General features: G+C 41.1%; 6 protein-coding genes across 7 annotated transcripts in view; 5 read left to right on the top strand and 1 right to left on the bottom strand.

The window, feature by feature from the left end:
• The window catches only part of LOC311044368 (spermatid perinuclear RNA-binding protein-like), a 46650-nt gene extending 30353 nt beyond the window's left edge, over positions 1-16297 (top strand). For both annotated transcript variants that reach the window (XM_084055880.1, XM_084055881.1), the window contains exons 9-18: positions 712-809; positions 2094-2187; positions 2431-2499; positions 7622-7830; positions 9980-10126; positions 11662-11796; positions 13096-13236; positions 13425-13548; positions 14412-14477; positions 14601-16297. In XM_084055880.1, coding sequence (XP_083912006.1) covers positions 712-809; positions 2094-2187; positions 2431-2499; positions 7622-7830; positions 9980-10126; positions 11662-11796; positions 13096-13236; positions 13425-13548; positions 14412-14477; positions 14601-14686 — 1169 coding nt within the window. In that variant the 3' untranslated portion in view covers positions 14687-16297. The remainder of the gene's footprint in view (positions 1-711; positions 810-2093; positions 2188-2430; positions 2500-7621; positions 7831-9979; positions 10127-11661; positions 11797-13095; positions 13237-13424; positions 13549-14411; positions 14478-14600) is intronic.
• A 10966-nt stretch (positions 16298-27263) lies between these two features.
• On the top strand, positions 27264-30860 carry cox6a1 (cytochrome c oxidase subunit 6A1). Its single transcript, XM_084054318.1, has 3 exons — positions 27264-27382; positions 29701-29843; positions 30539-30860. Exons 1-3 carry the CDS (start codon positions 27280-27282, stop codon positions 30629-30631), a joined length of 339 nt encoding a protein of 112 aa, XP_083910444.1. The 5' UTR covers positions 27264-27279; the 3' UTR covers positions 30632-30860.
• Positions 30861-35311: 4451 nt separating this feature from the next.
• On the top strand, positions 35312-38943 carry LOC311044331 (tubulin alpha chain-like; the record flags this gene model as incomplete). Its single annotated transcript, XM_084055828.1, has 3 exons — positions 35312-35540; positions 37466-37614; positions 37706-38943. 3 exons carry the CDS (start codon positions 35312-35314, stop codon positions 38681-38683), a joined length of 1356 nt encoding a protein of 451 aa, XP_083911954.1. The 3' UTR covers positions 38684-38943.
• Positions 38944-41565: 2622 nt separating this feature from the next.
• On the bottom strand, positions 41566-43728 carry LOC311044080 (ubiquitin carboxyl-terminal hydrolase 19-like; the record flags this gene model as incomplete). The annotated part of the gene is made up of 1 exon (XM_084055501.1): positions 41566-43728. One exon carries the CDS (start codon positions 43726-43728, stop codon positions 41566-41568), a length of 2163 nt encoding a protein of 720 aa, XP_083911627.1.
• Positions 43729-44648: 920 nt separating this feature from the next.
• hps4 (HPS4 biogenesis of lysosomal organelles complex 3 subunit 2) lies at positions 44649-54032 on the top strand. The gene is made up of 12 exons (XM_084055168.1): positions 44649-45054; positions 45894-45984; positions 47296-47439; positions 47961-48068; positions 49615-49731; positions 50024-50118; positions 50206-50278; positions 50430-50569; positions 50687-51428; positions 52078-52204; positions 52595-52706; positions 53344-54032. Exons 1-12 carry the CDS (start codon positions 45023-45025, stop codon positions 53513-53515), a joined length of 1953 nt encoding a protein of 650 aa, XP_083911294.1. The 5' UTR covers positions 44649-45022; the 3' UTR covers positions 53516-54032.
• A 326-nt stretch (positions 54033-54358) lies between these two features.
• LOC311044079 (uncharacterized protein) lies at positions 54359-56704 on the top strand. The gene is made up of 4 exons (XM_084055500.1): positions 54359-54987; positions 55180-55231; positions 55331-55475; positions 55940-56704. The coding sequence occupies exons 1-4, from the start codon at positions 54520-54522 to the stop codon at positions 56280-56282; spliced, it is 1008 nt and encodes a 335-aa protein (XP_083911626.1). The 5' UTR covers positions 54359-54519; the 3' UTR covers positions 56283-56704.
• Positions 56705-72089: the final 15385 nt, after the last annotated feature.

Genomic DNA, 72089 nt, shown 5'->3' with positions numbered 1-72089 from the left:
GGAAAATATGTGCAAATCTTTGAATATATTCATTTTTTTTAAGCGAACATTTTTAACTCAAATCTTTGCTTCTGGGGTCGCTGGAACGACATATTTTGAGATGAGGGTTGGTGGCTAAATACATAGAATTTTGGGGGTCCTTGACATGAAAATGTTTGAGATCCACTGACATAGAAACTTATGTTTTTCAGAAAACTGTTTCAGAAAAGACATTTTGTAGAATCGGCCTCAGATTTCAATGAGTTAAGGAACCCAGTTACAAAACTGTTTACAGATAACATTCAATAACACAATGGTATATTAATTATACTTTTAATATAATAAATAAAAGCCTACAAGCTAAACAGCTACTACTACATAGTCATAACCAAATAATGCTATAGTTACATGGTCCACGCACACAGTAGATCCCCATTTAACCACTTGAACCCATGCATCCTGGGGGAAACATTCACGGAAAATATCCGATCCACAAGCTCACAACGAGTCACAATGTGTCACGATGTGTGTTTGTAGATCGGCATTTGAATAGCCCCCTCACCAGGTCCCCCTGCCACCACACCTGAAAGACCTGGACGAATTGCATTCCATTTGAATTTGAATTCAATGGAAAGTGTTGCTATTCCGTTCACCCAAATGCTGTTTATATATATCCCCTCGCCTTGAAGGTAGATTTCCTGGAGAAAAACTGACATAGATTGATTGTTCTAGGTGGCCCAGGACTTCATGACCCCTGTGAGAGGGAACCCACAGACACCCTTGCAGCAATGACCGCCCAGCAAGCTGAGGCCATCTCCCACAGCGCACAGGTCAGTCTGCTTCACAGCACACCAAGAAACATAAAAAAGTATACACCTGTGACTTGAGAATTATATCCAGAATGGGTGTTTTATAATGCACCAAATTTACAGTTAAATGCAGAAAGTGGTCCTATAGGGAAATAAATGACACTGCCACACTGAGAGTCTGAAGTTAGAGTTAAGACTTGATGGCGAGACGAACTTCTTACCTTAAAGACTAGCAATAAGACCTTTATTGATCCCGCGAGGGAAATTCAGGCACCAAAGGCGTTCCAAGTTACAGTGTGTTAGTTCTGAATCATGTCCCTTGCAGCATTGTGAAACTGCTTATTCCTGCACTAAATTGTAACGCAGACGCACTCTGAATTGACGGTTACGATTAAAGCGATCAGGGGAAAAGAAGAGAGAAAATCCAACCAAACTGTTACTGTGAGTGGGTTTCAAACAGCCCAGCAGGGGTATCACTACAGTACCGCCCACTGCACCAAAGTCAGCATTTCTTCCAGGAAAACGGGTTGAGAGTAACCTTCCCTCCTGTTACACTTCCCTCCCCATTGATTGAAGGAGGGTTATTTAAAGCGTGCTCTCGGACGCCCCACAGGTCCCCTAGCTCACATCAGCACTATATTTAGCTGAGTGGCTGCCGCAGAACCCCTCCCCCTTCTCCTCCAGACCCTGACCTCCAGTAAGCGGCCCCTCCATGCTGGAGGAGACCAGTGATCTGAGGGCCTAATTAGCCGGCTAATGAGCGTGGGAACACTCTCCCTCGTTGCTCTCTTACCGCTGATGTCGGTGGAGCTGCTTGCTGCTACTTACCACATGAAACAACAAAGTGTGGCCCTGGGCAGGAGATGTGGGTTCAGTGCTGAGGAAGAGGGAGACTTTCTCAAAATTCTCTTGCATTTTCTCTTATTTTGTCTCTCTCCCTCCATCCCTCCCTCCCTCTCTCTCTTCTTTCCCCCTCACATCTCTGTTTCACTGAGTGGAAAAATGCCAGAAATGGTACTCTGGGAATGCTCCTTTTTTGTGCAGAGAGAATGTTTATATCCCTGTTCCATAATGCATGGAATGACTTCCATCCAGTAGGCTCTTTTTAGTTGACACGCGCATGCGGCTGTTCAGATGTGCGATAATTAAAACGCATTGATTGGGATTTTAAATGGCATTTTCTAGTATCTGTGCACCATTTCCTCGAGAGCAGGGGAGTGTGTTCCTCTAGCTCTGCTGATAAAGTGACGTGCCCTTATTCTGTCTTGGTGTGTGTGTGCGTGCGTGTGTGTTGTTATTTTCCAGCATGCTCTACGCCTCCTAGCCTTTGGACAGCTTTACAAGGTCTTGAATATGGATCCACTCCCTGCAAGCAAGTCCTCATCCATGCTGTTGGAAGGTTGGTGTGTGTGTGTGTGTGTGTGTGTGTGTGTGTGTGTGTGTGTGTGTGTGTGTGTGTGTGTGTGTGTGTGTGTGTGTGTGTGTGTGTGTGTGTGTGTGTGTGTGTGTGTGTGTGTGTGTGTGTGTGTGTATGTGTCTTGAGTACATATCTGTGTTAGTGTATGTGTGGATATCTCATGCCTGTCGCAGAGAGAGCTACAGTATGTAGTCATTGATCCATGTTGTATCCTGTTCTCTACAGGGGGCTGCCAGAAGAGGCATCGTGAGGATGGAGGGCCAGATGACAGAGACTTCATCAAGAGGATAAAGGGTGACTTTGACCGGCACTAAGCAGCAGCACACCTCAAAGAGCACACTTTGACATATTACAGAACAAACGGCTTATCTCAATCCCCTGTACCTCCGCTTTGAAATCGAGGAAATGCTAGTCAGTGGTATCAAAGTTCCTATGCCTTAACGCCCAGAAGTTGAACGTCCCCAAGAGCTGATTGAGTTAAGGGTTGGTTGGACCGATAACGATTAAATTACACAGAGTTTAGGGCTTTCATTTTAATTTAAACTTAATTAAACGCTTACTTTTATTAGGACTTTCATCTTTAATTATTTTTGCCCACCATATTGAATTATATAGACTGTAAGTATCAATATGAGGATACTTGATAGAGGATAATTGATAAAAAACGGTTTCTTAATTATATATCAGTTTTTATTTTTAATCTATTCTAACAAAAAACATAAGCAAAACCAGTCAATGACAATCGAGCATATATAATGGTTGTAAAAAAGTTTGTTGGACTTATCTATTTGCTAAAGAGCTTACTACAATATGACAACATGTCTATATCTAACTATATAAATGCCGAGCAACTTCCGCACCCTCGGTGGTGACACCCCACAGCTCTGTTATCGAATAAACAACGCACCGCCAGACCACATGTCGCCTACTGACTCGCCACGGCGGCCGCGCTGAATTTACGCCTCGCGTAGGGGACATCTCACTGTTCACTACACCTTTTCCACCGCGCAACATAATTAATTCTACTCACCAAATGTCGGACAAAACGGAAGGGGAGCCAGCTTCGTACCGTTTACCGTGCGCACGACCTCATCAGCACAACAGCAGCCAGCCGCTGCGGGGGTTTTTTCCTTTTTTTCCAAACTTTTTTTTTGGTCACCATTTTCTCCAGGCACCATTTCTGGTGTAACGTCGGGTGTTTCTTTTCACCAGCCAATCACCTTTCACGTTGCCACGTCCGTTGCCACGTCGCGCTGACGTACGCTAAACAAGCGCTGCCGTGCGCACAATGCAAACGAGCCCAAAGGCGCGCAAAAATAAGCCGACCATTGCTTACACACAAAGTCAGACCTGGCAACGCAGCCTACGCCAATCATGTGTGAGAGATCTACAAGCTATGGGGCAGAGACGCCACCGTATCTTAGCAACAACTACAGCGCTCACTCTCATTGGTCGTGTCACGCTAAGAGCAGTCTCCAGACAATGGCATCGCAGACAGCTTGCTGTTACTGCTGTAGCCATCACAGGCAGTTGCAGCACGACGGACAGGGCGCTGTGATAGCTGCCATGTCGCTAACGCTAACCTGGTTGTCATGCCTGCAGCGGCTGTGCAATCACTTTGTCAACAATGCACGTTCGTGTGGTGAATGTCTATATTGCTGCTCAGTTCGTCCATTGTAGATGGTGTATGTTTGTGTGTGTCTTCTGGAGAACTATGTAGCTCCACAGCAACTACAGTAACTAACGTAATGGCAGGACCGCCCCGTGCAACGCATGTTACGCTGCATTATGCTCATGTAGTAATTTCAGATAATTTCGCTCCGATTACAGCAGTGTTTATCAACCCTTTCACGCCGCCCCCCCCCCCCCCCCCCCCCCCAAATACACGTACTTGATCTGGGACCCCCCCATTCTGTTTGACTCCGTTCCACAAGTAAATATTGTGAAAATAGCCGATCTACAAGCTCGAAACGCCTCACGTTCAGAGGCTTTGTACGCTTGGAGATCGGCTATTTTCTACATGATTGCCTCTTTCTTACATTCTTTGCCAATGTGGCCCATGTTTTCATAGCATAGTTTATTGACTACTTCTGTTGCAGAAATGGCCATTTCCCTTACTTTCGGTTTTTTATTGTCTCCGCCAGGCCGAAAGGCATGGCGCAAGACTATGTTTCACCCCCTGTCCGTCCGTCTGTGATAGCTAATCTCTCACATCGTTGACTTGATCGCAGCAAAATAACAGCCCGATGTGGAGAGTCAGTGAGAGCTGGATAAACGACGTAAAATGTGTCACAAGGAGTCTGTACGGCTGTCGATAAATGAACACATGACGTCGGTGGGAGAGGAGATATTGTGTCTTTTGGACAAACAGCAGCGTGGTGCTGATGTTTGTTGTGTGAAGCAGCTTAATGTCAGAGTGTTTGTGTTGGAGCGCCTCAGTGCGGCTGCAGAGTTCATGTGCAACCTCTTCCAGAGAGACACAGAGACACTAGAAACTCTGCTGGGGAAAAAAAACACTGCTGGGCATTGACTTTCCTATGGACATTGATCTACACACTGCAGGTATATCTGCTACACACACAACATCAAACTACACACTGCAGGTATGATGCAGCGTTTGCATTACAGCCAGCATGCCAGCGTAGTTCCCATATGGTTTCAAGGTGGGCTAAACCATATGGACCCCATGTCAGCAATGTCAGCGCCATCCACTTCAGTCCCAACTGCGATGCCCATGCAGGCTATAAGTAGCTTCTACCTGGCCCTTAGGTGGGCCCCAACTAGCCATGTTTATGTGGGACCAAGGCGGGTCCTAACTGGGTTTGCCCATGCAGGCTTTAACTGGCTTCTACCTGGGCCCTAGGTGTACCCTAACCAACCACAGTGCAGTGCCCATCGCTCCAATTGTTGTGACGTCAGGGCTCTCAATACTGCACATTGGTGGAGGAGGAGGGGCCGCAGGGCGACCGCACACATCGCTGAACCAATGGTAGCCCACGGATGTTTCCTCTGTGGATTTACAATCTGCCCCTCTATGCCACATATCATCCGCACTACAGGGTCTTCACTGACCGAGCCACGGCCCCACTGACCCTCATGACGCTACGCCACTTAAACGTGCGGCAGCATGCGCTGGGTTGCCAGGTTTGCACAGCCTGCGCCAGAAACAAGCAACCACCTTCATGAAAAAAAAAAAAACACCGAAATGGTCCGCAATGTTCCAGGGGTGTCCCCGCGCGTCCCAACACTCCACAGGGGGTCAGTGGACCATCAGGGGGTCCGCGGACCCCCTGTGGACCCCCTGAAACATAACAAATATTATTTCTTCAAATTTTTTCCTTTTTCAAAAAAACTTTTCCACAGTTTCACTCCGGCGATTTGGGTCCCCCAATATACACACGGCCACGCTGGGCCCCGTGCGCGGCTGGGGTTGAGGGGGGCGTAGCCCCCCGAAACTCTAGTATAACATAATTAACATAACTTAAGAAGCATTGATGGACCACTACTAATGTAAGGTCCATTAAAGTAATTGAGGATAAAGAAGATGGAGTAGCTGTTGCATTGGTGGAACAGCAAATGTTATTTTTCTTATCTTCCATTCTTCTATTTATCATTGGAACTGATTCCTTGGTAAATCGATATTGTTGAAGAAATTCATCATCTTCATAAAAGTAAGATGGGTTAAGCCTATCCCTTAGTCCTGCGTCTGATCTATATTAACTTTAAGTATGCTGCCATCTTAGCGAAACCACCTCATGTGACAGTTTAGAATTAATCATTGACTGTGGTTTAAATACGGGTATAGAATTGAGCAAGTGAAGACAGTGTGTGGGTGTTTTTGATTCCTTTATCTACATACACTCCACCAACACACTTGTCAGGTGTGCAAGAGACCTTTTGATTACCAGTGCAACCGGTTTATATAGAATTTAGGTTAGAGTTTGTCCATGCTTAACATGTTGTGCAACATGATTAACAGATAAACTGTGATTTAAAACGATATAGGACTTAATCCTTGTTGGTGCAACCCACTCTTTTTATTCACAAATGTGTCACCCAGTTATTTAGATAATACCACAAAAGGAAAAATACTTCACAAATTGAAATGTCAAGAGTGGTGGTGCTTATTTGCCCATTTGACATTCTTTCTATTTAATGTGTCATTCAAATACAGAGAATGCGTAAGGAAGTAGCCTAATTTGAAGGGTGTGTATTCAACCAATTATAAAGATTAATTTTAGTTTGTTTTCTTTGTGGATTAGTCTGTTTTGTGTAAGTGACAATATGCTTTTTGACTAGGGAGTTGTCATATATCTGAAAGACAATTTTGGCTCCTGTCCTCCTGGTTTTGTAGAGCAAGTCATGTATTCCATTTCAAATTGATAGCACATTCCTCGTGAGGGCTGCATGCCAGAATACCAGTAACCACGCAGCACCAAACTGTGATGGCCTCCCTCCCTGCTCGCTCACGGCCAAGGGAGGCAGTCTGTGTCACAGTAATTAAATAGCCCCTCGCCGGGCTGCCTGTCCCAGGGGACTTTCATCTGCCCGAAGTTCAAAGCAGGTGACACAGAGTGAGAGGAGGGAGGTGGAGATAGAGTGGGATTAATACTCCTGGCTCGCAGGCATCTCACACGCAATTATCTCCCTGCCTCCCACTAGAGACCACACATGCAATGTAGTGTGCATCCATGCATGGTCACACACACACACACACACACACACACACACACACACACTTATTAACACCTCCTGTTCTCTCGTCCGGTACCTGTCCATCATTGTCTTTACAGTATGTTCGTCTTGTGAGTCTCAATCTATATTCCTTCCACTTGAAGGCACTTGAAGCGAATGTATTATGGCAGTAGGGTACAACAATTGGTTATTAAAATAAAATAATCAACATTTTCTCATTGACAACCATGAAATTACACAATGAGGTTTTTTCTTTTTGAAGTTTTCAAGGGCCTTTAAGTTTATTATGACACTTGCTCAACTCATAAATGTCCAAGTAAACTTTCGGTAATCGCTAAATAAATGAATACATTGTATGGTTTCTGAAGCATTAGATGTTAGAACAGGATGTCATGGGCCGGACTGGGCAAAAGGCGACTTCATGCGGGCCGGACCAATTGTGGACATACATGCTCCCACAGCTTTTGTTCCCTTTGAAACTACAGTGTGCCATTTTATGGATTTTGTTTATTATGAAGAAGATTACATTAAGGATTGGTATTACAATCATAGGCTACAAGAATGTTGTGATAAGGGGACACATATCCCATAGCTTAATACATAAAGTATTAAAGTTGACTTTATTTCTCAACAAAATATAGATGGACATGTGCTAATATTGATTTTAGTTCAACATATTTTCTCATTGGGCAGTTTTTGACCCTCCTTGTACCTGTTTTAGTCATAGACTGGAGGATGACTGACCCCAACCACCCAATGAATGCCCTGATGCGTCTGAACCAGATCCAGCCAGGCCTGCAGTACCGCTTGTTGTCCCAGTCTGGTCCAGTCCACGCCCCTGTCTTCACCATGTCTGTAGAGATCCATGGGACCACATACCAGGCCACCGGCAACTCAAAGCGGACCGCAAAGCTACAAGTAGCACTCAAGGTACTGGCTGGATTTTTGCAGAACAAACACTGTAGTATAGAGCAGGAGTCTTCAACCTTTTCAGGCCAAGGACCCCCTAACTGAGAGAGAGATGAAGCAGGGACCCCCACTATATATTACATAAAATTGTGTTGCAGATTAAAGCTTTTCATAGATGTTGGATTCATATTAATGTGTATTTTCAGACATTTAACAACTTAAACCATCAATACTTAGTGAACTTTCGCTCTGTACTTGGTCTGCTCGTTTTTCCCTCTTTGCCGAAAATAGCAGATATACAAGCTCACAACGCCTCGCCCTGCGAGGCCTTGTGAGCTTGTAGATCGGCTATTTTCGGCTAAAGTTGTCCTTAGAATATAGGGATGCTAGGGTTCAAGTGGTTAATGTAAAAAACAATGATCCTATCACACAGAGATTTGGCGGACCCCCTGTAGCAACTCTGAGGACCCCCTAGGGGTCCCGGACCCCCTGCTGAAGACCCCTGGTATAGAGTGTTTGTTCAGTAACACGGGTGTCCCTGTCTGTCCAGCTCTTTAGTAACCAGAAAATACATTTTTCGATGGGAGTCGGACACCAATTTAATCCAATCAGGGGAGTGAACCCAATTATGAGCTTCAAATTTAAAATGTTCCAGCTCCAATTTTGTCTGCTCGTTTTCTTTTCTTTTTCATCATTTCCAATTTCATTTGTTTGAGTTCTCCCTCTTGATTGGATAAAATTGGTGTTCTGACCCGAAAAATGTATGTTTCGTTTACGAAAATGCTGGAGAGAAAGCAAGACCCCTCCTACCGAACAAACGCCCCAGCATTATAGCGATCAGAATAGAATTTAAACTTTTTAACAAAAACTTTTCGTTCTAACCCAGTGGTTTTCCACCCTTTTCATATCAGGTCCATTTGAGCCACGGACCACCATTTGATGAGATTTTGACTCTCAGACCCAAGACTTAGAATATTTTGTCATCGTTGGATACGATTTTGTCCACAATTCTATGCTGTTTTAATGTGGTAACAGGGAGATAACAGGGAAACGTTGATCAAAATAACAATTCTTTAATTAAGTAATTTGGATGTTTAACAATAATTTTACTCTTATAAAATGAAGAGTTAAATTGTACAATTTTACACTCTCAAGAGTAAAATATCTATAAGGGTCCATTTGGTTACCAACTCTCCATCATTTAGCTGGGGACCACCTGGAACCCCCTCAATGACCACTGGTGGTCCCCGGACCACTGGTTGAGAACCACTGTTCTAATCCAAAAATATCACTTACAGCACCTTTAATATTCTACATTACCGGTATATACGGTATGAATTGAAAATAAAGTATAACTACTGTATTGATTTTATGTGCTAGCAATGGTTGACATAACCATCCGTCTCTGCTTTATGAGGTAGAAATGTAATAAGGTGTTACTTATTGCCTGCCTGTGGCGCTAGCTGTAAAAGAGGAGAGACTGTCTTTGAGGATTATGGACAGATAATTGAAAAGAAAAAAAGATGTATGAACATTCAAATAAAATGGTCAAGAGAAGCTAATAGACAGTTGGAAAAAGGATGATGCTGGAGAAAGAAGAATAGGTGATTTGAGTGGCATGTTAATGGTGCCTTGACAGTATGCCAGTGAGAGGTAAAGAGATGGATGGATAATTGGAGAGATTAATAAAGGCTGCGGGGGTCATCTCTCTAATGCTGGCACTAGTACTGAACAGACCATTTGATTGTAGGATAGTTTCCATGAAATGACTGATCTTATAGAAAGACATTGGATAACAACCAAGAGTATTTCGAATAACTTATCCATTACATGGCATGTGATGTGTTTATCCAAGACCAGCTGACGGAGCACACCCGCTCACAGCCTGTTTTCACGTTAAATACGGTTTACATTTATTTATACCTGGGAGCTACCCAGGAGAACACATCCTTCGCTACTCTACTAGGGATTAAGTGTCATGCTACAAGGACACTGCAATGAGCGAGCATTGTTATTTTGTTTGCTTCTCCTCCCGAGATTGCGGTCCGGAGTTGTTCTATTTCAGGTCATACGGGTCCGTGTATGCCATATGAGTAAAATGGCCGCTGAGTGAATATGATAAAATGTATGGAGCAATATCATTTAAAAGTCTCTTGTTCCCCCCCTCCAGGCGCTGCAAGCGCTGGGTTATGTGGCTGGTGGTGACGGAGACCAGGACTCTCTGAGTGCCGACGAGAGATCTGACGGGGAAGGCAAGAATGACAGATTGTCTACCAGTTCCAGCTGTAACTCGGTCACCTCCACCGATGCACATGAGGTAAAGACTAATGTGTTTGTTTGTGCACATTTTGTGCACAGTATATGTACACACACTTTGGCTCGCATTCACACGCCATACAAATCACAAATCAACCTGCAATCAGGAATTCGGCAGATGGACTGGATACAGGTTTAAAAAGTGCAGGCTCTACTTTTCTAAACGTTAGTCTTTTTGGCCCAGCACCCATTGTCGATGTGCGTATATTTAAGTATGCTTTACAGACACAAAAATCCAGGTGGAAAAGAAACCATATTTTAGCAGTAAGCATGGGGTAAAGGCATGGGTTCCTTTTCCTCTTTTGGAAAGATTTAGCTTGTTTATTTGACAGATTATGATTATTATATAGGTTATTATATAAAAATGTAGTTCCACGACAGTAGCACTGAACCAATTTATATTTCTTTGCATGACCATGTTGCTCGCCAAAATGTACGCAAATTTCAACTAAGTGTCGATGGGATTTTTCAGTTGGAAATACGTATTTGTTGAGCGACTCGACCGTACAATGAAATGTAAATAAAATCGTATACCACATTTTCACATAGCCAAAATGCTGGCACTATAGTAGAAATTTTTAAATCCATCTCATGTGAAAACGGGCACTGATCTTGAAAAGTGTTTGAAAACTTTCAGCAAGCTTCAGAGTATTTTTTCCGGCATCTATTGGCAGAGTAACATTTCCCCTGTACTGAAAGTGCATAACATCATTTTCCCGGTTAGCGCTATGCGTAGAGAAAGAGAGCGTGAGAGCGTGCATGTGCCCGATGTCCACTGCACGATTTGCTATGAATGGATATAGAAACATCCATAAAAATCTGTTTGTATATCAATACTTGTGCCCACTCCGCCACTTATTAGACAATGAGGTCAATGAGGAGAATGGCAAAGAAGAAGTGGCAGAGTTCTCAGACAGCACAAGAACAGCTGTCATTACGTGCATCCATTATGCTCGGTTGTGGCCATTAACTCAGCACATGCACATGGACATAGAGCTGAGTGAAGAAGACTATTCTGAAACTCACATTTCAGCCGTGATATTTGGTCCTTGCACATGTCCATGTTGTAATTATTCCCACCAGTGACACGCACACAATGCAAAGAGGGGAAATTAACTGCGTTGCCCTGGGGTAGTTGTATCTCACCACAGTTTTATTTCAATTTAATTTGAAAGTCACAAATGCTGTTGTAGTATTCTGTAACAGGTTGTATGGTAGCAAGAGAACGGCTGCTATACAAACACATAATAAATGGTATTGAGAAATGTTTTTTTGTCCCCCAAATCATCCTGTGGGCTGGATTAGACCCCTTTACGGGTAGCCCACAGGCAGTGAGTTTGCCACTCCTGGTCCATCCAAGTATGCTGTAGGTCTAGACACAGACACAGCAGTGTCCTGTCTTTGAAGTTAATGATGGGTTTGCAGAACGCAGTTCTGGAGGAAACAGACTCCTCTTTAGTATCTTCCCTACTGCTGCTCTAGGATTATCCTCACGTTTTACCCTCTGTCTTTCTTCTTCTATTTCTATGTCTTCAGTCCAGGGCTCCAGGTCCAATCCTGACCGCTGGGGGCAAGAACCCAGTCATGGAGCTGAATGAGAAACGCAGAGGTCTCAAATATGAACTGATATCAGAAAGCGGGAGCAGCTATGACAAGCGCTTCATCATTGAAGTGAGAGAGAAAACACACAAGCACTCACTCACTCACTCACTCACTCACTCACATATTAAAGTACACACCTAAAGCTCTGTGTCATACATTTTCGTGTTGCCTTTCAGTGCTCCTTATTAGAAATTGATGATGAACTGAATATTTGATGTTTAAGCCTCCGTGCCCTCCAGGGATGTTTCTTCACAGAGCTGTTTTTTTATTTTTATATCTTGTAATATCCAAAGAAAAGGACGTGTCGTTGCATGTTTCTGATGGTGCCGTGGGATTTGCTTGTTTTTAATCATTGAGTTCAGCGAGTACTGGGAGTTAATAATAGTTAAATAGATGGGTTTAAGCTGACAATAATTCAGCAACATCAACAGTAATCTGAGCTATGTATTAAAGCTATAATGTTAACTAATCTAAGATATTGATGATGTTAATCAATTTGTACGATAGAGTATGTTAATACAATACGTCTCCCTACTATTCCATGGAGACATTTTTAACCTGGAGTTGGGTAGGACATCAACTGATTGACAATGTCAATCAGTTCCCAGTTCAGTTTGTTAGATCGTTGGAATTACCAGTCCGTCGGGAGAGACATAATATTGATGCTACGTTCACACTGGCAGCGACAAAGCAATAGGTCATTTTCAATGGAAGCCAGCAACACGAAGCTACAACGTAATGCCTGACACTTGTAACTGCATGCCGGGCACTACAATAAAGTTGAGCAGGCTTTGGTCTCACATAGCCAGACTTTAAGAGATCTCCACTAGGCGGAGATATCCAATGCAGCTATGCAAGACTAAGTTGGCTTAAGCTGCACTCCAATGACAGTGAAGCATTCAAAATATTCTATTCAATTCAAGTCAAGCATTTTGTTGCACCATTTCCACTACCCATCTCTTCCTTCCTGCTCTGTTCCGTAAAAGAAAGAAAAACTCTTTGTTGGCGTTAGCCAGTTCATTGTGCTATTTAACCCTATCCTTTTCAGCCAGTGGCTTGAACAACACTTTAACAATGTAGCTGCCCAAGCTAAGTCGTTTTGTAGATTTTGTGGCTCCTAGTGTAAATGCAGAATTACGGATTAAAGCTTTAACATAATGTTTCATAATATTAACCAACGGCCAACCAGTTTTAGCGTGTCTCCTCCTAACCCAACATAAGACCATTCAGATGAAACGGTCTGTATACTGTAGATGGGGCCAATCTTCACTTAGTAACAGCATTTGTTCAACATTGCCAGCTTAAGAAAAACAATTAACAATATCGCTGTGAACTTAAGTACTATCGACTATATCTCTGTTATGACAGGTGGAGGTAGACAAACAGGTGTTCCGTGGCACGGGTCCCAATAAGAAGGTAGCCAAGGCCAGTGCAGCAATGGCCGCTCTGAAGAGCCTGTTCACTGGCTCCAAATCAACAAGCAACAAAAAGAAACGTCCTAATCCACCGGTGAGTAGACCCACTAATTAGGAGCCTGTCTTACAGTATGTTGTCGTAATTGGTTGGTACCATGTGATGTACGCCTTTTACAACCACAGCAATTAAGCCAAATGTGTGTATAGTTTGTTAGTTTGTGTACTTGTATGTGTGTGTTTATGTGAATCTACATTATGTGCCATGTTTGTGATTTTGTGCAGCCCAAGAGAGCAATAGCCTCAATGGTGGCCCTTCCAACGCATGCAGCCAGAGCTAGAGGACTGCCAGTCATCCCCAGAGCGCCGTACATCAGCACCCCACCTACACATGGCTACATGCCTCCAGGTGGGTGGAGCTGGAACATACTGTGTGTGTGTGTGTGTGTGTGTGTGTGTGTGTGTGTGTGTGTGTGTGTGTGTGTGTGTGTGTGTGTGTGAGTGAGTGAATTGCGCTGACATTATATATAGTGCCATTTTATCAGTCCCTCCTTTGAAAAGGAACCATTTTAGGACATGGGTTTAAGGTTAAGCATGTTGTGGTCAGGGTTCAGGCAGGGAGAGATCGTAAATCTCTCCCTGAATGTCTGGAACTTAGTAGTAGGTGTGTGTGTGGGGGCGGTTGTGTGTGGCTGTGTCTGATTATGGTTGTATTTCGACCATAACCTTTTCATTAAAAGAAAAGCCTGTCAGTTGTCTGTTTGAAAAAGGAGGTGGCTAGTTAGGGGTTAGGTTAAGCTTATAGTAAAGGTTAGGCAGGGTTACGTGTTAACAGAGTTACAGTAGTCAATGGGATGTTTGCTCAATGGACACTAAAACTGCTTAGGGTTAAGGGCTCCATTCCATGTGTACCTCAAGCATGGCACTGATACTGCCAGGATGACGGGCTTATGTCCCACTGTGTCCAGTCATGCTAAAAAGCTGCTCTGGAAAAATGTGTCCTGTCTTCCAAATGGCATTTTATAATGATTCAGGCATGAATGTATGAATTTAACCCTCTGGGAACCTGGCTTGAAATAGTAAAAGGTCTGGAATTAATTGCAGACTTTTCATAATAAATGTCCACAAATAACCCCGTCTAATTCAAACCCTTTTTTTTAGATATAACATTATTATGTTACATAAGGCCTTAAATGACATAGAAAGACTATTGTGGATTTCCAGTGTGTAAGAAAACAAAAACAAAAACACTGTATTGTTGTTTCCTGGCAGGGTTTGGAGCCCCCTATGGTTATGGTCCTGCAGGTGCTCTATCTGCAGGTGCTCTATCTGCCTACGGTAAGCACACATCCATCATTTCTAAACAAGCGGCAGCGAATGTCTTACATTTCGGGCATTCAACCTATCCATCGCCTCATCACGACTTTTGAGTTCCTTTCGTTTGTTTCTTTTTTTCTTTAGGTTTTCCTTCCAGAATGCACTCTGTAGTTGTACCAGTCATGAGAGTCCCCACAGGCTACCCCATCACCCATCTCTACCCCTATTAGGACCTCCTCCAACTTCATTCATCTAAGACAAAAACGTTGGTTACGTACCGTAACCTCTGGTTCTATGAGCATAGACATTGCCCTCTAAGAGCTATCACTGTTGGTTCCATTGCGATAGCTCTTAGAGGGCAAAGCCTATACAAAATAGAATGTTTTTTTGTTGTTGTTTTGGTATGGTTATTTTAAAGGAATACACCAACCTTTGTTGTACATTAACACCTCACATTAACCTTCACCTATTACAGAATCCAGTCCCTGGTAGAACATGTAAGCAGTTTCTCTAGAGCACGATGTCGACATATTGACCGATATTGACCGATGTTGACCACGGTTGCCTCTCGTCCTTGTCAGTTGGCATGGAAAGGTTGCCTTTTAAACTTCAGGGCACTGTTTCTCAACCTGTGGTCCATTGCATAATAATTATAGGTCCATGGGAAAATGTTTTTAAAATGTTTTTTAAATTATTTTGTACCTTTTGTTACTATTAACTAAGGGACGGGACGGTTGGCTGAGACTGTAACACAACCAGCCTCTGTTTCTGAAGAAATCGTCAAAATAAAGATTGAAAAATGAAAAGCCATTTCATGACGTCTTTAAGATCATTAATGTTAAATATTACTAAAGAAATAAGAATTAAATAAATGAAATTACTGTGTTATGCCTAACTATATTGGGGTGGTCCCAAGCCCCCAAAACCGAGAGGTAGCATTGGACATGCTGGCCGTTCATAGGTACTGCAGCATATTATGGCTGGGCCAGACACATGAACGAGCGAAAACGGTTTCGACCAATGGGCTCGACTCACAAGCTTGCGCACAAGCTTGCGCATGGGGCTGCGCACCGAGGTGACGCAAAACGCGTCACCTCTGTGACGCAAAACGTGTCACATAGGCCCCGCCCGTCACATTTCCCAACCCGAAAAAAGGGGTGAAACTCCATACACTCCATACAAGTTGATGGGTGGGGATTTCCGGAGCCCTCTGTATTATTTTTAACTCTATGGATGGTCCTTGAGAATTGTTCGACTTCGAAATGATGCTAGTAAAAAAGTGAAAAGTTATGAACCACTGCTTTAAGGAATCAGTGCCTTATCACTTACTGTTGTTGCTGTAAGTTCCATCTACAGTATGTTGGTATTTTTGAGGTCAAGCAAAGCTAGCCCACACAATCCACAAAGCACATACACAATGTGCTAAAGTGCTTGAGTAAGTATACTACTGACTATAGAAATAGAATAGAATGAACATTTCCATTCATAGAAACAGGTACCCCCATGAATCCGATATTGGGTCCCCCAGCAAAGTAGGTGTATTCCTTTACCACACACTTGTGAATTTGAAAAATTATTTTATTTTTATGTTTTTTATTATTTTGTCTTTGACGGCATACAGTTCCTATGGAGAGAAAGCCTGTTGGTTTACAATAATTGGTTGCACTGTGAAATATGTTCTTTGGGTATTGATTGTCCATTGTTGCTCTGCTGTTGACTTCAGAACTTGTTTGTGCTTGGTTAACAGTTAATTCTTTTGAGATATCTATTTTATTTGAACCTCTGTTTGTAGATAATATTGTTTTAAAATAAATGAATATTTTCGTCAACATCTGAGTACATTTTGACTCATATTGTGTTGTGTTACAGTGCTGGTCATTCCTCATCATGTTTTCACCATTATAGCCCAATGAGCCAGATTTAGTTTTTGAAATAAAATGTTAAGTGAAGACACGTTTCTCTATGATCTCTTGCACACTTACTCCAAGTTTTAATGCTTTACTTCTCCACTTGGTTAAAACCCAAATTATGTTCACCATTAAGTAAAAAGCCTGTCAATTTATTAATTAACTAATTCATTATCTCGGCCAGGCCGGGAGGCAGAGATTATGTTTTTGCCCCTGTTCTGTCATAAAACAAAGTATGAATTGAGCTTTAGAAAAACATGTGAGCTGCATTTGGGTACCAACCCTGTTGGTTGCTTTTAACAAATGTGTCACAGGTTTGACTCCCATAATAGCCAATGTGTCAAGGATTGCGCGTCCTGTATATATATACATAATGAAATCCCACATGCTCAGTTGATGTCACATTGGGATGAGAGCATCTTAAGATCTAAAATTCTTCTGAAAATGTGAAATGAAGCTACAATTTGTATCACTTATCCTACTCGGACGCAAGTCGGGAATGCATTACCCATCCAGCTATGTACCCATTGTCAGAGTACCTGTTGTACCCGTCTGTCTGTCCCTTGTCCCTTTTATGCCCAAATATGTAGATCCCTGATGTCATCATTATATGCCCATATTTGGGCATATACAGTATATGGATATATATATGGGCCCATATAAGGGGTCGGATAACAGTCGGATCGGCGTTCTGTACAACTGGGTCTCATATGTGAGACGGTCCTGCTATGTACACTATTGATTAGATGCAAGTTAATGCCTATCCTCCTCCACACCTACTTCTAATTGATCCAAAGCACATCATTCCTCGATGATACTTTTCATACTTGACATGGTGTGATTTCTAGTGTTTCTAACCCTGATAATGTTTTCTGTTTGTAGGCGGTCTGTACATTGACAGTGCCTACTACCAGCCCCAGACCATAGGGGGCTATGGCACACCTATAATCATTCACCTGGGCCCTCAGGATCTGTTCTGACCCTGCCAGTGAAAATTGTAGCAAAGGACTCAAGCTTCATCTCTCTCCCTTCTGCATTGAACTCTTGAGTGCATCTCAATTATTTCGGCTCGTTCTTCCCCTGGGTACTCTTCCCTGAACTGCACTAAGCTGAGGAAACCGTGCTGCAATATTGAAAGAAATGGAAAATCCACCTTGGGCCAGATTCCGATGATTCCGGTTGGCTATGTCGGTACTGAATGGAGATGGGGGACAGGAAGGAAGATGGAGCCACCCTCAAGAATTCGTTTCATCCACCCGGCTGGGAAAATGTCTATAAAACAAGCAGCAATACATCTTCTGCCTTTGGATGCAGCAGCACTGCAAATCTCGATGTGTTGCAATATTGAACTGTTTCACAGTGAAGGTGCCGATTTCAAATGGACCAGCAGAACAATACCGATAAATTCACATAATGTGACACATACAGTATGTACAGTACATGTAAATATGGAAATGTGATTTTTGAATGTTAATCTCCATGTAAAGAAATATTTATCATTTATATATCTGAATGTATATACCCTAGTGAATGAAATAGCTTTGTATTCAAATGAAAGATAAATATATTAAGAATATTAATGCAAAGTTATACATTTTACACATTTTAAACTATAGCATTGTATTGTTAGTGGTATTTAATCTCAAGTTAATCATTATTATATATATATAGCCTGTAGCCGTATTCCAATCCAAAGCACTAAAGTGATAAGTGTCAACTTAATCACCTTTATACAATTTGTTGTCCAACCGATAAGCTCTCCTTTCAGAAGTTCTCTATTGTACACTCCTACAATGGCACACTTTCAGGACTTAATGAAATTTGTAGCCGAGTCTTAAAAGGGACATTCAATTACATTTTTCGAAGCCAGTTCTATTAATTCCAAATTATTCATTATCCTCATATACCCTCTTAGTCTGAGAAATTGCCTCCAGCCATTTGTTGGTATGCATGTGCAAGTCAATAGTACATCAGAAGAAAGTCATGCAGGCCATTCCATTTAATTTCATACCTATAGTAAACATATGGGAATAAGACACAGGGTACCTGTTTGGAAACTTATATTTTGAGAGTGGTTCATTGGTGCCTGTTTTTCACACGTTGAAAACTCTTTCAAATTCAAAGAGAATTTTACAATTTGTGATCAGTAGAATAGGCGTCTAGTCCTTCACTTTATTAACCGCCATGAAAAGTAAAATGTTATCCCAATTAAGTTATTTCAGCCTGATACACAAATGTGCCGTTTCATTGGTTTATTCTTGTAAGGTGTAATAAGATACATCATACCATGAGTATCAGTAGTCACTTGATTCAAGAAAGTTCTTCAAGTGAGTTGATTTACATTCAAAACAAGTCAAATAATCTAAACCATTTGCCACCCTCCCAACCCCCATTTCTTTCACACAATCTGATATTTGACACTAGGCACTAGATGAAATGGCTTGCTGAGATGGATACTTTTTGCAGTGCATTCCTTACCGTAGCCTGACTGGAAAGCACAAGACTCTAAAGCAATATTCAACTCAGGGCAGGTACCTTCAATTTATGAAAAACAAGAAGGGACACTTAAAGGGCTAATTTATATTTCGCTGCACGACCTATGCTGCTTGACGGATATATATAGTAACTGAATTTCGACTGAAAAACGTGCCCCGTCACGGTCGTGCGACGACGCATAAATTAGGCCTAGCACACATCCTTCTGTGCATGATGTATACACACAAGCAAAGAAGTGGTGTTAGAGTCAAGTTCAATTGGGAGTCAAACTAATGCATGTTGCTTAGCCATGCAAATCTAATGCTTTGTCAGATATGTGAATGCCTTTGTAGATACTTATAATAGACTAGACTACCCGTTGTACTTTCAAACACAGTATTGCTGGTAATGAATGTCTTCTAGAATGTAAAGCCAACATTTCCCTCGGTCATGTAAGGTGACACATGTCAGCTAAGCTTAGTAGGGGTATTTTGTTACTGCTCTACACGCAACTGTCAAAGTAATATGAATATATGATGAATTGGGGCGTGGCGTTGGTTTCTAGTTTCTTGCTGTCTTTACTATGAATCACAGCTGTTTCTCTTAGCTGTACAGGGATCATGGAGAAGTCATCACATTGTATGCATTTTTTTTTAAAGAATTGTCCTCTCCAGACCAGGAAAATTACACATAAAGCATCCAAAACCTATTAGGTGGATAGCCTACTCTAAGGGTTCCCAAACTTTTCAGGCCGCGACCCCCCAAAATAATCATTTTAGAACTGGGGACCCCCCACCCCGACAAGCACTTGGAATTGTAGGCATTTCATTTAGTTTGACTCGGTTCCACAGATACATATTGTGAAAATAGCCGTACTACAAGCTCGGCTATTTTCACAATGTTTGCCTCTTTCTTATGTAATCTTTGACAATTTCACCAATTTGGCATTAAAAAGTTCTAAAAAGTCCTTAAATTGTAACTTTAGAAATGTGCAGATATGCTGTATACACTTTATGTTGGTTTGTTTATTGTTGAGTGAGAAAACAATATTGCACATTAAGCTAAAAAATATGGGGACCCCAAAATATTATTTGCCCAGTTTGGGAACCACTTTTTCCACTACTGTAAATGTTTATGATCTTGTTCTCCTGCTGGCAAAGGCCTAGAGATGTTCAAAAAAAGAAGCGAAACATCTCAAAATAGATGCTATAAACATAGATGCTCAAATACTGGTCATGGAAATTATGCTGTTGTTGAACAGTCATGGAAAATACTTGGCTTGCAAAAACTATGTGTAGGAATCCTGCCTGTGACAGGCGTCTTATTTTGTCTCCTACTCAGGACATCATCTCATAATCACACTAAGCCACCCAGTCCCACTCCGGTGCTAACATACAGTATAGTACAGTACAGTACAGTCATCTTGCTTTTACATCTCAATATCTGAGCCATTAGAAGAAACGGGACAAGCTAAGCCAGGACTTCACAATTTTGGATTCTCCACTTGACAATGTCATTGTCTAGTAACGACTACAGTATATTGTCTTGAACTGTGCTGTATGTGCCTCATATCAAACTCTGTTGTACCAGGTACCATTAAGTTCATTATGGCGTCATGTATACGGTTGTCTCTCAGTGGAATATTCACCTCAATTAAATAAACATTCACTCTTCCCACAGGGGTCATTTTTTCAGCATGGTGTTTTTGAGAGAACATTTGTTGCCTTATTACACACAATTTAAATGGGCAATTCCACACTTTCCATATCCCTGTGGACCTCCAGACAGGAGGTGCAGCACTGGAGCCACTTCAATGGCTTACAAAGAAATATAACGTGTTTTAAAACCATGGTTAACGTCCTAATATCGTTGATATTAAGGGTGGGAACACATTCTGACAGGAATGAACTTTTTGGCAGACCTATTGATCCATAATGTATTATACTGAAGGGGAACACTTTCTGATGGGGACACCATGGCACAACACTGATGTTGCTCCAAACATAACTGGTGAAACAGAAGTATAACCAGGCTTCACCTGTTATGTGTTGTACTGGTGGACACGTCTGTGTCAAAGGATCAAACCTGTGATTTCCAGGTTGCTAACTAGTTGTGAATCTGAATCAAGACAGACGTGAATTCCCTGTAACTTTCTAAAATACTGAAAATACCAGCTCTACATAGGCCTGTCACAAATATTACATAATCGCCTAATCACAATTATTTGAGATAATCGCAATTATTTTTGCATAATCGTCATAATCGTTTCCATGTTGAAACATTTTCATACCTTTTCCAAAAATAGCAGAAATAGCAGATCTACAAGCTTTGTGATGTGTTGTAAGCTTGTAGATCAGCTATTTCCACAATTTTTTACATTATTTTTAAAGTATACAATTATTTTTTTAAATCAGCAATTTCTTTGTAGCCTATATTTAAGTTGTTTGTCATATCTGCCCAGTGATAATGAAGCCTAAAAGCCAAACAGAAATTGTATTTGTATTCATATGTTCAAATGTTCAATGCCAAAAAAAACACGAGAGACAATTAATCGTCAACTTAAATTTGTAATCATGACAGCCCTAGCTCAACAAGCTGGGACACAGAACAACACTTTTTTAAAATATATTAACAATGCAGTTTCAATAACAACTGTAAAGGTGTACCTAGTTTTCTTAACATATTTGTTGTGTTAAAAAAATAGCACAAAAACATCATCCCTTTATACACATGTAGGCTACCAGTGTTTTGATAACAGCACACCTTTTTAAACAGTGTACACACAGCATTATATAGCCTACTACTGGCTAAATCCTGCTTGGCAGCCATGCAGCATCCATGTAGCAGCCTAGTAAAATGAGCCTGTAGGATCCGAGTAGTGCCGCCTGTCTTTAAAAGCCCTGTCATCTGGAGAAGAGCTCTACTGAAAGCAAATAAAGCCCCTCCTGTCTGCACCTCCTGTCTGATCCTCTCTGCTCCGGTAAAGCCTAAATGTATCCTCCATAGTATAATGGTGTTGTTTGGAACAAAAAGAAAAAGAATAGACCTACGAGCAACAGACCTGTTTTTTTTAGGCATGTAACACCCTTGGGTGATGGGGTGTAAATTCAGCTGAACTGTCCTGACTCTGACCCCAAATGGGACCCCGAGCAGCTTAGTTACATCAAAACTGGCTAGGCTGGCAAACGACTGGCTGACACAGAGGAATGGTGAGCTCACTTGATCCTTAATACACACACACACACACACACACACACACACACACACACACACACACACACACACACACACACACACACACACACACACACACACACACACACACACACACACACACACACACACACACATACACCCCTTGGCTGGCTACGCATACACATGCACACACAGCATACATACACCTACAGTAGGCTACATGCACACAGAAACACATACTGTAGACGCGTGCACACAGACATGCATGTGCACTCGCGTGCACACACACACACACACACACACAGAGAAACAAAAGCACACACCCATACCTATAGGCTACATGCACACAGAAACACATTTGCACACTTGCTTGCACACACACACACCCCTAGGCTATGCGCACGCGCGCACACACACACACACACACACACACACACACACACACACACACACACACACACACACACACACACACACCCCAGGCTACATGCACAAAGAAACAAACACACACACACACACACACACACACACACACACACACACACACACACACACACACACACACACACACACACACACACACACACACACACACACACACACACACACACACTTAGGCTACATGCAAGTGTACGTACGCATAGGCTACACATAAATCTAGGTGGTGAGAGGGAGAGAAACATGCAAACACACACGTTAGAAGCATATCAGATGGATGGCCAGATCCTGCTGGTATTTTTAGCGGTGTGAGTGAAGCCAGAAGGTGTACGATTACGCAACCCGGACACATGCCACCCTCATGGCATTCTGTCATCTTATCTCTTATGTGCAACACACAACATCACTTCAACTCATCTCTTTCCTAAAAAAAAAAAAAAAAAAAAGATCATTGAGGGATTATGAAATCGGTAAATTGAATTTATTGCTGTAATGGCCACGCTGTCTACACCGAATTGTAGCTATTTTGTGAGACAGGTGCTAGACCATTGGCTTGTCATCCATCTGACCAGCAGACAGGGTCTAACATCAATGTGTAAGCTACACCGTTTCTTCATCACAGTAGAGATCTATTAGCCTACTAACACCAACCACTGGTTAAAGACTGAAATGATATTAAGCGTTGCTATAATGCTGCTTGAGGCAGAAATGCTTTAGAGAGTATAACTTGAACATAATATGCTATTTAGTAGACACTTAAGCTGCATCAGTATGAGGTCATAAGGTCTACCATTTTTAGCCAGGGTGGCCCCAGTCGGAATTTTAACCCCTAACCCTGAATGACACTGAACAAGCCAGCCCCAAACCAATAACGGTGTAGCCTAAGCAATATCTGTTTCTAAATGCCACGCTCCACCCTTTATACTACAGGGAATTGAACGTTCAACCTGGCAGAGTTATTGCCTTATTGTTTCCATAGATCTTTATAGCCAGAATAATAGCTCCATTGGCTTTCACTGAACAAATACAGAACCTCAACTGTCCCAACCCAAACTAGAAAAGTGCGCTTCTCTGAGCGCAGATCCCCGCCAGGCCAGGTTGCTACCCAGGGGACTGTCTGGGAGTGTGCGTGCAAAGATTCACATCAGTTACACACTGCCATGATTTGTGGCATTTTGTGAAACGGCCCCCTCCCGCAAATGTTGATCGGAATGGAATCGGAATGGAATCTGACAACTCTGACAGATATGTGTAGATCACATGACTACAGAGATGACTAAAAGGTGTACCAATTTGGGTGAGTTTTGGACAAAATCTATAAGAGTAGTTTAGCACAAAATTTGTTTTGCTAAAATCAGCCTCACATATAACATAATATGGAAAAATTGGGGAAGAGTTTCTTACTGGGAGTGTATGTGCAAAGTTTCATGCTGATCGGTCCAGCAGTGAAGATTAGCCGTTTACAGACGGACAGATGAATGGACAAACGAATGGATAAACTCACTCTCAGGACCGAAGACATAATCCCTCGCTTTAGGCCGTTCAGGCCTGGTGGGGGTAATGATGTCATCTGTCTGTTATCTGTCTGTTTTCTTAAATGTCATCATTATTTGAGTGCATGGGGATGTCTTTTGAAACACGCCGTTGTGCTTTTATGGGCGATCCAGTTTAGAGGTCCTTGTATTGTTAACTGTACTTCCGTGTACTTTTTCCATGTCTTTCTAAATAAAGTACTTCAATCAATCAGTCATGTTTAAGGAAACTGGTGTCAGGAGCATGATACTTGACCCCAATGAAAAACTGTGCATGTGTGACTTGGAACCAGAGCAGCAAATGTATGATGAAACTATAACGCCCTCTACTGTCCATTTTGAGCAGAGTTGTATAAGTAAAGTAGCTTATATATTTTTTAGCAATTGATTATTCAAGGTCTTGCATAGCAGGTTCTTTTTCAGAGAGAAATGCATATTGATACCATACAGTAAATGTATACTTAGTATATTGATTGATAAACAGTTTGCAAAAAGTACAGCGGTACGATTCTACATTGATGCTAAAAGCATAACACAAAACCTGAGGGCTTGTTTCCATTGTGGTCCTATGTATTCAATTCATCAAGACATTTAAAGACATCAATACCTTTCCCATTCGTATCTCAACAGTTATTCAAGAAAGCCAAGGAGAATTGCTTCTCACCCATATTGGCCACTATAGGTGACATGTGGCCACTAGGTAACATATAAACAGACCGTTTATATGTTCCACAGCAGTGGATCTAAACATCATCATGTCAAGGACCCCCCAATCGGTATTTAGCCACGGACCCCCATTTGAAGAGATTTTGTGCCAGGGACCCCTATAAAAGAAAATGTGTCAACATTTTTTGAAAATAGGAGATCTACAAACTGTTCATCATTTGAATGGTCCCCTGCAACCCCTTCAAGTACCCCTGGTGTGGGTCCCCGGACCCCACTTTGAGAACCAGTCAGTACTCCACACACCTATACAGTATCAGGCTCAGTGGTGGATAATTTGAGTCAAAGTACAGATACTGGTCAAATATGACTAAACTGCATGAAAGTTACTCTGTCAAATTTGTACTTGAGTTAGAGTACTTTTAAAAATAGTCTACTTAATTATTCAAAAGTACATGCTTTTAAAAATACTTAAGTATTCAAAGGTACAAATTATAAAATACATTTTCTTTTTAATATCAATGCATTGCTGTAGACATTGAAATGTGGACATTTTCCTAACAAAAGCAAAGATTTTCCAGACATTTTCGAAAAATGTTTCCCTTCCTACAAATGTCAAAAGTACAATATTCGTCTATGAAATGTTTAGTGGTGTGAAAATAAGTATCCACAAATAAATACTCAAGTAGACTGCAGTACATTCAAAACAATTACTTAAGTACAGTCTAAATATGAAACTTAAAGGACGACTTCACCGCTTTTCAACCTATCAATTGGTCCTCACTAATACTCATGATAAAATGGTACAATTTTTTTTCTACTTGGTCTGTGTCTCATAGGAGGGCTGTGGACAGTCCAGAAACCTGTCTACCAGTGACATCATCGTTAGGCATGATTTTTTTTCCCAACAAGATTTCACATTTTTTATTTAGATTTTTATTAACACGAGAACAATGGCTTCTTTTATTGCATTGCAACTTTCCAGGAATAGAAAGCCTGCAGTTTCTATTAGCTTGGATTCCCCATTGATGATGTCACTGGTAGACGGGACGCTGAACTGTCGACAGCCCTCCTATGAGACACAGACTAGAGTAGAAAAAAATTGTACCATTTTATCAAGAGTAGGCTATTAGTGAGGACGGTAACAGCCCAACTCACTCCAAAACCAACTCACTCCAAATCGAGCCCAACTCACTCCAGACATCTCCCTCCACAGCAGAGCCCAACTCACTCCACAAATTTGGCCAACTCCCTCCACAGCAGAGGACAACTCACTCCACCCCACTGCTTACACCTAATGGCCCTCCACTGAGTTCACCCGCATAATCACCCTCCACCCAGGTTAGGGTTAGGGTTTAGGGTTAGGGTTAGAATGTAAGAGTCTCCACCGATTCAACACACACACACACACACACACACACACACACACACACACACACACACACACACACACACACACACACACACACACACAGGGCTAAAGTGTTTAATGCATGTTTTATAATATTATAATTTATAGCTGCAAAGTAACAAGTAAAACAAATAAATTTAGCGGAGTAAAAAAACAATATTTGGATCCAATATGTAGTGGAGTAGAGGTAAAAGCATTGGAAGTTGGGAATACTCAAATAACGCACAAATACCCAACATTGTACTTAAGTACAGTACTTAAGTAAATGTACTTAGTTACTTTACACCACTGACACATTGAACCAATATTACACTGGTGACATTGCATGGAGTGAGTTGGCTTTGGTCCTGGAGTGAGTTGGCTTTGGTCCTGGAGGGAGTTGGTCTTTGGTCCTGGAGGGAGTTGTCCGAGCCCTGGAGTGAGTTGGCCGAGCCCTGGAGTGAGTTGGCCGAATATTTCTTAAGTCTTCATGGAGTGAGTTGGGTGGTATTCGAATGAGGACCTATATGAAGATAGGTTGAAAAGCGGTGAAGTCGTCCTTTAACAAAATGAATCTAAGTTCACTTATTCTTGAATATTTGGGAAATGGTCTTAAGAAATGTCAAGTATATATTTGAACATGCTTGAACATTCGACAGTTAAGGCCTAATATTTCTATAATTGCAACAAAACCAGTCATTTTGGGCATAAACGTTGAAGGATACATTCTGATAATAGTGTACCGTGCATGTTCAAAACATGTATACTTTACATTTTCCATATTATTTGTACAAGAATTTACATAGACTCTTCCTTGGTGCCCACTCTTCCTGTAATGTGTCCATTGGGGCTTCCTGCGCCACTCGGTTGTTATAAAAGTACAACGCCACGCCGCTAGATGGCACACGCCTCCACCACAGTCATGTTGCCATCTCCGCTTATTATAAGCGGTTGTTGCAATTACCTGCACCATTATGTTGTTAACTTGTGTTGTGCTATGACGAAATAGACCCATAAAATGTAACAACGTATGCATTCCGTAATGCAATTCCAATGGTGAAAGCTGTGTTGTTTCACCCGGCGAAGGAATGGCGGATTCGGCCACGCACCGAAATACCCGTATATGTGTCTTCATAGACCTTAGAGCTGATTTCTCTCGCAGTATCTGGCAAGTGGCAACACTGACCAGTTTCTCCTTCCGCTTAGCCTCATATCAAACGAAGATGGCCGCTTTCGGAAGACTTTCTCAAGCTCTGCTGAGGTCTACACAGACCCAGACACGGCGTCAGCTCTCTGCTTCTGCAGGACATGGCGAGCACGACTCAAGTGAGTGTACATATATATTTGGATATTAAGTCGTCGGCTATGGTACATTTGACGTGACATATATAGTCCTGACAAGTGACCTTGCATGCTGAGTGAGCTAGCATTATATAAGCTAGGTGGCTAACAGCCAGAGGACAGGCAGGGTGGATTGTTCTTACCAACAGAGCTGTGACATTCAGGTTAGGGAAATAACTCACTCCCAGAATGTAATTTAGTAGTACGTGACGTCCTGTTTGTTTGGGGGCATTTTAGTAACGTTAGTTAGGCTAAATGTGACTTCGTTGCCAAGTCGAAACATCATGGACTGTCTGACAAATTAGACTTGTATCACTTTAAAGCTGTCGAAATATATTCAGTATTTGCCTTTACATCTGCACCAAGACGTTTGTATTAGCTAGTCATCATTTGTTGGCATTAAATTTAGACTCATGAAACATGATCTGATGACCTTCTAGCAGCAGTTTTGCCGACATGCATGTTCTGGCTGTCCTTAATTTCTACCACCTATACAACTTCCAATTAAAAGCTGGTCAAAGGCATATTACACATTTTGTAAAGTCCTACGAGTCCTACGAGTCACCCGAACGGCCAAGGCTCCCTTTAAGTTGACAAGTCCATCAATGCAGGTTTTTGTATTTTATATTTTATTTACCTCTCCAAAGTGAAGGTTAATTCACAGTGCAGGTCCGGGCTAAAATAGGTCAATATGAAACACGGGCCAAAACAAAGCTCCAAATAATGGAACTGAATAAACACTAGACAGCAAAAGAAACTAAACAAATTAGGAACCAGGGTAAGTTTTCTACAAAGGCCCTTGTAGTTCTCCCCTGGATGTGGCTAGCCTCAAGCCAAACTGAACCATTTCTTACACATGTAGCATGCCTTTTAAGCAGGTGAGGCAAACCATCACATGATTACTAATTGGTAACTATATCAACTCAAACAAGGCCAACTTAGGCCCATGAGATGTTTTACACAATTAAGTCATAATGAAGTATTTGAAACATGTTCATTACAGTGTTTCCCAGGTGCCAATTCATTCACAGATCATGAACTAAAGCCAAAACCTAATACCAACATAAACACACACCCCTCCTCCTCTACAGTGCTTGGCTCATTCCAATCAACAGGATTGCCAGCACTGCAATGGAGAGACGGGTGACCCCACTAACAATTCAACTTCCCCACACAGTGTCAATCAAACATTTAAAAACCCTTTCAGTCATTGAGTGTTAGAATGTCTTCAGATATAGGGTGCGTTCAGATATATAGCACTGAACGCACTGGCCAATACAAACTAACTAATACGTGTGTGCTCCCGGTGCACATTTCCGAATGCACCCATATACATACTGTATAAGGAAACCTGCAACACCACACTACTTAAACACCCTTCCCAGCCGGCTTGCTGGTGAATGCATTGGGAAGCAACTGAGTCTGTGCCGTGTGTGTGTGTGCAGGCAAAGTACCTCATTAATGTCTATAGGGCACTGGTTGGCCCATGACAGTGGTCACTTTCCCTGGGCATGTTTGTTGGTGTAGTTACTGTAGTATAAGGGTTTAGAGTCAGACGTGCCATTTAAAGGCACCCTGGGTGATCTTAAAGAGAAATACGCTCTGCACACTGGTAGAATAAGCTCTGTCATATTTTGGGATCTAATCACGGAGGCAATTCTGCCTGGTGACCCGAGACAGGTACCATATCCACGTCATCCTTGTCGGCCAGAAACCTTGCATCTCCATGATTCAACCCCCCCTAAATTAATGCTCGGCCTAATATGTTGTATGACAGTGTCACGCTAGAGTATCAAAAATAGCCGATCTACAAGTCGCACTCGCATCGTGACACGTTCTGACATTGTAGATTCCATTTCCTTAAAAGTAACTGTTTTGGACATACAAGGTTTTCACCCGACAGTGACAATGGTGTAGTATCAATGTTAAATTCATATGTGATGTAGTATGCATGTTAAACTTATACTGAGGAATGTGTCTCATGACAAGTCAGACAAAGTTCAAGAAGAATATGGAGCACATGAAATGGCTGTATTGATCAGCATCAGACCATTGCTTAAAAGTAGAGCTGCTACACAGAGCAATCAAGAGCATGTGCAAAGTAATTTAGTAATTTTCCAGAAAGGTGGTCTTAATACATTTTAGGATGTAACTGATACAAATCATTCTAAAACTATCAAATTGAACAGTCGACTGAAAAACGAAAGACTAAAACCATAACTGGAGAATTAACTAATAGAAGAAGTCGAGCCATTAATCTAACAATTGTTTTTTTTCCCCTCCTCTATCCCTCTCTCTTCCAGCAAGGGTATGGAAGATACTGACCTTTGTGGTTGCTCTGCCTGGCGTGGCAGTTTGCATGTTGAACATGTACCTGAAAGAGCAGCAGCATAGCCACGAACAGCCCGAGTTCGTACCTTACTCCCACCTTCGCATCCGCAACAAGGTTTCATCAAACTTTTATCATTCTAACACTGACTGATATGACTATGGCTCAAATAGTATTGCAGTTTCAAATATCTGCCTTTTAAAAAATTATTCAATCTGGAATATATTGTATTTCACTGTCTAAACTTTGTGCAAGAATTTTACATTTTAATAGTTTTTTTGACTTTTGATAGTGATAATGACTTTTGAATAACCTGTCACAATTACTACATAATCGCAATTATTTGATATAATCGCAATTATTTCGCATAATCGTCATAATACAAGTTGAGAAATGGCAGATCTACAAGCTCACAACGAGATTATCGTTGTGAGCTTGTAGATCGGCTGTTGCTAGTATTTTGTAACAAATTTTGAGTGTTAAATATTAAATATGTTGTATTTTGTCCATAATATATATATTTTTTTGATTATTGCTATCGGTGTATTTACGTTTTTTGTCACATCTGCCCCTTGCATTTTTTGTTTACAAACCTCTAAAAGCAATTATTTGTTTGACTATTAATCGTCAAGCGAACTTTCATGACCGTGACCGCCCTAGTAGAAGGATGACACTGGTTCAAGTACTATACTATTATTATACAGTATACTATATAAGGTCTATATTTCAATTATGGAATGAACCTTGAAGTGAGACTGTGTTACAGACCGAATTGCCATCATTTCAACAACATTCTTGTTTGTCTTTTGCAGCGTTTTCCGTGGGGAGATGGTGTCAAAAGCCTTTTCCACAACCCACATTTGAATGCCCTTCCTGATGGCTATGAGGGTCATGATGACGAGTAAAGAACTCTTCCTCCACACCCTGTCACAGGGACCACTTTCCTCTTATCTTCAGTCCTGGACCACACTCCCTCCAATTCAGTTTACTCTTATCATTTCCATTATGTTTACCTCCGTGCTGTAGACACAATCAAAGCACCCAAACTGTTACATTACCGTACTCTGGACCAGATTACAAATTGTCTACTTAAACGTATGTGACATAAATAAAACATAACTATTATTACCTCTATTATTACCTTGTGTGTTGCTGAATATGCCAATATTGTGTCCCACCACTGGTCCCAGACACACAGTATTGTCATCATGGTCCTTGACATGAACCATGTCATTCATATTCACCAAATCCCTTGGTAGAGACATAAATCTAGATGGTTATATTTATGAAGGTTAAGATATGGATGTTCCGGCCAGACGGTTGGCATAACCGTCTGGGCATCTAAACTGGAGATCGACCTGGTTCGACTCCTATCCCGACGACCTTTGCTGCGTGTCACCCACCCCCATCTCTCTCCCCATTTCCTGTCGGCCTACTGTCCTGTCGAAAAAGGCATAAAAGCCCCCAAAAAAATGAATAAAAAAAAGAAAGATATGTATGTTCCACATCCAGGGATATAACTTGGATAAGAATATCAGCTAAACTAAAGAAACATGCAGAATTTATTTTTACTTCGTTTTAATTTCAGTAGAGAGTAGAGACAAATTAAGAGCATGCACAAATTAAGAGCACAAATGCTGTTATAGTCCCCAGATTCTTCGGGAAATATCGTAGAAGAGCCAGTGTAAATGGAATCTACTAAGTATAAGGCATTGGGCATTTATGCAATAATAAAAGTATTGATGTCACGAGCATGGTCGACTGAAAAGGACAAGTCAATAGATGGTGGAGAGAGATGTTTTCCTTTTGCGGCAGTCGTGTAGTTATTCAGACATGGAAAGAGAACAGATTGTCGATATAGGTATTAACCACTTAAACCCAGTCTAGACTGTACTTGGACTGCTTTTTTCCGTCTACACCAAATCTCCTTGCCAAAAATAGTTGATCTACAAGCTAATGAAGTGTCGCATTGTGACATGTGAGCTTGTAGATCAGCTGTTTTTGGCTAATGTTCCCCCCAGGATAGATGGATGCTGGGGTTCAAGTGGTTAAAGGTGCAGCAATAGCGCTATTCTGATTGATTCAGTTATAGGGGTCTCCCTGTCCCTCCGGCTCTTTAGTAAATGTAAAATCTATTTTCAGGTCAGGATACCAACTTTATCCAATCAGGAGAGAGAACTCCTAAAGAATATAGGATAAACAAGTAAAATTGGAAGTCATGACACCGAAGTGAACTGACACAATTGGAACTGGAACACTATAACATTAAAGCTAATAAATGGGTACTCTATGCTTATAGGTTGAAATGAGCAACCCACCTGAAAACGTATTTTCTGTTCATTAAAATGTGGAGACAGACCCCTGTTTCTGAACACTTCTGACGTTTTATCATTGCAATATTGCAGTGATTTCCTTCAGAATTTAGAGCTTTACTTAATATATTATTTGTACGTGAGTTAAGGTTAAAGTACTGCAGTACTTGCTTTAAAAAAAAAAGTAAGTATTCAAAAGTGTTTTGTTGTTTGTTTTTTACTTAAAGGAATATTTCACTATCAAACATGTTTGGGGTCATTTTAGACAATTTAAATGTAGCTTGATTCATTATTTTAGATATATTTTTATCAGGCATCAAACTTCAAACTCTTTGAACCATGATAGATTAATGGAAATTCGAAAACTTGGTTCTGGTGACTGCATGTTTTTTTTTCTTTTCAAGATCTTTTTTTATTAGTTTTTAGTACAAGGCCCAGGGGCAAGCATACTGCACATAGAAATCTTTTTATATCGTATCACAAAAAGACAAACAAAATGTACATATACTACATACCCCCCCCCCCCCCTTTTTTTTTTTACTAATTTCTTTATTTATTTGTATTTCTTTTGGAAAATGAAAATACATTAATTAGACGAATGAAAAAAGGAATTGAAATAACACGGCCCCTCGCGTATTAGAAGGACAACATCAGTCACCAGAACCAAGGATGGGTATTTTCGATGAATCTATCATGATTAAAATGGAAATTTAAGTTACAATGGGTTTGTATAGGAAGGGGCGTGTCTGATAAAACATTTGAAAGTGAAATATCCCTTACAAAGTACATTTTCTTTTTAATATCAATGCATTGCTGTATTAAAATCTTGACATTTACTCCAAAAATGTCAAAACATCTAAATAATTGTGAAGATAGCGCTAGCAGATTAGTACAAGCTCACATGTGCATCGCGCGCGCGCGCGAACACACACACACACACACACACACACACACACACACCCCGTTTCCGTATCCGCTCACAGACCAGAACAGTCTATCCAGAACCAATCAGTGCAGACGTTTGGAATCAAACTCGAACGCGCGATAAATAGACGATCTACAAGCTCACAACACCACGCGACATGACGCGTTGTCAACGTGTAGATCGGCTATTTTCGATGCGCGACACCGCCACAACCAAGTATAAATGACGTCTAGACTGTGGAGGAAGTTATCATACAGCCGGTGGTGACTGAACAGCACGACGTGGGTTTCAGCATCGACAGCAGACAAAATGGTGAGTAAATCAAGGTATTTCTTTCTGGAAATGTGTCATTTTGGGATGAATTGTTTGAAACCAAAACACTTTGATTTGGTCACAAGTTGACAGCGACTGACATCAAGTTTGTTGTATATGGGTCACCATAGGGTGCTTTTGTAGTGCGTTTTACTTTCCACCCCACCCATTGTTGCTGAGTGAGCCAGTCACGTCTTTTTATTATTAACGTCTTTTGGCTTGTTTTTCTGCTAAGTTACTTGTAAATATTGGTGGTTGCGGTTTTTTTGCGGGGGGGGGCTTGTTTTTTAAGTGTACTTATTTGGTCTTGCTTCCCAAAAAAAGCAAGTCCAAAAAGCCACCCCCGACCCCCATCTGAAAATGTTTTGTGCCAGCGTGCCCCGTACCAGTTTTGTTGTTTTTAAAAAATCTTCCAAACATTCCATATTTGATTTTTTTGAAAATGTCAGCTCTACAAGCTCACAACGCGTTCTATCGGCTATTTTGAAATAGCCGATACAAAATAATAATAATATAATGGCCGATGAAATATACACTAAAGTGCTCATGTGGCCTACCGGTAGTCGCTGGTTTTGGGAGTCTCTTTCTAAACCTTGGTCGCTCATTACACTCAAAATCTGGCGATGGGTGAGGTCACAGTATGATGCAGCTAGGTTTTCGGTGTGCATCTTGTCCGCACTTGATTTAACACTCATTATTAATGTCATAGTAGCTACATCTGCTGCGTCAGTGCTCTGTTTTTGTAGCCTGCCATGTTTCTACCCTTCTGTAGTGTTTAAGTTGAACTGGGAAACAAACGGCACAGCTTAATATGTATGTTATCCTGTGGCATATTTTCAGCAACACACAAATCATCCTGTGGGCTGTGGCTAAATACTACAGAAGGTGAAAACATGGCCTTGATTGCAAGACTGTCATATGACAGTCTTGGCTGATTTTCAAAATAGTGTTTGCACTTAATCCTTTTGTTAGTCCGAACAGCTACCTAAACGTTCAGATTTCAAATATAAAGCACTTACCTCATGACCACGGATGTTACAATTAAGTACGACCCCCCCCCATAAGTACCCGTGTATTCCCCCTTGTTAAATACATTTTAATCCGGTCGTTGGCCATTTTCTCATAGAGATATAATGTATCAGAGTGCAATACACCTCCCAACCAATAGGGTCGCGTAGTTGAAAGCATAGGGAGAAAATGGCCACCGATCGGATTAAAATGCTTTTTATTGAACAATACGGAATATACGGGTGCTTCTGAGGGCCGTACATGATTGTAATATCCGTGGCCATAGGTTAAGTACTTTATATTTGAAATATGAACGTTATGTAAATGTATGGACCAAAAGGGAGACAGTGCAAACACTATCATCCAAGGCTAAGGGGCAACACTGCTCTTGTAATGGGTGTGGTTTAGGTGTGCGAATGTGCAAGCATAAAGATGGTAGTCAGTAGACTACTTTTCACAGCAGCCATATTGACCTAAATTGTAGGGTGATGTTATTAATTAGGCTCACTGTAAAGGTTATGTTACATAATGGAACAAAGAGATGCCCTGTTTATGTCGATATGGTTGCCAGTATTTTCAATGCCTGAATGTCACATTGTCATTTGCACACCTAACACACCCATGATTTAGCTACAGCTTTGCTTACATCAATCTGTAGGTATGCCTTATGTAACCTGCCACATTTTTACCCTTCTGTAGTTTTGAACCAGACATTCCTGACAGATTAAATGCAAGGGGAGTTTTGAGACTAATGCTTACACTCTCTTCACCATCGGGCTATGTAGCTTGATGGCTACCGGCTCTTCATCTGCTACTGTAATGAAGTGATAAATGAGCTACAGCAGCCTGGTTCAGGCTGCAAAGTGCTTGTCGTCTGACATGGAGGATAGGACTTTGTAAAGACTCCACCATAGAAGATTAGACTGAAATAATCATAAATCACAAAGTTTCCAGTAGCCATTTTCCAACTTCTCTCTAACAATCCATTTAGAGTTCTCATTTCTTTATGCTGCTTTTCACTTCTTCCTATGCAGCGCGAGTGTATCTCTATGCATGTGGGCCAAGCCGGAGTCCAGATGGGCAATGCCTGCTGGGAGTTGTACTGTCTGGAGCATGGCATACAGCCTGACGGACGAATGCCCACTGATAAGACTGTTGGTGTAGCAGACGACGCCTTCAACACCTTCTTCAGTGAGACTGGAGGGGGAAAGCACGTCCCCAGGGCCATCTTTGTCGACCTGGAACCCACTGTCATTGGTCAGTAGCCCCAATGAATTGTTAGGGTTCACATAGTTCATAATATTTTGAAATTAGAAAAACTGTTTTCCATTCCTCTAAATAAAAGGGTTGGAATCTATTTTTGTTATCAAAAACCTGTCCAACATTACATGAAATATTTAACATAATGAACTTAGTTTTGCAGCGTAATGAATGCTGCACGTCGTGTGACATAAAGAACCGACCACAACGTGCTTCAGCATAATGCATTGTAAGCTTGTAGATCTGTTTTGTCACGTGAATCTCTCACTCGAGAATGACTCAAGTAACACAACAAATAGTGATGGGAATTATCGTTCTTTATTACACGGCTTGGTTGAATGCTCGATTCTGATTGGTCAGTCATCGGTCATTATTTCTCGATAATGACCGATGATAATGACCGGTGAGACCGACGAGGAAACTGTGTAATCAGAGACTCAGAACACCTGCTCATATCAACCTGAGCTGCTTGATTTTATGCTTTATCCAACATTGACAGCCATGTAAACAAACAACCAATGTCATTTACAACTAAACGTTGCTCTCAAGAATGTTTTTGAAAACATTTGAAGTGAGTAATGGACGATGCAATAACCGAAAAGTCATTCTATTTGATCCACTGCACTTCCTTGTTTATCGTGGCACAACAACGGGGGAATACCAAAACGCTCGCCCCAAAACATAGTCGCCCCGGGGCGGTATTACAGGCAAATCGGCAGTAAATAGAATGGGGGGGGCGAGTGTGTTTTGGGGCGAGTTTTTTTCCATTTCGTCATTTGTTTTTGCGAGGCGAACTTGTCCGCCCAGCCCAATACTTATGGAATACTTTCATTGCCGTAAGCAAGGAAATACTTCGTTTTGTTGTTACTTTTGGGTAAATGTATTTATGTATTTATTAAGTAGCCGTGTAATAAGCGGGATAATGCATGGGGAGGTAGTCATTATTGAAATTTAAAGCCCTTCAGGGCGATTAACCACCGCCGAGGTGGTTAATCGCCCTGAAGGGCTTTAAATTTCAATAATGACTACCTCCCCATGCATTATCCCTTGCTTACAGTGTACTGAATCATTCTGTACAGATCACTAAAAAGATTTGTTCGTCCAGTACTATTTCCTGCGTTAGTCACTGAAGTGGCAGGTCATTCCCTCACGCTGAATCAGGAACAGTATTGACCGAAACCACCTCAAATGTTCAGTAATTTACTGAACAAATCGTTCAGTAATTTACTGAACGATTTGAGGTGGTCTCGATCAGTACAGGTTCCATCGTTTGCATAAAGTTGTATGCCATAATGAGTCTTGTACTCTAGTGCGCTATGCCCTAGAATAGGTGGTTTAGCAAAAATATCTACCGTCTACTGCATGTTTAGATTCCAAGATATGCCATCCTATAGAGGTAAGAAGGAGGCACTTGGGAACTCTGAAACTCACTGACCTTTTATTTAGGTGCAGAGTACAAAAGGGGACGATTTGATGTGAATTAAATCTTCATCAGGTCCTGATGCAAATTATTTGCTCCAGTGCCTCCTTTTTACCTGTTGACCACTGTCCTGCTCCTGTGATGACCGGCTGCCCAAACTTACCGGGGCGCTGCGTGGTGAATTACATTATTTGTGCTACACTGCCTGTCTTTTGCGACACACTGGAGTAAGGGGGTCAATATTGTGCTGAATGATTGCTATATGGGCATGAAAATCGGGTTAAATATGTTGGAAAAGTTTTGGAAATTCATCGGTAGAACTGTGTGTGGAAAGTGTTTACCACTTGCAGGTAGCTACTTGACACCAAAATTCGATTTGTATAATTCGTTATAGTTTTTTTTTTTTTTTTTTTGACGCAAAATGGCAAACAAGCAATGTTTTTCTACTTTGAAAAAACAAAGTAATGATTCTCGACTGTTTCCTGAAACCGTCCATTCACAGATGAGGTGCGTCATGGAACATACCGACAGCTGTTTCACCCTGAGCAGATGATCACAGGAAAGGAGGATGCTGCTAACAACTATGCCCGTGGGCACTACACCATTGGCAAGGAGATCATTGACCTGGTCCTGGACAGAACTCGCAAGCTGGTGAGAGCTCTGACGTGGTTGTTCTTGGCTAACTGCTTAGCTTGTGTAGCTAGCTTCAGTTTTGACATGCTTCTCTTTTTTTTCTTTTCAGGCTGACCAGTGCACTGGCCTCCAGGGGTTTCTTATCTTTCATAGCTTCGGCGGTGGCACTGGCTCTGGCTTCACTTCCCTATTAATGGAGAGACTCTCTGTTGATTATGGGAAGAAATCCAAACTTGAGTTTGCAGTCTACCCAGCTCCCCAGATCTCTACTGCTGTAGTGGAACCCTACAACTCTATCCTCACCACCCACACCACCCTGGAGCACTCCGACTGTGCCTTCATGGTGGACAATGAGGCCATCTACGACATCTGCCGCAAGAACCTGGACATTGAGAGGCCAAGTTACACCAACCTCAACAGGCTAATTGGCCAGATTGTGTCTTCGATTACTGCCTCTCTTCGCTTTGACGGAGCCCTGAATGTAGACCTGACGGAGTTCCAGACCAACTTGGTGCCGTACCCTCGTATCCACTTCCCCCTAGCCACTTACGCACCAGTCATTTCTGCCGAGAAGGCCTATCATGAGCAGCTGTCAGTTGCAGACATCACCAACGCCTGTTTTGAGCCAGCCAGTCAGTTGGTGAAGTGTGATCCTCGTCATGGTAAATACATGGCATGTTGTCTGCTGTACCGTGGAGACGTGGTGCCCAAAGACGTCAACTCTGCCATCGCGACAATCAAGACCAGACGCAGCATCCAGTTTGTGGACTGGTGCCCCACAGGCTTCAAGGTGGGCATAAACTACCAGCCTCCCACAGTCGTTCCTGGTGGAGACCTGGCCAAGGTGCAGAGGGCTGTCTGCATGCTGAGCAACACCACAGCCATAGCTGAGGCCTGGGCTCGTCTTGACCATAAGTTTGACCTGATGTATGCTAAGAGGGCCTTCGTCCACTGGTACGTTGGTGAGGGCATGGAGGAGGGCGAGTTCTCTGAGGCCAGAGAGGATATGGCCGCTCTGGAGAAGGATTACGAAGAGGTGGGAGCTGACAGTGTCGGAGACGAGGAGGATGAAGGAGAAGAGTACTAAAAGTTATTGAAATAACCTGTTCATTTTTCTTAACCATGAAATCACTAAGTCGCTTAATTAGAATTGTTTGTCAAAGGTCAAGTTGTATTGAACTTTCAAACGAAAACCATTTGGCTTCTGTCTGTACGTACAGTTGATGATGGGAAAATAAATGGTGACATAGTGACCATTTGCATAGATTTGACTTGAAGCTGTAACTGATATTCTGCAGTCTATGTAAAATAATCCCAGTAAGTGGCATTAAAGCTTCACTCTTACAATATACGTATGTGACTCATTTGTTTTCTCCATGCTAAATCTATAACTGGTAGGAGCAGGGAGGTTTGACCGTAAGATAATAAATATGAAATAGATGCGTACCTTGCCTCTGAATGACAGAAAGCTCACACTTTATTCCTACAGTTGCATACCTGTGAGCAATTTTGTTTACAGTACCCAAATGGTGTCTGAATAACAGGAAGGTGGCACTGAAATACTTGGTGAGGGTTAGTTGAACTGTGGTCCGTCATGAGGTGTTGGTCAGTGAGATGCCTCGTTTGGCTGAGGCGCGGCATGATTTAATTAAGTGGTTTATTGTCGGTCTCAGTTGAGCAATAAGTCTCTCGCCCTTACAAGGCGCTACATCAGCTCATGTACTTGCCCTATATTAGTTCATCCAAGTCATGCTACTGATGTGCTGAGTTGCCTAATGCATATCAAACTGGGGGTACTAGAAATGTAAAAGGTTGAGAATCACTGTCATCGATTGGCCAGGAACGATGCAAGTTGGCAATGCATGCCCCACCCGGTTATGCAATGCCCGTTGTACAGTGCCTCGCTGTACCATAAGTACTGTACCTGGTGCTATGCCCGTTACCACAGTACTAACAACGTCAGATATTACAATCAAGGGGTTATTTATAAACAAGCACCGACCTACTCAGGAACGATGTAAGTTGAGAATGCCTGCCACACCCGTTTATGCAATACCCTTGTACTTTGTTATGTTACACACACAATATGGAGATACAGCTCTCCCTAATTAGAGTTCTAATGGAGTCTTAATTGCACGGTATCACTTATGTTGGTGTCGTGGCACAAAAGTGTCGCAAATCTGTGAAGCCAATGGGCAATAGGTTTTAAAGATCATTGGTTTGCCAGAGCAAGACCAAAATGGTTAAGTTGGCAGGGGTAATATGACACCTGTCACAAGTTGCGGACATGGATATTAGTAGTCTCTAGAGACGGGCTTTAGACCGGATCACACCATCCAGTTTCCTCAGTGTAGAAAGCCTGGTGATGCACGGTTAATCAAATTGTCTCTTATTAACGCTGCACTTTGTAACCTCTTCTACCCCGGATTTGAACCTGCTTTCCTGCCGAAGTGAAATTTTTACCTTGAGCTAATAGAGCCTGCCTGCTTGCTCAGGGGGATGCATTGAATCGTAACCATCAGGTCAATTTGTGTCAGATCCTGTGTCTAGGTGAGACATGACTGACGCAATCTAAATGTCTCAATAGAAGAGCAGGGAGACGACGCAACCATCCCAATTGTAAGTTATATTGTATTAACATACTCTACCAAATAGATTGGACAGAATTACATTTTATTCATTAAAAAAAAGTTACATAGTGCTGCATCAAGTTTGTTCCCATGCTAGTTCCACGTGTATAAGAGAGACACTGGTATGGAGGGACAATGGGTCTGAAATATATGAATTCATAAGGATTTTTACTATAATCGGTGTAGTAGTTAGAGATTAGCAGTGGACATCAACACTGAGGACCTGAACACTCAATAAGTACTTGTTCCTACCCAAGCGTCGTAACTTTTATGAACATTTTAACACTTGCTAACCTGACTGAAAAACTTGTTTTGTGAAATGAAGTTGCTTTATGAAACAGACAATAAGCACATGCCCTCTGTGTTGAAAGAAAACAATCAAGCCTGCATCCATCACTCGGTTTAGTTTTTTGTTTTTACATTGATTTCTATAATTCCAATACAAGTTACAGAAGATAAACATACCAGACCAATTAAAAAAAATAATGGTGTGGATCGCTGATATCATATAATGACATCACATTGATGACACCAGTCTTGCCAAAAATATGGAAGCACGGCGGGACATGGTGGAACTGAGATTTTCATTTACAAAACTTGGCCGATGCTGTTGAGAATGATGCCTGTTGGGAACACATTCCCCTTCGGTTATGCAATACGCGTTGTACCCATTGTACCCGTTCCAGTGTGCAAATCTATGACACCAGTTCTATGATGTCATATCGATGACATCAATGATATCCATATATGGCCATAAAAGGGACACAGACAAACACAGGGATTTGGATTTTCGGTTCAGCCGCTGATTGGACCGATTTACCAATTGGCAAAACATATCCTTGGGTTCTCAGTGATACACACAGCAAGTTTAAAGACTGTTCTCAAGATATGTGAGGGACAGATAGACAGTGATTCCTTGCATTTATAGAAAAACATTCACACAAAAATAATTAGTGGTACTTCTGTGGCCTATTGGCAGTGTGCAGTGAGCAACCAAACCAATGCATTCCTTCACCAACTTCGATAGAGGTCTTATAAGCCTGATAACCATACCAAAAAGATGCATCTGTCGATGGAAAGGTGGCGTTTAACAACTGAGTTGTTGAAAATGTTATTTCCAATAAGGTCATCTTACAGTGAGCCGCAACAAAGAGCTGGGGGCCAGGAGTGTGTTCTTCTGCGTGCATGTGTTACTGTAGGCTTTGCAGGATTATTACCTTTTAAGCTGTGGAGAACTATCCACTGTTGTCCCTGTCGGTAGAGCTCCACCTGAAACCGAGCCTCATGGCCATACAGAGTTCTAGAATCTCTGCCCCTCTTCCATCCACCTGCAATGTGATTAGTCCACCTCTTCAGGGTCTAGGTATGTCCCGAATAACCCCTGGCTAGCGGTGGATCCAGCATAGGTGGGCGACTTGACCCCCAGTGGTGCCAGGAAGCATGACGGCCTCTCTACAGGGGAGTTCCGTCTGCGATAGAACAGGACGTAGGCATAACGTGTCACCACCTGACTTTCTTCCACCCAGGTGACCGTTCTATCATCAAACTGACGCCAACAGACATCACTGCACTGGCTGTCCTTGTCGCTGGGAAGGCGTGCATAAGCTGTGTAGTGGCCCCCTATCATGCCTCCATAGTGGTTGATGACAGCATACAAGTCGTAGACAGGGGCCGGCTGCATCTCCTCCTTCTGGCCAATGCAGAACTTACTCAGGTCCAGGTTGTTGACAGGAAAGTGGACCATGTCGTTGATCTTGTCCCTCCAGATGAAGCTCGGGAAGGAGAAGCGCTTGAGCTGGATGATCAACACGTTAGGCATACGCCACAACAGCAGCTGCTTGGAGGCTTCGCGGTGCTGCTGGCACTTTGGACAGTTCCATGCTTCCGCTGGTGCCAGCACTTCAGGCTTGGTGAAGAGATTGAGGCACTGATCCAGGGTGCAATGTCTGGCTCGGGCCGTCTCGCTCCGGGAACCAGGGTCCTCATCAAACTCCAGCTTCTTGTTGCGCACCATGACATGCCCCCCCGTCAGAGCCTCATGGTTTTTCCACACCAGCTCCAGAGTGATGTCTTTGGCCTGGTCTGCCAGCAGGTCCTCTTTCAGTTTCTGATCCTTGCTGTTGGAATCCAGAAAGATGTAGAACTGAATGGCATGATTTGATGCTGACTCCCTTGATTGCTGGTACCCTGTCACTGCAGCTTCTGGGCAAACTGCCTTCTCACAGGACATCTCTTTCTCAGCTAGGGAGCCCTGAGAGGAGCAGGACTGGAAAGGAAGCTGTGACACGTTGACTGAAAATATGGCGTAATCCTTGAGCAGTTGGGTGAGCCGGGCATAGGTGAGTTGGGACTCTGGCACACTGACCAGGAAGGGTAGGCCCACATTCTTTGAAACGGGTTGACACTGTTTTTTGTGCAATGTCCAGTGTTTGACCTGGCACTCTTTGCTGCAGTAGGCCACACTGTTGCATTGAATGCAGCGCCTCGGTTTAGCTTGTTCAGACCTTTTCCCGCAGTTTTCGCAACCGACAGAAAGTTTACCTACCTGGAGCCTCTGCTCGACTCTGAGCAACACCACCCTCTCCTTGGCTAGCTCTTTAGACAGCACCTCAATGCATAACAACTTGCCTTCGTTGTCGGACAACACTGACTTTAGAGAGTGGGATGGCCTGAAGATTTGCTTGAAACGGCTGTTCACCACCTCTGCGAGCCTGAGGTTCTCTGGCTTGATCCTCACACTCCTGGAAATGGATTCTAGGACCTCTGCTGTGCTGGAGGTCTCCATGCTCACACTAACCAGGAACGTAATGGGCTTTTTATGAGGTTCTTTTGCAAAGTAGAAGATGGTGAGAATCCTCTGTTTCTGGGGCAACGGAACAGGCAGGTAGAGGAAGGGGTCAAAGGTGATGGACACCTTGGAGCATGTGGGACAGACAAGCTTTGACTTGAACTGTCCCTGGAAAAGGTCCATTATGAAGGAGTCATTCCTCATCTTGTGCCTCTGCCATGCCTCCTCTGCCACCACTTCATCCGGCCGCCCATCCGAGTCCACCGTTTCTGTGTACGGTTTGTTCTGGATGCGGTTCAGGTCTTCATGAAGCCCATCTAGCAGGAAGGCCATGAACTCCTGCGCATCGTGCTGGGCATATCCAGCAAACTGACTGGCTTTACTGACCACTATGGCCTTGAGCTTTGAGGGTGAGAGGGCATGGTCGGTCCCTTTCCACAGATCCCTGAGCAGTGTGGCAAAGCTGCCGGCCAGTCGGCCTCCTGTACCCAGAGGGTTGTTGTAGTTGATCTCTGCCCTAAATACTCGATCATGGAAGTAATCCCTGAGTTCTCTGGTGTTGGACAGGGACTGGATGACGCTGTTCAAGAAACAGGTGTTTCCCTGGTTGTACAGTCCTGTGAAGCCAGGCACGCACACCTTTTTCTCTTCGTCATGGCACTCATCATCGCTGGTGGGAGACCTGTGGAACCCTGGCTGGATGCAGTTGGGCATGACAGGCACCAGACATCTGTTAGTCACTACACTTTTTGCACAGTGATGTCCATGAGGCCAGTGTTCACTCTGACACGAAGTGCAACAGTGATGCCCTGTTCTGCACATTGCACATGGGCTGCCGGTCATGTTATTATCCTCTTTCCTATGTACAGTGTGACAACCTGAGTAGAGTGTAGCAAAGTATCTTGACACTTCTAACCAAGGAGGCTCCCAGAATTAATGTATTACAATTATATTAAACTCAGGGGAGCAGTTGAGCAATACAATATCTGTAAACACAAATAAACAGTAATATATGCATGACATGAACATATGACAGCAGTAATGATGTCATCAATAACGATGTCATTATCAGTCCAGGTAGCTCAGTCTGCAGAGCATTTGCCTTAGAATTGCAAGGTGTCTGGGTTTGATTTTGTGCACCACCATGTAGGCCACATACTCCCATTTGATACAATATCTCTGGGACCCCAATCTTTACTGTAAAACATCTTCAGTGTTCATTATATATATATATAAATATAATATAATATATATATATATATATATATGCGTGCACACACACACACACACACACACACACACACACACACACACACACACACACTGTTTTGGGCGCACACAGATTTTCCAGAGTAGAAACTGTCCCCAGTGTTTTAAAGGGATATTTCACTTTCAAACATGTTTGAAAGTGAAATACCCCATCTTCGCACGACAAATTTTCTCTAGACTTTTAAATGTTTGAATTTGTTGAGAATGTTTAAACTTTTCCGCCACGACATGCCCAAAATGTGGACGACGATTTTTTCAGAACCATAGAACCAACGAATGAGTTGACTGAGACTCTTACATTTTTGACCTAAGATGCTTGCCATACTTTCACATGACTCCCACTACTTGTGACCTGCATTCCTCAAGCAATCGTCTCGTTCACTAAAGTTTGATTCCGTTTCCTTTTGCATGGCCTCTCGAACGCCTTTTAATCCATCGAATACGTCCAGAAGAAGGCATCTAAACACCCGATTGTAAATATACCTACTCCTGCTAATATTATATTAGAGAACGTAGCTCTGTTGTTGAAACCCCTTCAAGTTGAACGTTACTGGTTTATGGAATATCTGCAAAAGCTCACTGAGTATTGCAACGTAACCCCGGCGGGACTAAATACGTTCCAGTCTTAATTCAGATAGTTATGGAACATGCGGCTGTGAGATAGTGAGTGTGGGACACGTTACTCCAAGAGGACAACGTTACTTCTGCCTTTGCTCTGGTCCTTGTTGGGGATCAGGGGATGGCTGACATCATGATGCCAGAGTCAAGAAGGTGAGACCAGCTGTTACTGCTTCCAGAGGTGGAAGAAGAAAGTACTCATTTTTTTTACTTAAGTAAAAGTATCAATACTACAGTGTTTTCAAAGTGTATTTGAGTAAAAGTACAAAAGCATCGGCATCAAAATATACTTATAGTACCAAAAGTAAAAGTACTCACACAATTTCGAACTTCAAAATGTATAAAATATATTTTGAAAATAGGCGATCTACAAGCTGGAGGTGGAGCTACGAGCTTGTGGTCTGATCGACTATTTTCAAATGCCCGAAATGTATATAGGGCTGAAGTGGTTAATGTATGTTTCGTAATATTAATACAAATCTACAACTAAAGACAAGTTGACAAATAATTGTTGTGGAGTAAAAGTACAATATTTGCCTCTGAGGTGTAGTGGAGTAGAAGTAAAAGCACTGATAATTGGAAATACTCCAGTAAAGTAAAAAATCCCTCAAAATTGAACTAAAGTGCAGTAATTGAGTAAATGTACTTAGTTACTTTACACAATGGTTAACTGCTTCATGTTGCCCAATACCCATATTCGTAATGTAGTTCTCTTTTTTTGGACATTTGTCTGTTTCTGTTAAGATACTCTAAAATCCCTCATTTTGGTAACTTTTCTATGATCTAAACAACAATAAACAAATACATTTCAACAAATTAAACAAGGTAAACAAATGATTTCATGTAAGTTCATAAGTAAGTCTCCAAGATCCATTCCAGATTTCATCCATAGTTGTTGCTGATGGAATAGTATCACAAATGACCAAAAGAAAAGAAGGGCTTTTGACTTTTGTAGTAAGCCAGTCACTCAGATGTGTTTGAATATTTTTTAGGTGTAATTTCTTCTTCCTCTATGATGGATCGAAGGTCAAAGGAGAGGGTGACCAAACAAGGGAGGGAATCTGCTACTTCTATCCTGAAGAGGTTAGTTTTGCAGTGAAAGTTGCCCTGACATTGAGTAAGCTTTGCGTGTGTCTTAAGTTTAAGATGCATATTAATAATAAACCCATATGTGTGTGCATACGTTTTAAACTGCCATTTTTGGGGGAAATTGTCTCCTGTAACCCATATCCTACTATAATTCTAGTAACCTCACGGACGGTGGTAGGTAGCTGTCTTCTGTCTTGGGTGGACTCTTGATCAAACTGCACGAGCGAAACAAGCAGCAAGGTCTATGAAAACAAGGCCAAACGAAACGAACCCTACAAGCAACGAGGTCTATGAAAAGAAGGCCAAACGAAGCGCCTTCACGCATATACCTTGCCTATTGGAAAACAGCCGATCTACAAGCTCACAACGCGTCCCCACACCCACCTGCACTTTCACAACCAACGCCAAAACACAATACCACCAATATTGCCACTAAAGCGCTTACAGTAGGCGGACATGGCAACTAGCCTCAGCCTGCTTCCATCCACACCATAGACCCCGCCCACTCTCTGAGTGCATTCTGGAAACACACCAGACTTTTCTCGCACACACGATGCACATACGCACTTTTAGATCCAGTCCTATTTTAAAAGTCTGCGTATGGGGGACTCGCGTATCCGCGCGCCTGGTGTAGCCGCTATCATTGATAATCACTTGGATCTAAACAAACGCGCTGTACGATCTCTGTGTGTGTGTGTGTGTGTGTGTGTGTGTGTGTGTGTGTGTGTGTGTGTGTGTGTGTGTGTTTGCGACGGGACGACGGGAGCATGTACCGTGGTGTGTGTGTGTGTGTGTGTGTGTGTGTGTGTGTGTTCGCGACGGGAGCATGTACCGTGGACTTTACTATATAACTTGGGGTCCAAGACATAGAAATGCCATTAAATGGGGGTCCATAGCCCTAATGCATGTCAAACTGGGGGTCCTTGAAATTAAAATGGTTGAGATTCACTGCTAGAGCCGTAAAAAAAAAACGCTCTTATGGGGGTCCCTAGCATATCTTTTCAAATGGGGGTCCGCGGGCTAACAAGTGTCAATTTGGGGGTCCTTGACATAAAAATGTTTGAGAACCACTCCACTACACAGTACAAACTCACTTTCGATCCCTGATACTGTCTGTTCTCAGCGCATAAGCCAAACTGCACACTTTGGGTGCTCATATTCCCCTACGGGTATGGTCTAGTCTTAATAAATAGGCTAATTTGTTTATTTTGTGGTCTGAGTCGGTACTGATTATTATGACTACCATATCAATTATGTTTACTGCCTTAAACATAATTGTTCTCGCAATTTCATTAAATTCCCCAGACACCAATAGATAAACAGGAACTGCTGTGTGGACAGCTGGCTGGTGTGGGTCGCTGTGTCTCTGAGTTGTCGTCCTCTCCTGTACGCATGATCAGGCTACGCCGTAGCAAGTTTGCCATCTGCATGAAAGATGACTTCTTTTGGGTGAGTGAGTAGACTTGAGTCGAGCATTAGTTGGTTGGTTATATTCTCTTGGGGATGTGTGTGAGGCAATACATTAATCCACAGGTTTTCTAAGTGGGGGCCACCAGGGGGCAATTTGAAAGGGGGGAAATGGGGGGGAAGGAATAATAATAAGAATAAAAAAAATATATATACTGTGTGTGTGTGTGTGTGTGTGTGTGTGTGTGTGTGTGTGTGTGTGTGTGTGTGTGTGTGTGTGTGTGTGTGTGTGTGTGTGTGTGTGTGTGTGTGTATATATATATATTCATAACATTATTGTGCCAGTTAAACCATTTTCAACCTGATTTGTCACAATGTGTCACAATGTGTCGCAATGTGCAACGCTTTGTGATCTTGTAGATAAGCTATTTTCACAATTGTCCTGTTTTTGTTATGTTTTTTAAGCTATTTCACAATGGGGTTGCTCTAGCCAGAGGCTATTAGGTCCTTGGCATGGAACATTTTGGGAAGCCCTTTATTACTGAACTCTCTTTCTTCCCTAGGCGTTGGGTTGCCCAGTGGATATCCCCAATGTCAGTGTCTGTGACCTATTGGACCAGCTAATAAACCTCTTTTGTTTCTACAATGGCTCCATTCGCCAGAGCTATCAGGTGTAGTATTCAGTTTAGGGATGGGCGATATGACATTTATGGTCGATATCGATATCCAATATAATAATTGATCTGTAAACACAATAAACAGTAAATATATGCATGACATGAACATATGACAGCGATATTGAAGATTTTTGTAAAATTGCAAGAATAATTACTGATCTCATTCTGCATTAAAAAAAATAATAATTTTGTCCATTCTGAAAAAGGCATATAAACACTGAACGTTTGAAAAAGCAATGCCTCTTTATTCCAAAGCTAGAGATGCACCGTTATTGAAATGTTGGCCCATATACCAAAGCAAACAGCTTGAATGTAGTGTTTTTATTTTAAAATGTTCCAACTTGTTGACCCTTTTGAAAGCTTCCCCAGAAAACACTGATAGAATCTGCAGCCTTCATCATCACAAAAGGCTTTTTATTTTTTATTTTTATTCTTTTACGCCTTTTAGGCCGTCGGGGTCGGGACTCGAACCCGCGATGCGCTGTCAGGCTACATTGAGCATAGGTGCCTGGACCGTTACGCCAGTGGGCCAGGCCTTTTTCAGGCTTTTAAAAAAGAAAATTCAACATAATTATTATAAAATAAAATATCGGCTAAAACCAATATATTATTTAGATATCGGTTCGATACCGATATTGCATTTTAAGGCCAACATCGTCCGATACAGATATGATGACCAATTAATTGTCCATCCCTTATTCAGTTATGAATTGTCATTACAATCAACCAGTCATTACAGTGCATGTCGAGCTAAGCTGGGTATGAAAGATAGCACAGCCAAAATGCCTGAGTCCGAATGACATGTAGACTATTTCTGACATTTGTTTCAGTCACAAAATCAAGGCCTTATTTAGTTTTAGTCCTCGTAATGCGTTTATTGGTAGGTGTGTATGTAAGTCAAAATAATAACTGATATTCAGGAAAAACTACATACCAGAGGTTTACAAAACAAATTGTTTATTTTACCCATATTAAAATAAGTGAAAATTTTGTGCACAGTGAATTGATTAAAATACAACAGATGTTTTGATTATAAGATCACCAACATGCCCCTATTTATAGAGGAGAGCATTGGCAGGTGATGTGAATGGACTTAATGAGAGATCAAATCAGTGTCATACAGTACATACATAATATATGCATGCATACATAAAGTGCATACATACATACAATGCTATACATGTCTGACTATCATGTGATCATGAAGCATTCATTAAGCACATTAGATAACCATCAAACATAGCGCTACAAGGAATATAAACCACATGATAATATACAAATTTCTCCTCTATAAATAAGGGCGTCTTTGTCTGTCAAGATAGATAGGTAGATGAGGATCATATAATCAAAACATCTGTTTAAATTTCTCTGTGCACTTTGGAAGGAAAAAGAAAGAAAGAGCAACAAGAACATTTTTTCTAAACCTCTAGTTTCCACATATTGGCACTTGGCAGTATGCATTTGTTGATTTGTAAAAGTAATAAAGTTGTATGTGTAACCATAATGTGTCACTAATTATTTTTTTTGTCTCCCAACTTAGATTCACAATAAGGAAACATTAGCAGTCCGATGGGCCCATTATCTCTCCCACTTACAAACAGCATCCACTGAGCTTCATCACATGTTTAGCTGCTTGAAAACCATAGACTCAACTCACGTACGTACTAAATATGATGTTTTTAACCAATGATATAGAACTGTATACTGCACTCTTTTAAGCTTGATTTTAAGCCCTGCAGTATATACTTTCATATACTTTCAATGTGTTCCTATACCAACGCTATAAGACAAATGTCCTATGTCCTGTACTTTTATTTTCCTTGGAGAATAAAGTGATTCTGATTCAGTTTGTACAAGCAAAAGCCAACTACATTAATTCCAATCTATTTCCATGTTTTTTCATCAGTTCATCTTCTTAGCAGCTGCTAACCTTTGATCCTTGTCCTCAGATTGACCCTCTTCTGCTATTGAAAGCTGCACTCATCCTTCAGGCATGTCAACGCTGCCCTCTAGTGTTGGCTGGCTGTATTCTCTTCCGTGGAAGGTAAGCTGGCATTTTGGCTTAATACACCCTTGCAAGGTTATTACAACTATTAACTGCTTTTGTCATGCCTTTCTGTCTTCTACACAGAATTGTTAGCACACAGATGCCCCCAGATCTCACAGTGAAGGTCATGGTTCATGAGAGTGAAACGTACAATAAGGTGTGACATGAGGCGGTTACGTGTTGACAGAATTTCAAATTTCATGATGAATCCTAAAGTCAATGAATGTACAGTCTGTTCTTAATTGTGAAATGATAGTCCAGTATTTGAGTGCTAAATGATAACTCATTGATTTAAATAATGATTTCAGGACCAGAGAACCAATGGTTTGAGCTCCTCTAAGTCCTCAGGCAGTTCTTCTGCTTCCAGTGCTGTGACCTCCTCTACTGTGTTCCTGACAGCAGCTGAACTTCAGTGCCTGCGATCTGCTCCCGTTGACAAAGAATCCAGGTACATGTTAACTACATCATTTGTATTATGAGCATTTTGTTCTCATCCATAATCGTATATGCCAATATTGAAAGCAGCTTGATGTCTCTTATACTTATTGTACTCTTTGTACTCTAGGTCTACTTCTACCCCAAACAGAGCCACTCGTACAAGGAAGGGCCGCCTGTCGAGAACGCTGTCTGACACACCCTCCACTGAGTCCGACCCAGCTGAGACTGATCCGTCCCACTCTCCCGCCATGGCTGCAACACCATCTGACGCTCGCTCACCAGTGTCGGACAGCTTGCTGGTTAGCCCAGGTCCCTCAGATTGTACCACCAGCCCTCGCAGCCCCCCACCACTGCAAACTCCACTACAGTCGCCAGGGCCTGCCTTTCCTAATGGGAACACCTCTCAAGAGGAGGAGCCACTGGACGAGTCGTATTATTACACTTTTAACAGCAATGGAGATGAGAGCAGTCAGTTAAATACCGAAGATGACGGCTCTGTGCATGAGGAGGACACGCCTTATTTTAATGGACGCAGTGGGGGCAGCACTCCAGCAAGCAAAGGGAGGCCGGGAGTCTGTGGGCCAATGCTTCTGGACGGCAAAATGTCTGAACCTGCTGGCCAGAAAGCAGGGGTTGATGATTCACACAAGGATGGGATGTCGTTGGGAGGAACCTGGGGTAGCGCTGGGAACACAAGTGCCCGGCGAGGTAGTATGGGAGATCAGAATGACTGCTCCTCTCTGGGTGATGACATAGCAGAGAGTCCCCTGGTCCCCATGACTCTGTACCAGCACAGGGTGAGAGGACTGGTGCTGGCCTTGCTGGTGGAGTCTCACTTCCAAAACAACACTGCCGCCATGGAGGAAGTGGTGAGATAGATAGCATGCCATTATTGCAAGATTACTTTAATTTAAAGATATTTGTGCTTCTAAAAAATGACTAAATTATTGCAAGAATAGCAGATAGTGGTGCAACACATTGTGAGGTTGTAGATCTGCTATTTTCGAAGGACATTTTTTATTTAAAGTTTTCTTTTTTAAGGGCAAATTCTTGTGCTTAACATGCCATATGTTAGACAACACAGTGGAGAGAGTTAGGAAAGAGAGGCAATAGATAGGGGTTGGCATGTGATGCAAACCATGAGACAGATTTGGACATGACTGTCTTTGTGGACACACCAGAGCAACCTGGCTTACTATTTATTCCAGAGTATTTTCTGTCTGCTGAGTGGTAGGCACATGACATTCAAATCTACATATGTTGATTTATGCGTGGATTTGGTATTGAGGTCTACCTTGGTACAGTAACGTCACTGGACACCAAATTAGTTTGCATCCAGTAATAAAAGTTACAAATCTACTGCAGGCAATCTCATACGTTGTGAATTTGAAAAATAAGTCTTTAATAAAGTACATATGGACGTTTAAAAGTATATGAGTCCAGTATTTGGGTGTTTATAATATTAATATTTTGACTGTTGGTAAGCTGAATGAGCTTTCCCTTGTGGTTTGTTTCCAGTACCACAGCAGCCTGGCATCGTTGAATGGACTGGAGGCCCATCTGAGGACCAGCACTCCAGGGGCTGCAGGCCCTCAAGGAAACTACATCTTTGCCCATTTTGACTGTATTCAAAACACACTGACAAGTATGACTCAATAATACTGTCAGAACCTCTTCATTCACTCCTTTGATGTCCCCTCTGTATCTGTCGATGACAATCTCTCTACATTCTGTTTATATCCAATATTTCTGGAACCCTTTCTGTTTATATCCAATATTTCTGGAACCCTATACATTTTAAGTTTTCCAGCGTTTACTTTTCTGCTAGAGTGTTAATAAGCTCTTTTAATCACTTGCTGCTGAAGATTTAGAAGTTTCACTAAGCGTTTGATGGCTTATTTCTTGCTTTGCCTGAGCTTGTAGGTAATTAGTCAGGCTCTGATCTCCATTCTTTGGTTGTTGTGCAAAGCATGCTTGTCCAGGTTAGTGTGGTATTTTGTAGTGAGCCGCTGGTGTTTTTTTTGTGTCTCTGCAGCCAACTTGTCTGGTGGACCGGGGGGAGCCCAGGAGCGATCCTTTGTGAGGGCCACATCGCTGCTACACTCACATTTCTGTAACACTGAAACTCTGCAGGAGGCTATTATCAGGTCTGTATAACAGTGATGGGGTGGTTTGTGGGGGGTCCTGCCTTTCATAGGTCGGCAATTAAATATTGGGGGGTAGGGCCTGTAGTGCCATCCATTTAGTGTGTTTACTTAATTTGCACAATGGTAAAACAAAACAAAAACACACTTATAGAGGGAACTGAGAAGCTTCACTTCATCTCACTCCAAAGCAGTACAATACTCTGCTTTATTTGTCAATTTGGTGTGTTAAATAAAATGCCAATGGTTCTCCATAGTACCTTTTGCCTTAAGTAGTGTCTGTAGCAAGGTCCATTTTAGAACTAATACATAATTATTTCACTATACATGTTCACAAGATACTACACAGAATAAGATGGACGTGTGCTTACATGATTACATTTCAGTACTTGTCACCTTTTCTTGCATGTATGCTTAATGGGTCATTAAACCACATAACTTATGCATTGGCAACAGGCCGTCCCTCTCCTGTATTGTCCTCTTCTACTTGTGCTAATGACACATCTGTAGTGTGGGGGCTGTAACTGTAATCCTTGTGTCTTTTACCTGTTGATCTGGGAACTTTATTATTGCTCTAGAAAAGATTACTTGAACTACCTCAAATGTGATTCTAAATAATATATGTAGTATTTAATCACAGGAATGCAGGTGTGGCTGTGTATGGAACTCACACTGTGGCCCAGGAGACATACTTCTTGCAGCAAGGAGTGCCGGTGCGAAACTCTGGCATCCCGAACCATCAGGACAGTGCTTTCTCCCTGCCCAGCAAGGCCCGGCACCGACTAATGAAACATGGGGTCAACCTGTTCTGAGACCAAGCTAGCAGCACCTACACAGGAGTTAAAGTATTTTTTATTGTGTATGCTGTGTTCTCAACATTGAGTATTTTTTATTTTATTTTATTCCCAGCACACTCACTTGTGAAATGTACACAGTTAATGGCAACGTAAACTGTTCATATCATTAATCATACTGTTAATTTGAGCTGTGACAATTTTGCAATGTGGCCACTTTGGTCTAAATGCACTGAAAGATCATTGTTGTGTTGTCTATTCCCACTATTGTTATTCTATTTCTGTGTGTTGGTGTTTTTTTTTTAAAGGCAAAGATTATAAAATGTATCTTTGTATGAATCATAGTATACAAAAGCATGGCAATGCTTTTGCTGTGGCTGTAAATGTAATATTTTCCAAGTAAAATTCATTTTGGTTAAATATTTACTACAGTATATTATTTATCCTGTAATAACACTTATGTTCTTAAATAGACTATAGATATGATGTAATGTTATATTTGGCAGCAATACTGAAACGTTTAAATGAATAAATAACCATGTTGTCTTGAGCTACTTCCGGAAATGATTGTTTTAAACTACAGGGGCCATGCCCTTACATGAAAGTTACCGATTGTCTTAATAAGGTTATTAACCTAGTCCAACATTTCTGTGACAAATATTTTGTAAAGAACATTGTTCTTGATGATCCAAATATAGTGTAATTGGAGTCATTATCTATAGCTGAATTTGAATGGATGTGGTTGGTGGTCTTAGGGCGCCTCATTATGCAAGTGCATTATAAGAAAAAAACAGTGGGGTGCAAATGAGACGCACGGACAAAAAGATGGGAGGGACAGTCAGTTGGGTTACAATTCAAATTCTAAGTAGTAAAATGTCCCCATTGTGTCAGTATAGGTATATAGGGCAGCCGCGGGGGTAAACTGAACCCCCCTATCGCTGGACGCAGAGCTGACCATCATAAAGGTTGCCTTTCTGCACTGAAGCCCTTCAGAGTTCAGACGCGGACCCATCACCAGCACCATGGCTTCTTCACTGTGCTTGTGGACGGCAATACTTTTTATAACGGTGGCAACAAATGTCAAGGGAGTCTTTGGTCGCGCTGTTGGCAAGCAGGAATTTCTGTCGCAATCAGCGACCGTTGGGGATGGAGTTGGAGTCTCCAAGCCCGTTGGGGATGGAGTCTCCAAGCCCGTTTTACGCTCACATGTGTTGAAACGATGGAAGCGACAGATCATGGAGAATCACCGGGACCGTTGCGCGGAGCTAGCCGCGCCGTGGATGGAGAGCACCGAACCTCCTCCCCAGGATAATGACGACCTGCTTCGGCTCCGTGTTCGTCCGTTCACCCCAGGCAGGTCACACCACGGCACCATATTCCCGGGGAAATCACTGTTCAGTTTCGTTCGGCGGGTTTATCGTTGCTGTCAATTAGGATTCCTCTGCAGAGGCGTGAAAGGAATCCAAGGCCGATTGAGTGGAGGTAAGAAGGCAAACCATTTCCAAGAGCAATTATTATGATCAGGAATACCTTGTAACGTTTTATTATATCGGATCTATATTTATTCTAGCTCTGGTCCAGCTTTAAGCGTTAAGGCCAGACCGCACCAAAGCAACTCCTTGCAACCATTATCCCCAATGGCAGTTGCAAGGAGTTTGCATTGGTGCGGTCTGGCATTTAAGGCCAGGTCCTTCTACCGCTATGGACCAGAGCTAGATTTATTCGTACAACGGAGTCTAAGAAAAGAAACGCAATTGTCTTGTATTGCACTTTAAACAAGAATGTTCTGCACAAATTGTGTTATATTTAATTTAGCCTGCATGTTCTCCCTAGATACAGCTGTGGACTTTCTACTGAGTCAAGATGTTTTCTCAATGGCTGTGATGAAAGCTGAAATCCATCTTCAGTTTCTCAACCCTCAACATCTAGACATTCAGCCTGTGCTACCCTACATGGCAAAGCGCAAACTTCCTACAAGGTATGAATTTATTTTTTACTATTCCTACAAAGGTTTTCTGTTCATTGATTGATTGAATACTTTATTAGACAGAAATGCAAAACAAAAATACATTTGGGCTAAAAGGATGACACAAAAATGTCCTGAGGACTAGTTTCCATTGTGGTCCTATGTATTCAATTCATCAACATAGTAAGTCATTACTTTGCAAAACAAAGCATCAACTGTTCCCATTGATAGCCAACCTGTAGCCATTGATACAATTTGACCCCAGACACAGCCAACCCCATCTCTCTTTCTTTCTCTCTCTATCTCACACACACACACACACACACACACACACACACACACACACACACACACACACACACACACACACACTCCACCCATGCACTAGTAACCAGTGGTCCAATAAGAAAGGCATTCTTGCCTTTGGAAGAATGCAGGCCTAATAAATAATTGTGTCATGTTTCTCCTGCCTTTAGGTACAGTGTGTGGTCCCGAGGTGACACGGCGGAGCTGAGAGTAGATCTGCTGTTCCTTTTCCAGGGCCTGCAGGAGGTGGCAGGTGGTGTTGGAGGGGGGCTGACCCTGGTGAACATGCGGAGGTTGGAGGTTCTTCCCAGGGGGGGTCTACGAGAAAGGCAAGCGCCACAGACTCAGGACACGCATGGTGATCTGTGGGGGGATGGGTTCGGCCACTTGTTCTCTGCTCTGGAGTTGGGCCTGGCGCTGAATTGCAATAAGGCAGGACTAGGAGTGTCCTGTGAACACAATGGTGTCCACCTTTCACATGCACCTTTCATCTCCCTGTCTTATCATAGATAAAGTGACACTATGTGGGTACAACCATGTACTCTGCCCTTTGTGTGTAAACTTGTACACACAGATACAATCAAATGTACCTCCGTCCCTGATTAAAACTTGAATATAGAGTATGTACACAGTTACAGTATGTCCCTGCTGGGAATTGAAGGAGATATGTCAACTGTTGAACTACTGTTCTCTAATTATTTGCAAACCAAAAGACATGGATATATTACACACATCACATGTGGGGAAAATAATGCACTTCATCAATGTCAAATATATTAATTTATGATTTGTTTTGTAAGATATATTTTGTTTTGTAAATAGTGTATATTACATATGTTTATTGATTAATTGTTTGGCAGCCAAAAGTCCTTCTTATGATTTGTATGTGAAATGTTGTGAAGAGTTATTCAGGAATCTTTTATTAAAAAGACTGAACTGTGGTATGAGACTGTCTTTATAGCCAGTGTGGCAACCTCTTCTAGACATTGTGGTCCCAACTAACAATTTTAGACAGTTCTGTTTTTAGAAGTTTTCACAGTTGGAACAAACAACACCTGGACACACACAGTGATATAAGGATTGTCAAGAAAATGTCCTGTTATACTATGTCATAAAAAAAGGTCATATTATTTTGTAAAATAAAAGTAGATCCTCATATCTAGCCTACTAGACAAAAGCCCATATCTCCAGGCCAGTTACATATAGGTGGTAAATTCTATACTTTCAAGTTGTAAACATGTTAACTGGGTTAGAATCCCGGGTAGGACATAAATCTTACAGATTCTCACCATGTTGCTTTTGAAGGTTAGCAGCCTGCTAATAGCAGGGGAACATTTGATTGAACAACATCCTGATGTAGAGTAACTAAGTAGTACATTTAACACAAGTACTGTACTTAATTTTGAGGTATTTTTTACTTGACTGGAGTATTTACAAAACTTAGCCTACTAACCACTTCAGCTCTATATATATTTTGGCAATTTGAAAATAGCAGATCTACAATGCGACGCATTATGAGCTTGTAGATCGGTTATTTTCAAAAGATGTTTTAAACATTTTGAAATTGTGAAATGGGATGTTCTGCACAATGAGTACTTTTACTTTTGGTACTTTATGTACATTTTGATGCCGATACTTTGTACTTTTACTGAAGTACATTTTTAATATGGGACTTCTACTTGTAACAGAGTAGCCTAGTATCTACATTGCAGTGTTGATACTTTTACTTAAGTAAAACATGTGAGTACTTCTTCCATCACTGTCAAATGGTATGACCTCAGGAAAACTTAACTCATCAAGTAGAAAAAATAATATTTACTCAAGTATGATAGCCTCATCAAGGATGTGTCCTTGCATAGGTTTCCATTATTTTTCAAATGTAATATTAAACATTATGATGCTGATTTAAAGATAATAGATAATATAATGATAGTTGATAGATAGATGATAATTAAAGATAATAATAATCAGCCTGTTGTGCATGAACAGCAGTTTTAAAAGCCTTAAAACAATTCAGTTATAATAAAAAATATGTATGTAGTACAATGTAAAACTCAATTTATTCTGCATAAGACCTTTATGATTAGTTTCCCAATGGAAACAAGCCATAGACTTTTTTGGGTTTAAAATCCTCTTAGCAAACCTTGTATTGAACTGTACTTTCCTGTGCTTTTTTTTGTTGCAAACTGCTAATAAAGAATTTGATCAATATTCAATGTCTCCACCATTTCTTGACTGCAGTGAGAGCACATCCCGTCCCCCCTGGACATCCAGGTTGGCCGTTCTTTCTCGATACCCAGGCTGTGCACTTTGTCTGTACGATGTTGCTATTTCTTTTCTCAGTTTAATATTTTGTTTTTGTTGATTGATCATTTGGTTGGGTTGGATTTGTCAAGAAATTATGCCAATGTCCTGATTATTAGTAGTGTTAGGAGGAGGGTCTAATGCTGGTCTGTTGAGCATCAGGACCATACCTGCCAACCTCAGACCGTCCGATAACAGGAGATTTTTCTCTCAGCACAGATATTCCATGTTCAAATCCCAGTCCTCTTATATAGTACATTGCTTTTCAACTTTTCGTAACTGAAGGCTAATATACAAAAGAGCGCTCCAACAGTACTAAGAGACATATGCTATGAATCAGTGAGAGATGCCCTAGTGAGCTAGTGATCCAACTCCCAGTACAGAGGTTCCATGTTCGAATCACAGTCTTTCTATTGTTCATTACTTTTCAACTTTACTAACTGAAGGCTAACACAAAAGAACACTTCAAGAGTACAACAAGACTTACATTTTGAGTGGCTGAGAGATGGTGTAGTGGTCTAAAGATCACACTCACAGCATGGAGATGCCATGTTCAAATCCCAGTATTTCTATTATGGTTCATTGCTTTACACCTTTACTAACTGACTGAAGGCTGACATATAAAAGAACCCTTCAAGAGAACTAAGATAACCTAAGAGAACTAAGAGCCTGTGAGAGATGCTGTAATGGGATAGTGATCAGACTCTCAGCACAGAGGTTCCATGTTCAAATCCCAGTCGTCTCATCTTTCAATGTTGTAGTACTTTGAAATTTTCAAGTCAAAAATACAAAAAAAGCAAGTTAAAAGCACTAGAAGACACCTGCTGAGGGCCCAAAGGTGTGTTGGCGCAGTGGTGTGGTGTGCTTGATCAGTGTGCTACAGACAGCAAACTGTCTGTAGCAGAGTTGCCTCTGCTACAGACAGTTTGCAGGTTCAAGTCCCATGCCATCAACGTACACGTCACGGAGGACCATCTGGGGAACTGCGTCCCTCCCCTGTTTCCTGATAGTTAAAGGTGGGGGGTTATGTCTGAAAGAGCTCTTCCCAGCTGAAGTTTTACAGAAAGACATTTTTGCCAATGGTAATGGCATTTAAAGGGAAAAAGGCACAAACTTTGGCAGGCTACCAGTCCTACATACTTACACCTAGAACCCCCATTCAAACTTTAAAATGTTAATGCATTGGGCGCTTAAAGATAAATACCTCCAAAACTACAAATGATTTCAAAGAAAAAATCTCAAGCATGCATGTCCACAGTAAGGTGGAATCTTAAAATTGTGAATGGAGTTTCTAGGTGAAAGTTTTTTTTTGTTTATTTTTTAAGTGCCAAAATCCTCCATCGACCTCCATTATAAATCTCTGAACTTTTAAAGGAGTACAATTCTAAAACTATTAAACATTTCAAAGATTAATTTTAAGGCAAACATGTCCACAGTAAGATGAACATTTTAAAGTATGAATGGGGTTAATAGCAGTAAGTATGTAGGATTAGTAGCCTGTACTCGTTTCCCTTTAAATGTCAGTTTCCGCATTGACAATGCATTGGGCGCTTAAAGTTAAATATCTCCAAAACTACATATGATTTCAAAGAAAAAATCTCAAGCATGCATGTCCACAGTAAGGTGGAATTTAAAAATTGTGAATGGAGTTTCTAGGTGAAAGTTTTGTTTTGTTTATTTTTTAGGTGCCAAAATCCTCCATCGACCTCCATTATAAATCTCTGAACTTTTAAAGGAGTACAATTCTAAAACTATTAAACATTTCAAAGATTCCTTTTAAGGCAAACATGTCCACAGTAAGATGAACACTTTAAAGTATGAATGGGGTTACTAGCAGTAAGTATGTAGGATTAGTAGCCTGTACTCGTTTCCCTTTAAATGTCAGTTTCCGCATTGACATGGATTGGGCGCTTAAAGTTAAATATCTCCAAAACTACAAATGATTTCAAGGAAAAAATCTCAAGCATGCATGTCCACAGTAAGGTGGAATTTTAAAATTGTGAATGGAGTTTCTAAGTGAAAGTTTTTTTTTGTTTATTTTTTAGGTGCCAAAATCGGTAACCGTCTTCCATGCCGACATCTCGCCACTCCGACTAGTGGCTTCCGTGTGCGGTTAGGGTTAGGGTGAGGGTTAGGTATAGGGTTCGTTAACGTCGGAAAGGCGACATGTCGGAAAGCCGCCATGTAACCCCAAAATCCTCCATGGACCTCCATTATAAATCTCTGAACTTTTGAAGGAGAATATTTCTAAAACTATTAAACATTTCAAAGATTCCTTTTAAGGCAAACATGTCCACAGTAAGATGAACATTTTAAAGTATGAATGCGGTTACTAGGTGTAAGTATGTATTTTGATCAAGAGGCAGGTAAAAGTTGGAAAAAAGTCCTTGCTGGATTCAATCCAGGAACCTTCTGGTTACTAGTCCTGTATCTAAACCGCTGCACCACAGTGGTTCATACTTATCCTGTTCACATCCGTGGTCTTCACTGAAAGATTAGATAAAGGTAAAAGTTGGAAAGATGTCCTAGCTGGTTTTGAACTCAGGACTTTCTGTGTGTAAGTGTAAGCAGTCACAAAGTGAGACTAACTGTTTCCATGTTGTTTGCAGTGCCGATCTACAATATTGTTGCAGTGCCGATCTACAACCTGTTTGCAGTGCTAAGCTACAACATTTATTTATTTTGACTTGTGTGGTTTTGTAGTGCTTTATATATATTTATATTTCTTGTGTGGTGGTGCATGCTTTTATTCTTGTAGTCTACTGTTGTAACTGACTTCTCCCTATTTGACATTGCAATCAGTGGTAATGAAATTAACCTGTGACTAATGGGTAGGATGGACTGACAGTTTGGTTGGCCTATAGAACAGGAAATGGTACTGGACAGACCAATCAGCTGACATCAGAGGCTGGATAAAAGTATTCAAGGTGTGTGAAAGAGAGAGAGGAAGCCAACAGAAGCACTGTGACCTGGTGCAGGCAGGAGGGTGGCTCCCACGGGCGGAAGTATGGGTGGACGGGGATAGGGACGCCACCGCCGGTGAAGGGCCAGGCTGTGAGATAGCTGTTCTATCCGTCTGGCCAGAGACTGTTGTTACATGTAACATGCGGTGGGTGCCTGTCCACCTGTTGTGGATCCTGTCCGTGGGAGGCAGCCTAGTCAGCCCGGTTGCAGGTGTGGACGGCAGCACGGAACGAGAGGATGGGACGGAGACGTGGGGAGCTGAGGTTCGAGACCGGGCCCTAAACACCGCATGCTAGCGGCCCGCAATGGGAGAGAGTCAAATCTCTCCCTCCCGCGTAAGTCTCTTCACATACCGGTGTTTAAGGGTGCAGTACGTTAGTCCGACAGCGCATTCCTCCGACAGCGCAGTGCTCCGACATTAAACAGTAAACCCGAACCAAACCCGCACCCTAACCCTAACCGCACGCGGATGCCACATAGTCGGAGAAAAGGTCTGTCGGATTAACATTACATTACATTACATTACAGTCATTTAGCAGACGCTTTTATCCAAAGCGACTTACAATAAGTGTATTCAACATAGGTAGGGAACGAAAACTACTAATTACCAGAAGTTTTAAGAACATTTCCTGCTAAAACAAGCAACCAAGAGTATACCTAGCGCTAAGGTAAACGCATGCCTCCCGGTGTTTAAGTGGCAGAGAACTCTGTTCGTTCTAAATGATGTATTATAAAAGGACGTATAACTGGCCTTGAGTCTCCTTCATCCATAGGCGTCGCCGGAGAAGAGGAGTGCTTCTGGAGTAGGCTACCAAAGGCCAATGTGGATGCAACAGCCCTTTAAGACTCAGCATTCGCACTTCAAAGGCTTTGCCTTTGGTATTTGACTCTGATCTATGATAACCTGCATTTTAACCCACTGTCCTTTTGTATGGTAATCATTGTTAGCTTTAGTGAATAAAAGTCATCTTTTGGCACATCTGTTTTTGTTCACTTTTTGTACACCACTAAGCTGCTCTCCATCTGGTAAAAGAACCTAGCCTTTTGTATCTGGTTAATGTGCATTGTAGTTCTTTAGCCTAGTAGTGTTCAGTCCATTAGCTGTAGTTTCTCTTCAAATACTGTTGAAGGAGTTCCTAGGCTCCTAGTTCAAACCTAGGTGGCGTAGTCGGTTAAGCTCAGAAGGTCCCACCATTTTTGGACCTCGCCACATAAGGTCTGTATTTTAACCACTACTCCACCAAGATTCATGCTTTCTCTGGTCTCTTGCACGTTATTCAGTGAAAGATTAGATAAAGGTGCAAGAGGCAGGTAAAAGTTGGAAAAATGTCCTTGCTGGAGTTGATCCGGGAACCTTCTAGTTACAAGCCCTGTACCTTTACCGCTGCACCACAGTGGTTCATAATTATTCTGTTCACTTGCGTGGTTTTTACTAAAATATCAGATAAAGGTAAAAGCCCCAGGTAAAAGTTGGAAAGATGTACTTGCTGGTTTTGACACAGTACCATCAGTGTGCAAGGCCTGTATCTTAACCACTGCTCCATCATGATTCATACTTTCACTGGTCTCTTGCACGCGATTCACTAAAAGATTAGATAAAGGTGCAAGAGTCAGGTAAAAGTTGGAAATTTGTCCAAGTTGGATTTGAACGGGGAAACTCCTGGTTATAAGCCCTGTATCTAAACCACTGCCCCACAGTGAATCTTACTTATTCTGTTCACTTGCATGGCCTCTCAAAGTTTGTACTTGTTTCCCTTTAAATATCCATTGCCGCATTGACAATGATTTGGGCGCTTAAAGTTAAATATCTCCCAAAGTAAAAGTTTGGGAGTTTAAAAGTTCAGAGATTTATAATGGAGGTCGATGGAAGAATTTGGGACATCAAAAAAACTAAAAAAAACACTTTCACCTAGAATCTCCATTCACAGTTCAAAAATTCCACCTTACTGTGGACATGCATGCTTGAGATTTCTTCTTTGAAATCATTTGTATCTTGGGAGATGTTTAACTTTAAGCGCCCCATGCATTGTGGATGAGGCAAAGGGAAACGAGTACAGGCTACTAATCCTACATACTTACTGCTAGTAACCCCATTCATACTTTTAAATGTTCATCTTACTGTGGACATGTTTGCCTGAAAAGGAATCTTTGAAATGTTTAATAGTTTTAGAATTGTACTCCTTTAAAAGTTCAGAGATTTATAATGGAGGTCGATGGAGGATTTTGGCACCTAAAAAATAAACTAAAAAAAACGTTCACCTAGAAACTCTATTCACAATTTTAAAATTCCACCTTACTGTGGAAATGCATGCTTGAGATTTTTTCTTTGAAATCATTTGTAGTTTGGGAGATATTTAACTTTAAGCGCCCCATGCATTGTGGATGCGGCAAAGGGAAACGAGTACAGGCTACTAATCCTACATACTTACTGCTAGTAACCCCATTCATACTTTAAAATGTTCATCTTACTGTGGACATGTTTGCCTGAAAAGGAATCTTTGAAATGTTTAATAGTTTTAGAATTGTACTCCTTTAAAAGTTCAGAGATTTATAATGGAGGTCGATGGAAGAATTTGGGACCTCAAAAAAACACTTTCACCTAGAAACTCCATTCACAGTTCAAAAATTCCACCTTACTGTGGACATGCATGCTTGAGACTTTTTCTTTGAAATCATTTGTAGTTTGGGAGATATTTAACTTTAAGCGCCCCATGCATTGTGGATGCGGCAAAGGGAAACGAGTACAGGCTACTAATCCTACATACTTACTGCTAGTAACCCCATTCATACTTTAAAATGTTCATCTTACTGTGGACATGTTTGCCTGAAAAGGAATCTTTGAAATGTTTAATAGTTTTAGAATTGTACTCCTTTAAAAGTTCAGAGATTTATAATGGAGGTCGATGGAAGAATTTGGGACATCAAAAAAACACTTTCACCCAGAAACTCCATTCACAGTTAAAAAATTCCACCTTACTGTGGACTTGCATGCTTGACATTTTTTCTTTGAAATCATTTGTAGTTTGGGAGATATTTAACTTTAAGCGCCCCATGCATTGTGGATGCGGCAAAGGGAAACGAGTACAGGCTACTAATCCTACATACTTACTGCTAGTAACCCCATTCATACTTTAAAATGTTCATCTTACTGTGGACATGTTTGCCTGAAAAGGAATCTTTGAAATGTTTAATAGTTTTAGAATTGTACTCCTTTAAAAGTTCAGAGATTTATAATGGAGGTCGATGGAAGAATTTGGGACCTCAAAAAAACACTTTCACCTAGAAACTCCATTCACAGTTCAAAAATTCCACCTTACTGTGGACATGCATGCTTGAGACTTTTTCTTTGAAATCATTTGTAGTTTGGGAGATATTTAACTTTAAGCGCCCCATGCATTGTGGATGCGGCAAAGGGAAACGAGTACAGGCTACTAATCCTACATACTTACTGCTAGTAACCCCATTCATACTTTAAAATGTTCATCTTACTGTGGACATGTTTGCCTGAAAAGGAATCTTTGAAATGTTTAATAGTTTTAGAATTGTACTCCTTTAAAAGTTCAGAGATTTATAATGGAGGTCGATGGAAGAATTTGGGACATCAAAAAAACACTTTCACCCAGAAACTCCATTCACAGTTAAAAAATTCCACCTTACTGTGGACATGCATGCTTGAGATTTTTTCTTTGAAATCATTTGTAGTTTGGGAGATATTTAACTTTAAGCGCCCCATGCATTGTGGATGCGGCAAAGGGAAACGAGTACAGGCTACTAATCCTACATACTTACTGCTAGTAACCCCATTCATACTTTAAAATGTTCATCTTACTGTGGACATGTTTGCCTGAAAAGGAATCTTTGAAATGTTTAATAGTTTTAGAATTGTACTCCTTTAAAAGTTCAGAGATTTATAATGGAGGTCGATGGAAGAATTTGGGACCTCAAAAAAACACTTTCACCTAGAAACTCCATTCACAGTTCAAAAAATCCAAATTTTGGGGGAACAATTTTGTCCTCCACACTTCGTGATTTTTTCGAATTTAACTTCGTTTCGGTAGTGACACAAGGGTGTCACTACCGAAACGAAAAAAAAATGACTAAGTCCAGAGCTCGATGAATGTTAGGGACCAAAAAAAAAAGTCACTACAAAGTACTACCAATCAACTTTAAATTGCCTGAAACATACTCCTAACAGGTTTTTGGGGAAACAATTTTGGCCTCCACACTTAGTGATTTTTTCTGATTTAACTTTGTTTTGGTAGTGACACAATGGTGACACTACCGAAACGAATTGTTTTTTACTAAGTCCAGAGCTCGATGAATGTTAGGGACCAAAAAAAAAGTCACTACAAAGTACTCCCAATCAACTTTAAATTGCCTGAAACGTACTCCTAACAGGTTTTTGGGGGAACAATTTTGGCCTCCACACTTAGTGATTTTTTCGGATTTAACTTCGTTTCGGTAGTGACACAATGGTGTCACTACCGAAACGAAAAAAAAATTACTAAATCCAGAGCTCGATGAATGTTAGGGACCAAAAAACAAGTCACTACAAAGTACTACCAATCAACTTTAAATTGCCTGAAACAGACTCCTAACAGGTTTTTGGGGGAACAATTTTGGCCTCCACACTTAGTGATTTCTTCGGATTTAACTTCGTTTGGGTAGTGACACAATGGTGTCACTACCGAAACGAAAAAAAAATTACTAAGTCCAGAGCTCGATGAATGTTAGGGACCAAAAAAAAAGTCACTACAAAGTACTACCAATCAACTTTAAATTGCCTGAAAAGGAATCTTTGAAATGTTTAATAGTTTTAGAATTGTACTCCTTTAAAAGTTCAGAGATTTATAATGGAGGTCGATGGAAGAATTTGGGACATCAAAAAAACACTTTCACCCAGAAACTCCATTCACAGTTAAAAAATTCCACCTTACTGTGGACATGCATGCTTGAGATTTTTTCTTTGAAATCATTTGTAGTTTGGGAGATATTTAACTTTAAGCGCCCCATGCATTGTGGATGCGGCAAAGGGAAACGAGTACAGGCTACTAATCCTACATACTTACTGCTAGTAACCCCATTCATACTTTAAAATGTTCATCTTACTGTGGACATGTTTGCCTGAAAAGGAATCTTTGAAATGTTTAATAGTTTTAGAATTGTACTCCTTTAAAAGTTCAGAGATTTATAATGGAGGTCGATGGAAGAATTTGGGACCTCAAAAAAACACTTTCACCTAGAAACTCCATTCACAGTTCAAAAAATCCACCTTACTGTGGACATGCATGCTTGAGATTTTTTCTTTGAAATCATTTGTAGTTTGGGAGATATTTAACTTTAAGCGCCCCATGCATTGTGGATGCGGCAAAGGGAAACGAGTACAGGCTACTAATTCTACATACTTACTGCTAGTAACCCCATTCATACTTTAAAATGTTCATCTTACTGTGGACATGTTTGCCTGAAAAGGAATCTTTGAAATGTTTAATAGTTTTAGAATTGTACTCCTTTAAAAGTTCAGATATTTATAATGGAGGTCGATGGAAGAATTTGGGACATCAAAAAAACACTTTCACCTAGAAACTCCATTCACAGTTCAAAAATTCCACCTTACTGTGGACATGCATGCTTGAGATTTTTTCTTTTGAAATCATTTGTAGTTTTGGAGATATTTAACTTTAAGCGCCCCATTCATTGTCGATGCGGCAATGGACATTTAAAGGCAGGCTTACAACTACATACTTACGCCTAGTAACCTCATTCATACTTTAAAATGTTCATCTTACTCTGGACATGTTTGCCTGAAAAGGAATCTTTGAAATGTTGCATAGTTTTAGAATTGTACTCCTTTAAAAGTTCAGAGATTTAGAATGGAGGCGGATGGAAGGTTTTGGGACCTAAAAAAAAACACTTTCACCTAGAAACTCCATTCACAGTTCAAAATTCCCCCTTGCTGTGGACATGCATCCTTGAGATGTTTTACTTTGAAATGATTTGTAGTTTTTGAAATATTTAACTTTAAGCGCCTAATGCATTGTCAATGGCAATGGATATTTAAAGGGAAAAGGGTACAAACTTTGCCAGGCTAAGTTAACAGAACAAGTCAGAACCTCTGTGGTGCAGTGGTTTAGATATAGGACCTGCAACCAGAAGGTTACTGGTTCAAATCCAACCAGGACAGGTTTCCAACAAATGCCTGACTCTTGCACCTTTATCTGATCTTTCACTGAACAGCGTGTAAGAGACCATAGAAAGTATGTACCATGGTGGAGCAGTGGTTAAGATTCAGGCCTTACACACTGAAGGTCCTGAGTTCAAATCTCACAAGGTCATCTTTCTAACTTTTACCTGGGGCTTTTACCTTTATATAATCTTTCAGAAAATTCCACGCAAGTCAACAGAACATGTAAGGACCTCTGTGGTGTAGTGGTTTAGATACAGGACTTGCAACCAGAAGATTCCCGGTTCAAATCCAACTAGCACACTTTTTTTTTCTTTCCCAAGACTCAAGACCCAAAAGAGTCTTGAGTCGAACCAATTACTCCCGCGGAGACATCAAATTTCTCTGTTGGGCCTTGAGTCTTGGGACTCAAGGCCCAACAGAGAAATTTGATGTCTCCGCGGGAGTAATCGGTTCGACTCAAGACCCAAAAGAAGGTGAACTGACTGTAATGATTCAAAATGTCATATATAGAATAGAAACCCCATTCGAACTTTAAAATGTTCATCTTACTGTGGACATGTTTTCCTGAAAGGGAATCTTTGAAATGTTTAATAGTTTTAGAATTGTACTCCTTTAAAAGTTCAGAGATGTATAATGGAGGTCGATGGACAAATTTGGGACCTCAAAAAAACACTTTCACCTAGAAACTCCATTCACAGTTCAAAAATTCCACCTTACTGTGGACATGCATGCTTGAGATTTTTTCTTTTGAAATCATTTGTAGTTTTGGAGATATTTAACTTTAAGCGCCCCATTCATTGTCGATGCGGCAATGGACATTTAAAGGCAGGCTTACAACTACATACTTACGCCTAGTAACCTCATTCATACTTTAAAATGTTCATCTTACTCTGGACATGTTTGCCTGAAAAGGAATCTTTGAAATGTTGCATAGTTTTAGAATTGTACTCATTTAAAAGTTCAGAGATTTAGAATGGAGGTGGATGGAAGGTTAGGGTTAGGGTATAGGGACCTCAAAAAAACATGTTCACCTAGAAACTCCATTCACAGTTCAAAAATTCCACCTTACTGTGGACATGCATGCTTGAGATTTTTTCTTTTGAAATCATTTGTAGTTTTGGAGATATTTAACTTTAAGCGCCCCATTCATTGTCGATGCGGCAATGGACATTTAAAGGCAGGCTTACAACTACATACTTACGCCTAGTAACCTCATTCATACTTTAAAATGTTCGTCTTACTCTGGACATGTTTGCCTGAAAAGGAATCTTTGAAATGTTGCATAGTTTTAGAATTGTACTCATTTAAAAGTTCAGAGATTTAGAATGGAGGCGGATGGAAGGTTAGGGTTAGGGTATAGGGACCTCAAAAAAACACGTTCACCTAGAAACTCCATTCACAGTTCAAAAATTCCACCTTACTGTGGACATGCATGCTTGAGATTTTTTCTTTTGAAATCATTTGTAGTTTTGGAGATATTTAACTTTAAGCGCCCCATTCATTGTCGATGCGGCAATGGACATTTAAAGGCAGGCTTACAACTACATACTTACGCCTAGTAACCTCATTCATACTTTAAAATGTTCGTCTTACTCTGGACATGTTTGCCTGAAAAGGAATCTTTGAAATGTTGCATAGTTTTAGAATTGTACTCATTTAAAAGTTCAGAGATTTAGAATGGAGGCGGATGGAAGGTTAGGGTTAGGGTATAGGGACCTCAAAAAAACACGTTCACCTAGAAACTCCATTCACAGTTCAAAAATTCCACCTTACTGTGGACATGCATGCTTGAGATTTTTTCTTTTGAAATCATTTGTAGTTTTGGAGATATTTAACTTTAAGCGCCCCATTCATTGTCGATGCGGCAATGGACATTTAAAGGCAGGCTTACAACTACATACTTACGCCTAGTAACCTCATTCATACTTTAAAATGTTCGTCTTACTATGGACATGTTTGCCTGAAAAGGAATCTTTGAAATGTTGCATAGTTTTAGAATTGTACTCATTTAAAAGTTCAGAGATTTAGAATGGAGGCGGATGGAAGGTTAGGGTTAGGGTATAGGGACCTCAAAAAAACACATTCACCTAGAAACTCCATTCACAGTTCAAAAATTCCACCTTACTGTGGACATGCATGCTTGAGATTTTTTCTTTTGAAATCATTTGTAGTTTTGGAGATATTTAACTTTAAGCGCCCCATTCATTGTCGATGCGGCAATGGACATTTAAAGGCAGGCTTACAACTACATACTTACGCCTAGTAACCTCATTCATACTTTAAAATGTTCGTCTTACTCTGGACATGTTTGCCTGAAAAGGAATCTTTGAAATGTTGCATAGTTTTAGAATTGTACTCATTTAAAAGTTCAGAGATTTAGAATGGAGGCGGATGGAAGGTTAGGGTTAGGGTATAGGGACCTCAAAAAAACACGTTCACCTAGAAACTCCATTCACAGTTCAAAAATTCCACCTTACTGTGGACATGCATGCTTGAGATTTTTTCTTTTGAAATCATTTGTAGTTTTGGAGATATTTAACTTTAAGCGCCCCATTCATTGTCGATGCGGCAATGGACATTTAAAGGCAGGCTTACAACTACATACTTACGCCTAGTAACCTCATTCATACTTTAAAATGTTCGTCTTATTCTGGACATGTTTGCCTGAAAAGGAATCTTTGAAATGTTGCATAGTTTTAGAATTGTACTCATTTAAAAGTTCAGAGATTTAGAATGGAGGCGGATGGAAGGTTAGGGTTAGGGTATAGGGACCTCAAAAAAACACGTTCACCTAGAAACTCCATTCACAGTTCAAAAATTCCACCTTACTGTGGACATGCATGCTTGAGATTTTTTCTTTTGAAATCATTTGTAGTTTTGGAGATATTTAACTTTAAGCGCCCCATTCATTGTCGATGCGGCAATGGACATTTAAAGGCAGGCTTACAACTACATACTTACGCCTAGTAACCTCATTCATACTTTAAAATGTTCGTCTTATTCTGGACATGTTTGCCTGAAAAGGAATCTTTGAAATGTTGCATAGTTTTAGAATTGTACTCATTTAAAAGTTCAGAGATTTAGAATGGAGGCGGATGGAAGGTTAGGGTTAGGGTATAGGGACCTCAAAAAAACACGTTCACCTAGAAACTCCATTCACAGTTCAAAAATTCCACCTTACTGTGGACATGCATGCTTGAGATTTTTTCTTTTGAAATCATTTGTAGTTTTGGAGATATTTAACTTTAAGCGCCCCATTCATTGTCGATGCGGCAATGGACATTTAAAGGCAGGCTTACAACTACATACTTACGCCTAGTAACCTCATTCATACTTTAAAATGTTCGTCTTACTCTGGACATGTTTGCCTGAAAAGGAATCTTTGAAATGTTGCATAGTTTTAGAATTGTACTCATTTAAAAGTTCAGAGATTTAGAATGGAGGCGGATGGAAGGTTAGGGTTAGGGTATAGGGACCTCAAAAAAACACGTTCACCTAGAAACTCCATTCACAGTTCAAAAATTCCACCTTACTGTGGACATGCATGCTTGAGATTTTTTCTTTTGAAATCATTTGTAGTTTTGGAGATATTTAACTTTAAGCGCCCCATTCATTGTCGATGCGGCAATGGACATTTAAAGGCAGGCTTACAACTACATACTTACGCCTAGTAACCTCATTCATACTTTAAAATGTTCGTCTTACTCTGGACATGTTTGCCTGAAAAGGAATCTTTGAAATGTTGCATAGTTTTAGAATTGTACTCATTTAAAAGTTCAGAGATTTAGAATGGAGGCGGATGGAAGGTTAGGGTTAGGGTATAGGGACCTCAAAAAAACACGTTCACCTAGAAACTCCATTCACAGTTCAAAAATTCCACCTTACTGTGGACATGCATGCTTGAGATTTTTTCTTTTGAAATCATTTGTAGTTTTGGATATATTTAACATTAAGCGCCCCATTCATTGTCGATGCGGCAATGGACATTTAAAGGCAGGCTTACAACTACATACTTACGCCTAGTAACCTCATTCATACTTTAAAATGTTCGTCTTACTCTGGACATGTTTGCCTGAAAAGGAATCTTTGAAATGTTGCATAGTTTTAGAATTGTACTCATTTAAAAGTTCAGAGATTTATAATGGAGGTCGATGGAAGGATTTGGGACATCAAAAAAACACTTTCACCTAGAAACTCCATTCACAGTTCAAAAATTCCACCTTACTGTGGACATGCATGCTTGAGATTTTTTCTTTGAAATCATTTGTAGTTTGGGAGATATTAAACTTTAAGCGCTCCATGCATTGTGGATGCGGCAAAGGGAAACGAGTACAGGCTACTAATCCTACATACTTACTGCTAGTAACCCCATTCATACTTTAAAATGTTCATCTTACTGTGGACATGTTTGCCTGAAAAGGAATCTTTGAAATGTTTAATAGTTTTAGAATTGTACTCCTTTAAAAGTTCAGAGATTTATAATGGAGGTCGATGGAAGGATTTGGGACATCAAAAAAACACTTTCACCTAGAAACTCCATTTACAGTTCAAAAATTCCACCTTACTGTGGACATGGGTCAGGGGATCTTAGAATAATCTCACATTCTATTCCAATTCACTTTTTAAACAATTATTTTACTGATTTTCCTTTCAGACCCCAAATTATATATTGCTCAATTTTTCAAATATTCACTTCCAATTTGAAGCTCAGATTATACTAAGATCCCCCCCGGGCCATCTTAGTATATTCTGAGATTCAATTCGAATTCACTTCTCAAGTCTATCTTACTGATTTTCGTTTCAGAACCTAAATAAAACATTGCTTGTTTCTGTCTGCTTCTGTGATGTATGTCCTGTAATGTACT

This window comes from Gymnoscopelus microlampas, assembly GCF_963454915.1.
Source record: "Gymnoscopelus microlampas genome assembly, chromosome: 4".
Taxonomy (NCBI): domain Eukaryota; kingdom Metazoa; phylum Chordata; class Actinopteri; order Myctophiformes; family Myctophidae; genus Gymnoscopelus; species Gymnoscopelus microlampas.
This window is presented reverse-complemented; position numbering and strand designations above follow the sequence as displayed.

What these genes read in the sequence shown, in the direction of transcription:
- cox6a1 (XM_084054318.1), top strand. Translation starts at nt 27,280, where the DNA reads ATGGCCGCTTTCGGAAGACTTTCTCAAGCTCTGCTGAGGTCTACACAG. An exon ending in ACATGGCGAGCACGACTCAA is followed by an intron (nt 27,383 to 29,700) that starts GTGAGTGTACAT and finishes TCTCTCTTCCAG; the next exon opens with CAAGGGTATGGAAGATACTG. An exon ending in ACCTTCGCATCCGCAACAAG is followed by an intron (nt 29,844 to 30,538) that starts GTTTCATCAAAC and finishes TGTCTTTTGCAG; the next exon opens with CGTTTTCCGTGGGGAGATGG.
- hps4 (XM_084055168.1), top strand. Translation starts at nt 45,023, where the DNA reads ATGGCTGACATCATGATGCCAGAGTCAAGAAG. An exon ending in ATGATGCCAGAGTCAAGAAG is followed by an intron (nt 45,055 to 45,893) that starts GTGAGACCAGCT and finishes AATATTTTTTAG; the next exon opens with GTGTAATTTCTTCTTCCTCT. An exon ending in TGTATTCTCTTCCGTGGAAG is followed by an intron (nt 50,119 to 50,205) that starts GTAAGCTGGCAT and finishes TCTTCTACACAG; the next exon opens with AATTGTTAGCACACAGATGC.
- LOC311044079 (XM_084055500.1), top strand. Translation starts at nt 54,520, where the DNA reads ATGGCTTCTTCACTGTGCTTGTGGACGGCAATACTTTTTATAACGGTG. An exon ending in AGATTTATTCGTACAACGGA is followed by an intron (nt 55,232 to 55,330) that starts GTCTAAGAAAAG and finishes TGTTCTCCCTAG; the next exon opens with ATACAGCTGTGGACTTTCTA. An exon ending in AAGCGCAAACTTCCTACAAG is followed by an intron (nt 55,476 to 55,939) that starts GTATGAATTTAT and finishes TCCTGCCTTTAG; the next exon opens with GTACAGTGTGTGGTCCCGAG.